The following is a 72,089-nucleotide window of genomic DNA, read 5'->3' as shown; positions in this document are numbered from 1 at the left end:
AGGAGTTGACAAATGCCAAGGCAGCGAACGCTACCTTGAGCCAGGAGAAGGCTGCGGCTGAGGCCATTTCTGTTAAAGCGCTGCAGGCGAAGGCCGACGCCCTGAAGGCGCTTGGAGAGGCCAAAGAAGCCGGTGCTCGTACCACGAAAGCCCTTGAGGAGGCTGAAGGGAGGGAGAGCCGTGCTTCTAAGGCTCTTGAAGAGGCGAATGCGGAGCGCATTCGTTTAGGCAAAGTTGTTGACAGTCTGCAGGTACGTTTCTTTAACTTTGTTACTTTCGTCCTTTATTGTTTTGAAAATATTTATCGAGTGAACTGTTTGCTGTTTTTGTAACAGGCTGAGGTTCAGGCCCGGGAGGTCGCGGTTACAGACCTTACTGCCCGCGTGTCTGTTGCGGAGAAGCGGGCTGATGCCGCTGCTGAGGCCAAGGATGCCTTGGTGTCCTCTTTTAACCAGCTGGAAGCTGACCGTGAGTGGTTGCGGACTCACGGCATCGCGCGTGTAAGTATCCGTTGCCTTTGCATTTGCTTGGGTTAGTATCCAAGACTTATGATCCTTTTATTGCAGATTGTTGAGGCGATCATGAATGCCCCTGAGACCGCATCTGGTTTGGACCTGGTTAAGGAATGTGCGCGCGATGCTGGCTTTAAGGCTGGTTATAACCGCTGCATTGGGCATATCAATGTATTATCCGCAGGTGGTTATACTGATCAGGCATCCGGGTTCCGTGATGTGGATACCGAAGGTCGCCTGAAAGCGGCCGTAGCCTCCTTTTATGATACGCCCCTTGCCTGTGTAGGGGAACTGGACGATTGTTTGGAGGTTGCGGACTATGTTGACCGCTTGCGGATGCTTTATCCGGATGTGGAAGAGGAAGAACCCGCTAGTGGTGCCGGAGGAGATGCGGGGACCAGCGGTACAAAATAGGGTTTAGGTTGGCGAGTGTGCCTCCTTTTTGTATTCCTCTTGTATAGAATAGGAACTTTATGTAAATTCATGAAGCATCATGTGGATACTTGCAGTTTTTGAATATAAAGTTTCTTTGTTCAGTTTGTACAAGTGTTTTTAATTCTTGCATGTCTGAACGTATGTATGCGTAACTTTACCCATTTATGAACGGGGTCAAGTATACTTCATACTTTTGTTGTATGAGTACGCGTCAATTCTGGTATTTACCGCGTTAGGGTTCTTAGAAGTGTGTAAGCTTTGTAAAAACTTATATATCCGGAACTCTACCCATTTGTGGATGGGGTCAAGTGTACTCCATACCTTTGTCGTATGAGTCCGCGTCAATTCCATTGTTTGCCTTTTTGGGCTCAGGAATTGTGTTCAAGTGTTTAACAAAAACTGGTTTATCCGGCCGGATGAACATGCAAGTCTTTTTGCCTTTTGCTGGCCTATTACAATATTTGTGTGTGGTTACCACTTTGTATGGGTATCGCGAATGAAGATTTTGCCAATCTGTTTTTGGGATACCGCAAAGTGGAACACGCATTTGTAATAGTAATAACAAACAATAATGTATAAAATTGCTTATTTATTTATTTGCAAATGGCCTGCGGCCCGATAGGTTACATAGAGAAATGTAAGAACATGGCTTACATATAACAGCGTCGAAGCTGTTGTGCATTCCATGTGCGTGCGATAGGTTCGCCTTCTAGTGTTTGCAATCTGTACGCGCCTTTCCCTAAGACCTCTTTGATGAGGTAGGGTCCTTCCCACTTGGGGGCGAGTTTGCCTGGGCGCTCGGCATTAGATGCCTCATTGTCGCGTAGGACGTAGTCTCCTGGGTTGAAAGTACAAACGCGGACGCGCGTGTTGTAGTACTTTTCAAGTTTGGATTTATATTTGGCCTCGTTGATGGCAGCGTTTTCGCGCCTTTCTTCCAAGAGGTCCAAATCGATCCTGCGTTCCATGTTGTTGTCTAGTTTTTCAGTAGCCAACATTCTAGGAGAGGGGAGACCTACTTCTGCGGGGATCACCGCTTCTGAACCGTAGACTAGGCTGAAGGGTGTTTCCCCATTGCTTGTTTTTGGGCTTGTACGGTGAGCACATAAGATACTTGGGAGTTCATCGACCCAGCCACGCCTGGCCGTTCCCAACCGCGCCTTGATCCCTTCGACTAGGCTTTTATTGATACTCTCGACTTGGCCGTTCCCTTGCGGGTGTGCGACTGATGAGAATATGTGCTCAATATGTAGTTCTTCTAGCCATTTTTGAAATTCGTCGGCAGCGAAGTTGGTGCCGTTATCGGTGACAATGCACATTGGTAATCCGAAACGGCAGATGATGTGTTCCCAAATGAACTTTCTTGTTATCATAGCAGTGGTTGAGGCGAGTGGTTTTGCTTATACCCATTTGGTGAAGTAATCAACCGCCACTATGATAAATTTAACCGCACCTGGAGCGTCAGGGAAAGGTCCCACAACGTCAATTGCCCATTTCTGAAAGGGCCATGCGGTTGTGACGGGGACTAAGTTGTTTTTTGGCCGCAAGGTTTTTGGAGCATGACGTTGACAGTCGATGCACTTGCGCAACTCTTTGACGGCGTCCAGGTGCATGCCGGGCCAGTAATACCCGGCATTCATGATTTTGGCCACTACCATGCGTGGTCCAGCGTGTATGCCACATATGCCCTCGTGTATCTCTCGAATGAGGTATGTGGCATCCTGGGGGTTGACGCATCGTAGTAGTGGCCCGAGGTATGATTTGCGATATAAGATACCGTCTCCTATTTGATAATGGCACGCTTTGTATTGTAGTTTGCGTGCTTCCGATTTGCTTTCGGGAGTCACACCTGATTGTAGATATGCGATAATAGGTGTCATCCATGATGTTGAACCGTATTGAATGACGTTGACTTGGCGCAGGGGTACCGAAGGATTTTGCAGGATTTCGATGCATATCTCCTTTGCCAAGTGTTGGAAGCTGGTAGATGCAAGTTTCGATAGTGCATCCGCGGACTTGTTTTCGCTTCGATTAATATGGCGAATATTGAACGAAGCGAATTTGGATTTTAGTTGCAGGACTTGCTCGAGGTAGAGGATCATGATATCCCCCTTTGCGGCATAGTCGCCGCGTACTTGGCCTCCAACTAACAAAGAGTCGACGTGGGCTTCCAGATGTTGCACGCCGATTTTGACTGCTAAACGTAGCCCCGCTAACAGAGCCTCATATTCTGCCTCGTTGTTTGTGCTTTTGAATTCGAGGCGGATTGCATATGTAAGTTTTTGGCCGTCAGGGCTGACGAGTCGCAGACCTGCACCCGCCCCTTCGTCGTTGGAGGCACCATCTGTGAAGAGTGCTCATGTCTCTGAGGACGGTGGCGTTGGTGCAGGAGTTTGTGCTTCTTCGCATTCTTGGATGCGATTCACCGGTACTTCGGCGGCGAAATCAGCTAAGATCTGGCCTTTAATCGCGGGGCGCGGTTTATAATGTATCGTGTGCGCGCCTAGCTCGATTGCCCATTTCGCTAATTTCCCAGAGATGTCGGGTTTGGAGAGGATCGGGCCGATCCTGTAATTGGTTAGCACTGTGATGACGTGGTTTACGAAGTAGCGTCGTAACCGTCTTGAAGCGTGCACTAATGCTAGCACCAATTTCTCCATTATTGAGTATCTCGTCTCTGGGTCGTTGAGCATCTTGCTGATGTAGTAGATGGGTGTTTGAACCCCCTTTCGCTCCACTATTAATACCGCACCCACCGCATTGTCCGCGGCGGATAGGTATAGTATGAGTGGTTCATCCTTGCGTGGTGCGGTTAAAGTTGGGAGTTGTATCAAACACTCCTTCATTTCCCGGAAGGCCTGTTCAGCCTCTGTGGTCCACTGGAATTGTTCTTTCTTTGAACAGCTCCGCAGGGTCTTGATGAACGGATAAGACTTAGCTGCGTGGTTGGCTAAGAATCTGTTGAGTGCCGCTAGCCTGCCGGCTAGCCGTTGCATATCCTTCATCGATGAAGGCGATGGCATGCGCTCGATCGCCTGGACTTTCTCCGGGTTTACCTTGAATCCATCTTTAGTTACGATGAATCCAAGGAATTTGCCTTCTTCCATTCCAAACGAGCATTTCCCTGGATTGAGCTTTATGTTAACGCTTCGCAGGGTTTGGAATGTTCTTTCAATATCTGTGAGCATGGTATCTTCTTCCATGCTCATGACGAACAGGTCGTCCATGTAGATTTCGACACTTTTGCTTATTTGGCCGCAGAAAGTGTCGTTCATCAACTTTTGGTAGGTTGAGCCCGCGTTGCGCAACCCAAACGGCATTTTTGTGTAGCAGTAATTTCCGGTGGGAGTCCGGAATGCCGTTTTGTCTTCATTCTCGATTGCCATTTGTACTTGATGGTATCCTTTGTAGCAATCGAGGAAACACTTCCACCTGAATGGTGCGAGATTATCGACCTTTTCGTCGATTTCTGGAAGCGCGTAACAATCTTTGGGGCAGGCTTTGTTAAGGTCTTTGTAATCGACGCACATGCGCCAGCCCCCGGACGGTTTTTCTACCATGACTGGGTTGGACAACCAAGTCTGGTATTTGACTTCCCGCAGGATGCCTGCGGAGAGCAGTTCTTCGATCTGCTCTTGCATCGCCTGATTTTTAGCTGACCCAAGGTGGCGTTGGCCTTGGATCACTGGCTTGATACCTGGCATGGTATTCAAGTGATGTTGCGCGATATCACGTGGGACCCCGGTCATGTCTGCGGGTGTCCACGCGAAGATGTCTTGGTTCCTGAAGAGAAGCTGCTTCAGTTGCGCTTTGGTGGTCGGGGATAAGGCGTGACCCAATGTGACCTTTTGTTCTGGGTATCTCGCGTTGAGAACCCATTTTTCTGGCTGGTCGTTGGGAGTGGGCCTTGCGACCTTGGTCGGGCGTACTTCGTCCGACATCATGACGTCCCTGCGGGCATAGATTATCGTAGATTATATCAGATGTACTGCCCGGGTCGATGAATAGACGCTCGGTGCAGTAGTGTGCCAGTTGGCCTGAAATGACGACGGCGCGCCTATCGCGCGGTCCGCCTCGGACTTTTGGAAAGACGACTTGCTCGTCTTTCCAGTCACATTCCGGCCTTCTTGCCGCTTTTCGCGGCCTGCCCTTGCCTCCGTGGATCATGTGGGTGGAAGCCACGTGCATGGTTCTCTTCCCGGAGGAGGTACCTTCGCCATGAGGGGTAATGCGCTTGGTGGGTTTTTGCCCACCTGGCAAAAGATGTTGCAGTTTCCCCTCCTTTAAGGCGCGCTCAATCTCCAGTCGGAGACTGATGCAGTTGTTGGTGGTGTGGCCCGAGTCCTTGTGGTACTCACAGTAGAGTGTGAGGTCCTGATTTTTCTTGGACTTCATTGGTTGGGCCGGTCGCAAGAACTGTGGGTCCGCAAGGAGGACCTCACTTGGCGACATGGTGATCTCGGTCCAGTTGCGGTCCCGAGATTCTTTTTTTGACGCCCGACTGTCTCGGGCGGGGTTGTAGTTCTTTGGGTCGAACGTGTTGGTTCGCGGGAAGTATGGTTTGGAAATATCGCGATTTCCAACGTCCCGGTTGCGTTTATTGTTACGCTTGGACCCTTGTTGGGATGTTTCGGCTTGGGGTTTTGCCTTTGTCACATGCGGTTCGAGTGACCGCTGTGTCTGGGCGTATTTCTTGACCGCGGTCATGACATCTTCCCATTTTTTGGGCAAGCCCTCCTTGCCAGAGATGGTCATGATCATCTCTCTGTCTTTGACGGCCCGGATGAAGTGGTTTCGTGCCATCTGGTCTGCCACGTCACCTATCTCCAGGCACTCTTTATTATATCGGACGACGAATGCTTCGAGCGATTCGTCGTCCCTTCGCCAGATGTTCATGACGTCACACGAATCTCGTTCGTGGCGTCGCTGCTGGCAAAAATGTGCGAGGAACTTGGTACGCAAGTCCTCGAATGAATCCAGTGATCCCACTGGCAAAGAATCGAACCATGCCCTGGCCAGGCCCGTAAGGGTCTGGGGGAAAAAATTACACCAAGTGGGTTCATCCCACTGGCCGTTGATGCCCGCGCCCATGAAGACGTTCATGTGGTCGTCCGGGTCGGTCGAACCACTGTATTTCCCAACGTTGAATGGGAACTTTGTCGTGGTGACATGGGCGTTGGCAATCCGCGTGCCGAACTTGGAATTTTCGGCCGCTGCCTTTGGCCTGTATGGTTCGTTCGCAGGGCGCTTTGCCGCCCTAAGGTATGTGTTGCGGGGATGACTGGGAGGAACATAGTTGCGTCCTCCCGGTCTGCTACTGGTGTCATGCGAATCACCGCGGTAGCTATGGTCGTCAGGGTCGGTATGACCGTACCCTTCGGTGTATGGTTGTGGGCCCAATCGGCTCTGAATGCCTGGGCCGCGTCTGGAGGTTGATCGCCTCCTGTCCTCGCCATGGGGGCCAAGGCGGGTATGTACCGGTCCTCTGGTGTGGGACCCGTATGAGGAATCATCCTCGTTGAGGGTGTGGACCGAATAGTAAGACGATCCCCGTTCTTCACGTCGGCTTCTTGAAGCCGGGCGTGAATGTATCCTGCCGTCGTATTGTAAAATACGTTCAACAGGGGTGTGTGGTGCTGGGGGAAGCCCAGCTCGTATATTCGCTTCAGTACAAGCGCGGTTGTATGCTGCAGTCAGCGTGGCTGCCTGCTGCTCGTACCAGGCATGAACGGTCATGCCTGGTGGGATCACAGATGGGAACTGTGATAAGTCATGTCCGAACATAAAGGAGGGGCTCCTTTGTGTGGACGTGCCAATGTGTCCAGGTTGGGAGGTCGAGGCATTGACCCCTACCGGGTTTGGGATTGGAGGATTTTGGTTATCCGCAGTGTTGTTTTGGTGATCAGTCATGATCGTGAGAGAGGAAAAAAGGATGGTTTAGAAAATGCTAAGAGTAGCGGTGGGCGCCAATGATGAAACAATGGTTAACCGGGCAGGGTTAACACACTGGTCTCGTCAAGAAGGGTTAATCCCTTCCTCTCGAGGATCGCTGGCTGGATCACCGGTGGTTGATCTCCTGCACAAGGAAACAAGCCGTGACTCGTAACAAGGAGGATGGGGTGGGGGGTGCTCCTTGTTACCACTCTCCGGCGTGAGAATCAGTAGTTTGCTTGGGAAGCAAAGTAAGATAGTAGTAGTAGTAGTGAGAGAGTTGTGAGAAGATACCTCAAACCTGGTTTGGGGTTGGTATTTATAGCCGAGGAGTGAAGGAGGATGATGATGGATGGACTGACGACGTGCTGCACCTTTTCAGGTGTGTCAGGCTCGTCGGTTATGGAGGTTACGCCACGTCAGTCCATTGCTTACGTAGCTCTGACAGGTAACTGCCATTGGTGCCACTTGCACTGTGGTGTCAGTACCACTTGCTTGAGTGCATAGGATGCGGTGCAAGCCGCATCGCTACGTGCGGTAACATCTGAAGTTACCGCGTCTCCTACTTGTGATCAAGGAATACGCGAGATGCGGTGCTAGCCGCATCGTCGTCTTGCCTGCATCCCTTGTCGTGACGAAAATGTCCGTAAGGTGCGGTGTCAGCCGTACCGCTACGTTCATCTTCTTCTATGCCTAAGGTAAGGCTTTCCTGTATTGATAGAAGTGTTCACTGGATGCGGTGCGATGCCGCATCGCTGTGAATACTTCCGTTTTCATACACCAGATGTGATGCTATGTCGCATCACTCTACCGTTCTCATGTTCCATGTAAGTCCTCCTTTGTTTCTAGATAGATTGGATTCAACCCTTGTGTCGACGCGTTCCCGCATGGGCACAAGTAGGTTGTTAGCTAGTGGGGGTTTTGATAAGGGTAATGGTCACTCGCGGTCGATGCTGACGCGAGATCTGGGACCATACCCCTTCAAGGAAGAAAGAGAAAGAGGGGTGAGATAAATTGCCCAGTGATTTTTCTTTATATTAATATAAATATATACACATAATTAATATTAAGGAAGGATAGAAAAAGACCGAAATGCCCCTCATGTGATGGGCACGTGACTATTTTTGACGTTGTAAATGGATGTCGTTTGGAGGGTGGATTAAAATAGAGATAAGTTAGAAAGATCAAGGAGTAAAATGACTATTTTTAAAGGTTTGAGGTAAAACCGTTAAAACGATCAATCCATAAGGAGCAAAACGGAATTTTACTCTTTATTTATTTTATCACGTGTTGTTTATTTTAGAGTCAAGGGTTTCTCTGAAAGCAACCTCTCTGTCTTTAGGGATGGGGAAACTAGAAATGTTTGTCTACATGATTACATCCCACCCTCCTAGACCCAGGGCCGGCCCAAGGGTAAGCCAAATGAGGCTTGGGCCTTGGGCCACCAAAATTATAGGGCCTCCACAATTTGATGAAACTATTGTCCATTTATAAAAGATTTTGGGTGTGGGTTATTAACAGATTGATGGTTGGTAGTGTAGTGGTTTTGTGAATGTATGGATGTTGGTGAGACCTAGGTTCGAATCCTTGGTTCAACATTTTTTTTTCTTGTTTTTAAATTTTAACATAATCTTTCAAATAATTACACTTGGGCCCTTCAAGTTTAACTTTCAATCACATACATTTTTTTTGGGAAAAAGGTCACAAAATTTTACTTCGCCTTAGGCCACCAAAATGGTTGAGCCGGCCCTGCCTAGACCCTATAGATGACTTTGTTATGAATGAGATTTACTGGGTTTGGTTGTTTTTGTACAAATACATACACATACATATTCGTGAGGCATGGAGAGGAAGGAGTAAGCCATCCGGTTTCAGTCAAACTCGGTTTTGTTGTGATCCGTAGTAAGCGCCTGTTTAGCATGATTTCTTGTGTGTAGACACTTTTGTAGGGAAACCTTTGTTCCCTTTTCCAATACGCCAACGAGTCTCCCTACTTTCACAAGGTTTGATTCTTACATACTTAATTGGTTGTTCTTAAATTCATGATAATGAAGCTTATTGTAAGAGTTACAATAGAGTTTTATTATTGACTTATTTGTCTTCCTATACATATTAAATGATTTGTGTCTTTTAGTTATTTAAGTAACAATTTAATTTTACCTTGGCGGTGGAAGTTACGGGTTCTAAACCATCACGTTCCTTTTTTGGGTTTGTGTACCTTCCCTTTTTTTTTATTTTTTTAATAACATGACTTGCAATAATAAATAAATAAACAAAAAATATAGGAAAACATTCATACATGAGTTAAATGCCATTTTAGTCCCTGTGGTTTGGGCTATTTTGTCAGTTTAGTTCAAAGGTTTCATTTTTAACCTGTGGGTCCAAAAAGGTTTCACAGTTGCCATTTTAGTCCATTGGGTTAACTTCATCCATTTTTTTTGTTAACGAGAAGGCCAATTCGGTCATTTTATATGACTGAATTTCCCTTTTAGTTAACAGAATTACATACAAAATGACCAAATTTGCCTTCTCGTTAACAGAAAAAATGAATGAAGTTAACTCAGTGGACTAAAATGACAACTGTGAAACCTTTTTGGACCCACAGGTTAAAAATGAAACCTTTAAACTAAACTGGCAAAATGACCCAAACCACATAGACTAAAATGGCATTTAACTCTTCATACATTTTGCATTCAACTTTTAACTCTTAAAATTCTTAAATTTTATACATCTAGATTTTTTTACTCAAGAATACATATAAAAATAAGTAATACGTAATTAGCCAATGAGCAGGCGGTGGAGTGGTAAGAGAGAGACCTGGTGTTTTCTAAGTAACCCAGGTTCGACTCCTGCCCCTCCCCATTAGTTTCGGCGGCACCTGGTGATGATGGGAGACGAGGCGAGTTGGCGGTAATCGCTAGTTCGATCCTTAAATTTAACCTGTTTTACCTCACCGCAGTATTGTGTCTTCGGACGAGTGTTCATGGGCTTCATAGGCCAGTAGCCTAATTAAAGGATCCGTTAGACGTTAAAAAAATATAGACGTAATTAATTAGAAAAGTGACTATAGTTTCTTACAACTTTTGCAATAAATCTAAATAATTAATTATATTACTATAAGAGTTTTCACTTACTATTCTTTAAGTTTATATCAAACTAGGGTCATCCTAAGCCCGTGTTTCGTGACAACGACATTTTTTTTGCGTGATTTAGTTAGTATCATTTCTGTTCATTACGCATAGAATGTCTGATCGATATTGTTTTGAATCGTTACGGTATTCTCATTGCAGCGACGTTAAGTACAACACCAATAATATTAAGAGAAGGTAACAACATAAAGGTAAATAACAATGAAACATATAAAGAAAGTTAAAAAATGTATTAAGAAAATAGGAGAAACAAATTTGGTTAAGGTAAATTTTCATCATTGTACTTGAAGAAACACTGACCTTAACAACACCAATGGCTTCAATGATTAGTGACTTGAACGAGTGGCTGCAAAACAGAAACACCGTTAGGACTCGTTACAGGAATGCGGTTATTCCTGTAACCACCCTCCGGCGTGAGAATAAGTATTTGTTCTTGGGAGAAGTATATGGTAGGAAGATGTAGGGGAATTAGATGATCATACCTTACGCATTTGTCTCTATTTATAGGTTTTCCATTAGGGTTTCCTTTCTTTCAGGATACGTTCCGATAAACTGGAGATTTACACGATCTTCCCAAAAAGTGGGAGATTTAGTTGTGCACCTTCCATGTAGATATGGAAGGTTCTAGAATAAATCTTTGTATTTATATTAATGTAAAAGGTTGTAACCGGGTCGGGTAACCGATGCGGGTCACACCTCGTCATGTCCCCCCAGTCCGAGCTCATGGAGGGAGTCCATTAGGTCGGACTAAGAGAGAAAGAAAAAGGTGAACTCATGATGATTGGTACAACGACTTTTGGAAAATACGGCGAAAATACAGGATGTGACAGTTGGGTCACCATGTTAGTTACAGCTGTCTTTTCCCTTGGTTGACACGTGTGTCGGTTCGTACACATTTTTGAATTTGAAAAGTTTCCGTAGCTTATAAAGGACGATACCTTATGTGGGGGTTCAAGAAATCTTCCCCAAATCACTCCATCGTCATCCTCTCTATTCCATGGCTTCGAAAACGAACGAATCGTCTTCCGCCACTGCCGCCTCTACGGACGTACTACTTTGCAAGTGGGGTGTAACATCCTTCAACAATCTTGTTCATGATTACGGTATTAGGGCGGAGTGGAATCCTGTGTTGCCGTCGAAAACCGACACTGCCTTCCCCCTGAAGGTGGGTAAAATCACTTTATTCAGTGATTTTTTCAAATTTTGCAATTTCCGACTACCCATCACCAAATTTTTGAAATTGGTACTTGATTTCTACCGTATCCACATTTCTCAAGTGCATCCCCTTGGCCTTGTAAAACTTCGACAATTCGAGTATGCCTGCGTAGCTCTGGGCCATATCCCGGAACTAGTTGTTTTTAGGGCTTTCTTCGTACTTGTGTGGAAATCCCCTTTCTTTACGTTTGATCGGAGGGATACAGATGTATCATGCCTAAGGGAGATTCCCACTAGTTCTAGGGACAAAGATTGGAAGAAAAAGTTCTTCTATCTGGACGCCGTTGCCATCCCTGGGGAGATGCATTGGCAAGAGAAAGGACCGAAGGATAAAGTGAAGGATGATGCTCCTCCTGCGGATTTGTACACGTCGAACGCGCTATATTTGAAGTTATGTGGCCGCCCCTTCGAGTGCACCATCATTCCAGAAGGTGCACTGGTGATGGCCGGCATGAGTCTGTTATGGCCGGATATAAAGCGTTATCCCTCATTTCAACGGGAAGATGGAGGTATGCTGTCATCATCGTGCCTGGTTAACTTTTATGGTGTGTGTTTTGCGTATTTTTTATTATTTTTAATCACCTATTTCGCGGGGGAGTGGGGGATGTTTGAATTTATCGATCCACCACGTCATCTCGCGTTGAAATCCGCCGATCGGATGCTGAACGAAGGGGAGCCTGATGTGCTGAAAGTGCATTTGGAGCAATTTCTTCTACCCGCTGTGCCGGCGGACCCCTTGGCGTATATTGCTCCCCTATCGGGCATGGCGATCGCTGTCGTGACGTCGTCAGAGAAAAAACCTGCCCGAGTAAAAACGTCTGGGAAAAAACACATAGCAACTCACGGGAGTGTGCCCGCAATGGAGGAAACGCCCAATACAGGGCGTGATGTTCCCTTGGTCTCCGACCTGACCAGTCCTGGTCGTGTCTCGAAGAAAAGGAAGATCTTCGTAGCACCTACTCTGAGCGCGTTTCAAGCGGTGCAAGCCGCGTGTGCTTTTTCACCAGGTATCTATTGCTAATTATCCTTATGGCTTATTGATGCTCATATTGATAACGTCCCTCTGGGCTTATGGTGCAGGTACCTTCGTGGAAGTGTCATCCGGAGTTGTGACATCCACTATTGTGTCGACCATAGCGGCGTCATGCCCTGGTAGTAATGTCAGCATGTCTATGGGCCCACAATCTTTATCTTCCGTTGCTCCCGCTGTGAGCTGTGTCATGCCACTCCCTGGTCCTGCGGCGTCGGTAGCTGTATCTGTTGAGCCGCTTCGATCGGGCGGTCTTGACACAGTCTCACTTGACTCGCCCAAAGACATTTTTGCTGGTGTTGAGACTAATGCTGCTGCCACGTTGACCGCGCATGAGGCGACTAGCATGGGTGGAGGTGACAATCGTGCGTCAAGCAGCGGTATTGCTGACGATGGTGCTCGTTTGATTGACGACCTGTTTATACCCACCGTTTGCTGGGATCCTCATGCTCAGGATAGACGTTACCAGCCTCCATGGAAAATTGCTGAATCCTCCCGACTGATTTTTCCTCCAGTGGTTCAACATTGGATCGAGGGGGCGTATCCACCTGCCGAAGCGGCGTATGTGGAGGGGTTAAATAATGAAGATTTGATGAATTCATCCATATCAGATTCTGTGACCCTACCTCGCAGGTTGGTAGAGATTCGGCGCCGGTGGGTGCGTGATAACACCCAACTTCATGAGGCCCGGGCGACTATCCAAGAACTGAGGGATGACAAGCATCGCCTCGAAAGTCAACTGCAAACTGCGGGTATGAAAGAGGCCCGATTTTTGTCAGAGAAAAATAAGGCCGAAGAAGATTTGCGAAGGGTGACCAGTCATCTTGCTGAGGAAAGGATCTTATGGGCCCGCGATATGGCGGAAAAAGATCGGGTTTTGGCTCAGGCGAAAAATGTGCAAGAGGAGTTAGAACGTAAGGCTATAGCGGAGGCTCAGAAGGTGAGGCACGAGTTATCAGCCCAATTGGAAAAATTTCGTGTTGACACTGATTTTGTGTCCCAGGTTCAGGAGCGGTACCAAGATTTGACAGCTGAAGTAGAGGCTGGCCATACCAAGATCCGACTGATGCAAGGAGAGCTGGAGGAGCGTGAAGCAAAATTCAAGGAGATGCAGGATCATTGTGACTCCCTTGTCACCCAGAACAACAAGCTTGCTGCATCGTCGTCTTCAAAGTTAAAGGAGGTGGAGAACGCGCTGGTACAATCCCATGCAGAGATCGATGATTTGACCAGCCAGCTAGCGGCTATGCGGGGAGACAGGAATTGGTTAATAACTAATGGGCTAGTGGGGGCGTTCGAATATCTGCGTGAGTCGTCCCATTTTACTAGCCTGATTGACCGTCTTTCCGCCGCTGCCTTCCAATCCGGACATCATGACGGTGTACTTAAAGGTTACATGGATTGCCAGCAAGCGGAAAGAGTGCCGCCGGATTTCCAAACTATCAAGAATAAGTTACAGGCTGATATGGCGAGTGCTCTTGAAGCGGCGTATACCGAGCCTTACCGTGTTATGGCGATCTGATGGATAAAGTTAATGAGGATGGAATAGAATCTCTGCGTCTGATGCTGGACCCCGCGGACGAATCTGAAGAAGACTAACTACTCCGTTATGCATTTTGTTGCTTGTTGTGTACTCTTGTTGACACTGTTTGAATTGGGTTTAGTGCCCATTTTCTGTTTTGATTTGACAGTGAAATTAATGCAGATGTCATGATTTCTGACACCGCCGGCTTGTAAAATATGGCTCTGTGACTTGTGATGATTACTTTTAATTAATATACCTGATGTCACCACTGTCAAAACTTTTTAACTATTGCTATAAATTTACCCTTCGTTTCCATTTTTGGTTATGTTTGTGCAATGGAAAGAAAGCGATACAGGCAAAGACTTTCCGAAATCTTTCGAGTGCTTGATGCTGCTGATGGCCTGTTGATGTTACAGCATCCGGTAACGAGATCGATGCTTAGGGGCAGGCGACCCATTCCAAATGCTGCTCCGGTTCGTGCCAACCGAGCATGTCAAAGCCTTGTTATTTTGGATCCTCAACCGGAGGATCCCGGAGTGCAGCTATCGGCTGATGTGCTGACTGGTGTAATTCCGGTGGACCCTGAATGGCGATATCGTCTGACATACCAACGTCAGTCCGGTGGTCGGACGAGGAGGCAGCAGATGGATGGCTCTGGCTCGGTATCCCAAATGGTTGGTGGCTCAGCTGGTCATTTGGCCGTCAACTCTGTGGCGGTGGTGGAGGAAGACGATGGTGATGAGGTGGGGGTGCCTACCCCTGCAGTGGTGATGGCACCCAGCCTTCCTCAATAGGTGTTTATGAACATGTTCTGTATTTTGGTTCCCTTATGTTTGGTTTTTTAAAAACAGGGACAAGTACTTGGTTTTTAATTTTTTGAGATAGGTTATGTATATGTGACGATGCCTATCTATTTTTGGGGCGGTTTATGTATCTATTACCAAGATACCCGCCGTAAGCGCTTGTTGTGGTTACCCTATGACTTATAATGAAAGATATTTCGTGTTTAAGGGTTTTATTTTTACCGGTTAATGCATTCATTGTGCGATGGTAACTTTTGTAGTAGATGAATTTAAATCTTTATTAAACTTGCATTAAGCAAAAAAGGAAAAATAGAGAAAAGTGCCGTCACGGGTTACAAGTGTGAGCTGGAGGAGGTGATTAACTCTTGCTGTTAGGAGCAAGGCATTACAAATAGCACTTCTTCAGCTGGGCGATGTTCCAACTGCGCGGGACCGACGTGCCATCTAGTCGGGACATGCGATAGGCCCCTTTGCCCAGGTCTTCTTGTATGACATAGGGGCCTTCCCAGTTGGGGCCCAGTTTTCCCGCCGGTTCCATTCGACTTGCTTCATTATCGCGCATGACGTAATCGCCTACTTTGAAACTTAGTTTGGCCACCCGTTTGTTGTAATATTTTTCCAGAGCTTGTTTGTATCGCGCCTCGCTGATAGCGGCCGCCTCGCGCCTCTCTTCCAACAAATCCAGGCTCTCTCTCAACGATTGATCATTGTTGTTGTTTACCTTTAGGCGGCGTAACGACGGCAACCCTGCTTCAGCAGGTATCATCGCCTCCATTCCATAGGTAAGGCTGAATGGGGTTTCGTTGTTGCTAGTCTTTGGCATTGTTCGATGCGCCCAAAGGACATGTGGCAACTCCTCCACCCACGAGCTTCCCTCGTGTTCTAGCCGCTTTTTGATACCCTCTAGCAAGCTCCTGTTCGTCCGCTCCACCTGCCCGTTACCCTGTGGGTGTGCTACCGACGTGAAGATCTGCTGAATGTGGAGGTCGGCGCACCATTCCTGGAAAATTCTATCTGTGAACTGCGTCCCATTGTCACTCACCAGGTAGAGTGGTAAGCCAAACCTGCATACGATGTGTTCCCAGAGAAACTTTTTGGCGTTTTCCGCCGTTATCTTAGCCAAAGGTTTCGCTTCCACCCATTTGGTGAAGTAATCAACCGCCACGATTAAATATTTTAATTTCCCGGGAGCTGGTGGGAAAGGTCCCACGATATCTACAGCCCATTTCTGAAAAGGCCATGCTGATGTCACTGGTACCAGACTATTTTTGGGCCGAATTGTTTGAGGGGCGAACTTCTGACAGCTGAGGCATCGACGTAATTCTCTGACAGCGTTTTCGTGCATCCCGGGCCAGTAGTACCCCGCGCTATGAATTTTGGCGACCACTGCTCGAGGCCCGGCGTGTATACCGCATATACCCTCATGTATTTCGCTGACGAGGTATTTCGCTTCTACCGGGGAAACACATCGCAGCAGCGGACCCAAGTAAGATTTTCGATACAGGACACCATCGTTGACTTCATATTGCAGCGCTTTCGTTTGTACCTTTCGTGCTTCGCCCTTGGCGGGGGGTAGCTCGCCTGTTTTAAGAAAAAGTAGGATCGGGGTATACCAACAGGGTTCTTCTATTGTGACAGCGGAAACGCTCCGTGGTTCGATTGAGGGTGTCTGTAATGTTTCAACTTTGACTTCCCTCTCCATGCCGGAGGTGGCGAGTTTGCTTAAGGCGTCCGCTATCTGATTCTTTCCTCTGTGCACGTGGTTAAGTGTGACTTTGTCGAAAGAATTCATGAGCTCTTTGGTTTTTGCCAGATATTTTGCCATTGCCTCGTCTTTTGCTTCATATGTTTCGTTGACCTGATTGTTGACCAGCAGCGAGTCGACGTACGCGTCTACCCTGGCTGCCCCCATAGATTTTGCCATTCGCAACCCTGCCAGTAACGCCTCGTATTCCGCCTCGTTGTTAGAGCACTCGAAGTCAAAACGTAAGGCGTACATTAGCCTGATTTGGTCCGGACTTATCAGCATCAGACCTGCCCCGGATCCCTTTCCACTGGATGATCCATCTGTGTACAACTTCCAAGTCTGCCTCGCTGTGCTGGTCTCTGGTATATCTTGGATGACCGGGTCCGTAACTATCTCTCCTTCCGGTATTTCGGCTAAGAAATCAGCAATTACTTGCCCCTTAACCGCCGTTCGTTTCTGATATTCGATATCTAGGGCTCCCAGCTCGATAGCCCACTTGGCCAACCTACCCGAGACCTCCGGTTTGTGCAGGACCTGCTGCAGCGGATAGTTAGTTAAGATCTGTACACGGTGTGCCTGAAAGTACCTTCTTAATCGCCTCGTGGCGTGTACCAATGCTAAAACCAGCTTTTCCAGCGTAGGGTAGCGCGTTTCAGGCCCTGCTAATACCCGGCTTATGTAGTATATTGGCGTTTGTTTTCCTTCCCGTTCGACCATGAGTACGGCGCTTACTGCTGTGTGGGCCGCCGCTAGATACATTTTTAGCACTTCACCGTGTCTAGGTGCGGTCAGCGTAGGTAGCCTTTCTATGAAGCGTTTCATCTCCTGCAGAGCTCGTTCCGCTTCGCCGGTCCATTTGAAATTCTTTTTGTCGAGGCAATCTTTTAGCGTTTTTATGAATGGCAATGATTTTTCAGCATGCCTTGCTAGGAACCTGTTGATTGCTATCAGTCGTCCATTTAGGGCTTGAGCTTCCTTCAGCGTTCGGGGGGAAGGCATTCGCGATATGGCGGTCATTTTTTCTGGGTTAGCTTTGAAGCCGTCGCGGGTGACTACTACCCCCAGAAATTTCCCCTCTTCCACCCCAAAAGAACACTTTTTTGGGTTCAACTTTATGTTGTACTCTCTGAGCCGCTGGAAAGTTTCCTCTATATCTGCCAACATTTGTTTTTCTTCGCTGCTCTTTATTACCAAGTCGTCTACATAGACTTCCAAGTTTCGCCCGATTTGTGTTTCGAACACTTTGTCCATGAGCCTCTGGTAGGTAGCTCCTGCATTCCGTAGCCCAAAAGGCATTTTGGTGTAACAAAAGATGCCAACGTCAGTGTGGAAGGCTGTTTTCTCTTCATCTTCTTTGGACATTTTGATCTGGTGGTACCCTTTATACGCATCCAAAAAACACTTGTATCGATACGGCACCAGGGAGTCAACCTTTAAATCAATCTCGGGCAACGGGTATGCGTCTTTTGGACACGCCTTGTTCAGATCTTTGAAGTCGATACACATCCGCCATGTGCCGTCGGGTTTCTTAACCATGACCGGGTTAGACACCCAAGTATGGTACTGTGTTTCCCTGAGAATTCCAGCTTCCACTAACTTGCGTACTTCCTTAACGACCGCTGCCCGGCGATCCGGGGCCATGCTGCGTTTACCCTGGGCGACTGGCTTAATGCCTGGGAGCGTAGCGAGTTTATGTTCCGCTTTATCGCGAGGTACTCCCGTCATATCAGCGTGCTCGAAAGCGAAAATGTCTGCGTTTCTTTTTAGCAATTGTTTCAAATCGCTTTTCACTTCTGGGGACAGAGTGTCGCCGATGGTGACCATTTGGTCCGGGTGGCGTGTGCTCAATACCCACCTTTCTGGTCCTGTGGCCCCCGCGGGCCCTTGGCGACATCGTTTGGTATCCAATATTTCTCCAATTCTGTCGCGAGACACGGTAGCAATACCTTGCGGTGTTGGAAACTTCATAAAACCTCTCGCTGTGGAGACTATTGCATCTAACTTTCCCAAGGTGAATCTTCCGATAATCACATTGTGGTATGACTCGGCGCGGACCACGAGGAAAGTTAGTAGTATTGTTCTTTCTTTGGGTGCTTGCCCGAAAGTTACCGGGAAGGTAATTTGACCAATAGGATCCACCTTTTCTCCTGTGAAACCCTTAATAGGAGCATGTACTGATTCGAGCAGCTTTTTATCCTCTGGTTGCATTCTATCGAAGCAATGCTCGTAGATGATATCTTCCGAGCTTCCGGTGTCTACCAGAATTCGCCTCATATGGTAATCACCTACCGCCGCAGAAATTATCAGGGCGTCCGTGGTGAGATGTAAATCTTCCATTCGTGGTTCGATAGTCATTGTTGCCAACATCCAAGGTTCGAGCGTGGAGAAACTCCGCTTCGCCCCTCTTCTTATACCGGCATGGACCATGTTCAACTCGCGCGGCCTTTTTCCTGCCGCCTTATCGTTCTCCTCCTTGACCACGGGCGGGCCCTGCTTGATATCTCGCACTAGGTGTGCTAATTTTCCTGACTTCACGAAATATTCGATCTGTTTCTTAAGCTGGAAACAATCGTTAGTGTCGTGTCCGCTTCCCTTGTGATATTCGCAGTACTTGCTCGTATCTTTGTTCGGGTTGTCTTTTAGTGGTTTTGGTGGATTGAGCCTGAGGTTTTCTGAGCCAAGAATTTCTGCCGGAGTCTTGCTTAGATTGGGATATTCAGACCGAGGTTTTGACGTCTCATTCCTTGAGTAGGAGCTCCGGTGTCTATCATACCGCGGGTCTTTGTCGTTTCGCTGATATCGCTCTCCCCTGTGCTTGCTCTTGGACCCCCGGTTATCTTTTTCCTCCTGGTTCTTCAGGGCTTCTTTCTTTCTGTTAGCCGCGTGGCTGGCCGCCACCGCTTTTTCCTGTATAACGTATACTTTGGCTATCCGCAGTATCTCGTCTATGGTCGGGGGTACCCCGTCCCTTCCGTGCAACGTTCTCAGTAACTCGTCATCATTAACCCCTTGGAGGAAAGCTCCACATGCCAAATCGTTGGTGACGCCTGGTATCGCCAGGCTTTCTTTGTTGAATCTGATGATGAAATTTTCCACCGTCTCATTGTCTCGACGACGGATATGGAGTAGTTCGTTCCTATCTTTTGTGTGTCGGCGCTGTTGACTGAACTGTAGGATGAACTTTGATTCCAAATCTTCAAAACTATCTATTTCACCCGTGGGAAGGCTGTCCCACCATACTCGTGCCGCTCCCACTAAAGTTTGTACAAACATTTTGCACCATAGGGGCATGGGCCAGCAGGCCACTTCACCCGCGCTCTTAAATAAATTAAGATGATCGTCCGGGTCAGTGAGGCCATCGTACTTGCCGACTGTTTGGGGCATCTTCGGTTTTTCTTTGATAGGGGCTTCAGCGATCCTACGCGTGAATTTGGATCGGAATGTTGCATCTACTGGTTTGTACGGCTTGGTTAACTCGTCATCTTCTACATTCACTGGCTGTGTAGGTGGGATGTTCACACCCGGGGCGGGACCTGTTCCTAGACCGGAGTTTTCCAAAGGAGTCAACCGGGGTCTGACCGCATTTTCTCTGTTCTGCACAGGTTCAGTTGGCGCTTGGGTATACATTGGCTGTGGCGTCGGAAAGTTCCACCACGGCGGCATGTAGGCCGCGTATGGCGATTGAGAGTTTGGTTGCGCTGTTCCCTGAGGCGGATAAGCTGTTCCCCCGTATGAGGGTAGATACCCAAAAGGGGGCGCGTAGCAATACCCCGGGAAATACATTTGGTTTCCTGGTGTAACAGGGGCATTCATTACTCCGGTTGGCATGATGACCGGCTGATGAGGTGGGGTAGATAACGCCGCCGTAAGTGCGGCTGAATACAGCGGTGGCATTGGATTGGAGACCAACGGTTGGTAGTATTGGGGAGTATTGGTTTCAGATACTAAGATACTGGGACTCGCCGAGGTGATGACTGGAGTGGAGTAAAAGCGCGAAGTCTGTGAGAAGACAGCAGTCCCTGGGGCAGAGGTGCTACCGCCTGTCCCCTCCATCCTCCCAGGTGGTGTTTGTGAGGGCATATAGAGGAAAGGGTTTGTAACCACGGCCTGGGAAGAGACGGTGGTGATATTATCAAACCCCGGTGGCGGCCCTTCTGCCTCGAATTCTGGATCTAACGATCTGGTAACGGCCGGGGACGATAGTGGGGTGGTTCCGCTTCCCGCCCCCAGCGCCAAGTTATTATTTGTCAACCCTTGACCAGCCATGTTCTGATCACTTGCCATGAAGTTCTTTGTTGCTCTTATGGTCCCACGGATGGCGCCAATGAAGAAACACTGACCTTAACAACACCAATGGCTTCAATGATTAGTGACTTGAACGAGTGGCTGCAAAACAGAAACACCGTTAGGACTCGTTACAGGAATGGGGTTAACCACCCTCCGGCGTGAGAATAAGTATTTGTTCTTGGGAGAAGTATATGGTAGGAAGATGTAGGGGAATTAGATGATCATACCTTACGCATTTGTCTCTATTTATAGGTTTTCCATTAGGGTTTCCTTTCTTTCAGGATACGTTCCGATAAACTGGAGATTTACACGATCTTCCCAAAAAGTGGGAGATTTAGTTGTGCACCTTCCATGTAGATATGGAAGGTTCTAGAATAAATCTTTGTATTTATATTAATGTAAAAGGTTGTAACCGGGTCGGGTAACCGATGCGGGTCACACCTCGTCAGTACTGATTGTCTACATATACATGCTTACATGCCTACTGTTACATTATACATGCCTACATGCTTACTGTTGTCTCCTCGATCAACGCGATCAATTCCATGATTACCTTAAAATCTTTTTTTTATATCCTCAAACTCATGTAATACATGAGTCTATAACCAGGTGATAAACAACTCATATGGATATGAATAATCATTCCCAACTACTACAAAACCAACTGTCGGCCGCCGACACGGTAATAGTAGTGCCCTTTCATCGGGCTAAATGGACAGCAGGGATAATAGTGTCAGGCAGCTGCCTAACACTCCTCTATTGACCCAACAAATTTACGATTTTATCCTCCTTTTAAATTACGATTTTGCCATCAGTTAAAAATTATGTTCTCGCCCTTGCTTAAAAATAAATTTACGCTTATGCTCCCAGCTAAATATTTCAATTTTGCCCCCGGTTAAAAATTACGATTTTTACCCGTTTCAATTTACAGTTTTGCCATTAGTTTTTTCCATTAAAATTACGATTTTTCAATCAGTTCAAAGTTATGTTTTTACCCCCACTTAAAAATAAATTTACGCCTTTGCTCCCAGCTAATAATTCCAATTTTGCCATCGGTTCAAAATTACGACTTTGCCACGTATAAAATTATACTTTTGCCATTAGTTTTTTTTTCTCACAGTCAAGTTACAATTTTACCCCCAATTTAAATTTACATTTTGCCCATCGTTTTTGTTTGTTTCCTTGGTGAAATTACAATTTTGCCCCCAGTGTAAAGTTATTGTCATGCGGCAGCTTCCTGGCACTCCCCCGTTGGTCCATTTAGTTTACAATTTATCCCCGAATTAAAATTATGATTTCGCCATCAGTTAAAAATTACGTTTTTTCCTATCGTTTTACTTTTTTTACCAAAACTATAAAGGATTTTGTTTTAATTGGTTTACTCGATTTAATTTTTTTCCGTGTCAAGGAGCTGCCTAACACTGGCTCATTAGTCCTGAAAAATTACAGTTTTGCCCTGAGCCCGAAATTACGGTCTTATCATCGTTTTTGTTTTTTTTCCTAGCAAAATTATAATAGTCTTTTTTTAATTGGTTGAGAATTATTCGGCCATCGCCCCGCAACGCGGGCGAGGCGTCTACTTTTCCTACATATACAAAACACAACTTGAGGGAATAGTGCCAGGCAGCTTGCCTGGCACTTCCCTATTGGACCAGCCCATTTTAATTTAATTTAATCTCAGTTTAAAATTACGCTATCGTCCTTTGTTTAAAATTATGTTTTTGCCCCCAGCTCAAAATAAAATTATAATTTTACCCCTAGCTTAAAATTACGCTTTTGCCCTCGGTTCAAAAACTCACTTTTAATTTTGTTCCCATATACAAAACACAACTTGAGGGAATAGTGTCAGGCAGCTTGCCTCGCACTTCCCTATTGGACCAGCCCATTTTTTATATAATTTTATTCTCAGTTTAAAATTAAGCTATCGTCCTTTGTTTAAAATTACTTTTTTGCCCCCAGCTAAAAATAAAATTATAATTTTACCCCTAGCTTAAAATTACGCTTTTGCCCTCGGTTCAAAAACTCACTTTTAATTTTATTCCCAGTTTAAAATTACGGTTTCGCCCTCCGTTTAAAATTACGGTTTTTTTCCTACAGTTCAAATTTGTCTGGCACTTCCCTATTGGACCAGCCCAGTTTTAATTTAATTTTATTCTCAGTTTAAAATTACGCTTTCGTCCTTTGTTTAAAATTACGTTTTTGCCCCCAGCTCAAAATAAAATTATAATTTTGCCGCTAGCTTAAAATTACGCTTTTGCCCTCGGTTCAAAAACTCACTTTTAATTTTGTTCCCAGATTAAAATTACGGTTTCACCCTCCGTTTAAAATTACGTTTTTGCCCCCAGCTCAAAATAAAATGTTGTTTTTCCCTCTAGCTCAAAATTACGATTCTGCCTTCAACTCAAAATTACGCTTTTGCCTACCGTTCAAAATGAAATTATGTTTCCCCCTAGCTCAAAATTATGATTTTGCTCTCAGTTTAAAATTATGATTTCGCCTACAGTTCAAAATATAATTATGATTTTGCCCTCTGTACAGACATACATGTTATGAGAAAAAAAATATTCGGCTTATTGCCCCGCAACGCGGGCGGGGCAAAAACTAATTATGCCAACAAACTATCACTGCCATCCTAACCAAGTTATCCACCCCTCCAATTTACCCAAATCCCTTTCCATATTCCACTCGTAATTCGGGGATTATTTGTTATATATGGTTTAAAAGATACAAAATAAAACAATAGATAACTAGTAATAAGGCCACACGCGTTGCGGCGCGGGTACGTCGCAAACATCAAATAGATTAGCGCAAGCGTTATGTAATGTGTCAACCATATAAAAACGTGTGTTTTGATGTATCCGATATAAATCAGTGTAACTTATATAAGCATTAAAATCAAATAACAAAATCCAAACCGGGTTGGTTCATTTAGTGGGGTTCCACATAATTACTAAACAACCCTTACATTTTCATTAAGACTTAGTGGCATCAATACGCACAGTGACTCGTATGTCAAATCATAAACCAACTAAAAACGTACATAAAAATAAGCACGAAAACGTATTTTTTGACCATGTTCATTAACATGAATTTATATTGACATGTACAGATAAAAATGAGCATGTGAGAAAATAAAGTGTTTACATCAAAACGTATAACTACCTAAAACATACATAAAAATAGGCATGAAAACGTATTATATTAAACCCGACTCATTTTTAGGAAAACTTTAGGTCGAAACGTAAATGTGTATTGTTTACGTCCAATGCCGATACATGAATATGTACCGAAATGTCCATAAAAATAAGCACGTGAGGAAATATATTTTTTTTTAAGTTAAAGAATGAAAATAAGGTGCTCGTGCGTTGTGGCGTGACATTTAAGGGCACATTATCGTTCGTTAAGCGCGTTGGCACGGTGACATTAACGTGTTTAAGCACACGAAAGAAACGTATAAAGATACGGTACGATTAAACGAAATGTATTAAGTTGTGACGAACCAACTACCCGTTTCGAATTTATAGCAACATATAAACGTGATATAAATTAAAAACACAAAAGGGAAAAAAAGAAAAAAAAATAAAAACCAAGGAAGTGAAAAGTTAGAAATTTAGATTATAGATTTGTTATTGTGTAAGTTTTAGGAAGAAAACAAATTAGTTAAAAAAATGAGGGAGCTAAAATGGAAAATACTAAGGGGGCGTTTGGTTCGTGGAATGGAATGGAATGGAATTAGGAAGTTTTTCTTTGTAAAATTGATCTTGGTTGAGGGAGGGAGGAATTTGAAATCCTTCACTCTAATGAAATTTGTGACTATTTCAACATTCCTTAGAAATCCTTCACTCTAATGAAGGAATGGAGTGGAATGTTGAAATAGTCACAAATTTCATTAGAGTGAAGGATTTCAAATTCCTCCCTCCCCCAACCAAGATCAATTTTACAAAGAAAAACTTCCTAATTCCAATTCCTACACATTCCACGAACCAAACGCCCCCTAAGGGAATCAAAATGGGAATTATATCAAAGGAAAAAATTGTAATTTAAAATGTGATGCCACCGACTTTCTACTTTAAGTATTAGTATAATTTTTAGGTTTCTTAATTTTCGAATTAATAAACTAAACTGGAAAGCCTTTTTATTTGTCAGTATGATCAATTTTTATATATAAGTAGTGGAATTCTCTCGCGCTACGTGACGGGAATGCGGTCAGCATCCATTTGGTTTGTTACACTATCGGCCTTCGCTATAGCAATCGAAAAAAGAAAACAAAACATAAGGGTGTAAGGGGTGCTCACCTCTTAGGTGAGTCCCCCCTCTTACACATAACCACCCAGAAAGTGTCACGTCAACTCCCCTCTAACACTCCCCTAATACCCCTTTTTGATGGCGGCACTCACCTCTTAGGTGAGTACGAATTTTTTTTTTTTTTTTTTTTTGTAAAATTATGGATGTTTATAAATTAAATAAAAGACATTTCATTAAATTTAAAAAAAAATACATTCAAATAGAAAATAAAAAACACATTCAAAGTAGAAAATAAAAATTACATTAAAAGTAGAAAATTAAAATTTTAGAAATCGCATGGCCACCCGTACTTGTTAGCGATTTCTCGCTTTGGGGCGAGGATGAACGGCAACATACTTGGCGGAACATCGTCGTGCGGCTTAAGGAATGTTTTCATATCTCGATCGTAATTGTAGTTTTTCATCGTCTCGCGTTGTTCCGATATGAGCTCGCGAGCCTCCGACTCTCTTTTTTTCCTCAATTCGATCGCCTCCAATTCTACCGCTTGCTTCGCTTCTTTCATGGCGGTGTGTGTACACTTTGAATTGTGCCGCCAACTCGGCCGAGCTTCCCTCGGACGATGTCGCTTGACGCTTGTCTCGCCGTTGTGGTCTTTGTGGCGAGGGGTCTTCGTTCATATCCGGTATCGAAGGGTCCACGTCACCGGGCTTTCTTTTATGTGCCGAACCTTCACCTTCCTCACCCATCAATGGGACTTGGGCCCATTTCTCGTGTCTTCGAACGACCTCCCACGCCTCGATGTGTTGAAAACCGTTCGGAAATTTATCTTTAAATTCTTTTAACGCGACTTTCATCACGTCGAGATCCTTACATCCGCTTCCTCGTGTGCGTTCCTACATGTTATAAAATAAAAAAATAAAAAAGTATGAACTTAGAAAAAAATTAAAAATATACAATGTTAAAAAAAATATAATTTTTACCGCTTGTTGGTATAGGCCGTTGAAAAAGTTTATTTTCGCCATCATCGGGTTCCATTTAGACCGTACTTGATGAACGGTCCGGTTACTTCCACCGACACTTTTGTTAAAATGCTCTAAAATCTTACGCCAAAAACTCTCGCGGCTTTGTTGATTGCCCTTTTTTTTGTTGGTAGAACAATGTACCCACGCCTTCGCCAACGCCTCTTCTTGGTCCTTTGTCCATTTTTCGCTCACCGTTTTCCCCTTTTTATCCCGAGCGCCATCTTCTTCGTTGCCCGCGTCTTCATCCACATTATATTCATCTTCCTCGTCGTCGTCGCCCAAATTTTGAGTTTCGGGCACGACCTCATCGTCCTCGTCGTCGTAAATAGGTGGAGGACGTTCGACATTTCCTCGTGTAGATGGAACTTGTGGAGAACGAAAAGCATACGGGTCGAAGGCGGTGGATTGAGGAGGAGCGTCCATTGATAACAAATTTTGAAAATAGCCGAAATTGGGTTGTTGGGTGTTGTAAAACGAGGGGTGTGTAGGTTGTTGGAAAAAAACGGAGGTTGTGAAGTGTATCCAAAAGGGGGTTGTGGTTGAGCATTTGCACCGCTCGAACCATCTCGAGACGGTTTCGAGACCCGTCCCTTAGTTTTTTTCTTGGCCTCGCGGGGTTGGTTCTCCATTGCTCGGTGTAAAGGGGGTGTGGTTTGAGAGTATAAAAAATAAAAAGTGAAGTGGGTGTGGTTGGAGAGTTTAAAAAATGTGTGAGAATGAGATGGTTTGAGTATAAAAAATGGTGAGAATGAGATGGTTATTTATATATGTTTAAAAAAAGTGAATTTTTTTTATTAAAGAATCGGACCGTTGCAAAAGATCCGTTCCTCAATTCTTGTGCATTTTCACACGGTGAGTCCACACCCAAATCACCCCCCGATTCGGGTCCCCGCATTGATGGCGGCGGTGTTCCCGATCGGGGACTACCATCACCGAACCCATTCACCGCTTACACCCCGTACACCCTAAGGGTCTTCATATGCCTAAAAGGACTTTGACACGTGTTTTACATCGTTTGAAAACCATAAAAACAATTATCGGTATCACTTATGATTATTTCAATATCGATGTCGGTACTCATGTTGTTTGCGTGGGATCAGCGCAGTTCATCACGGTACTCTATGATACCTACATTTGTATAGCTTACGATACAAAAAAGAAAAGAAACTTTATTTTGAATACAATTTTTGATTGAAAACCATAAAAACAATTACAGGTACCAGTTTCGATCATTTCAGTACCGATACTGGTTCCGATGTTGTTTGATTGGAATCGGCTCGGTTCATCACGGTACCATATGATACCTGGATGTGTACAGTTTATGATGCAACAAAAACGCTCTATTTTGAGTACAAAACTATATTGAAATGTTGAGAAAAAAAGTAAACAAAATTGCGTATTCATGTTAAAAAAAAGTTAACAAATGCATGTTATTAGAGAAAAATAAAATTAAATAGAAATTAAATCGGATAAAGAGTATATAACTGATACATATACCGATTTGAATAATACCAATAACGGTGCCAACGTTTTGTTTGAATCAGATCAATTAGTCACAATACCGGTATGATGTCAGCACTCATTATAAGTTACAACTAAAAAAACACTCTACACTTATTTACTTTTATGCTATTAGTTCGTTTAAATAAATCTCTTTACGACAAATATGTATATTTTAATTAAATACATTAGACATTAACCAATTTGATGACATTAATAGAAACAACAACTATAATTAATATTATTTTAAAATAATCAAATACTATAAAAATTGAATTGAAGTGAATTCACTATTCATCGTAGCTTTGAATTCATATAAATAAAAATACTTAAAACACTATTTATTATTAAAAATAGCAAATAAATATTAAAAAATTGTTATTTACTGTTCATCACAAGTTTAGTTTAATATGTGTAATAATAATAATAACTCATATGGAGAAAACAATCTCTCCATTTTAGTAGTTATAATAAGGGAATAAATAATCATTCTGTCAAGCAACTATCGTTGCAATCCTAATCAAATTATCCACCCATTCTTATACAATCTATTTATTTAGACGGGAAAAGATAATTGAGATCTCCTAATAGAGCGCTATGTAGGCCTGTAAACGAACTGAACGTTCACGAACTGTTTGTGAACTTATGCGGCGGGAAGTTCGTTTGTTTAATAAACGAACGAACACGAACAAAAAATTTTGCTCGTTTAATTAAACGAACGAACATGAACACACCTTGTGTTTATTCATTAATGTTCTTGAACGTTCGTTTATGTTCGTTTAAATTTTAGTAAATACATAAATAGTTATTTTTATATGAATATTAGCTTTTCTAACTACTTATATAAATATAACTAATTAGTAATTAAGTTTTCTAGTAAAAAAAATGAAATTTTAAACTTTTTCTTAGATCGTAACTGATCACTTACTTAATATTTATATAAAAACCTACTTAATTTTAGCATCTATGAACCCAAATTTAGATGTGTTTTCGGATAAACTGTAATATATTACACTTGTTTGTTTTGTATTCACTAGTGTTAAATTCTGTTTGTTTATATTTGTTCAATCACGTTCATTTGTGTTTGTTTATGTTTATTTAATCATGTTAATTTATGTTTGTTTGTTTATGTTTGTTCGTTTAGGCTTTAAACGAACGAACATAAACGAACACGAACATGCCAGATTTCTTAATGAACCAACACAAACAAAAAAAATGTGTTCAATTACATGTTCGTGTTCGTGTTCGGTTAAAGTTAAATGAACGAACATGAACATACTTATGTTCGTGTTCGTTCAGTTCGTTTACAGGCCTAGCGCTATGTGTCCTCAAATGCTCAAATGGTTTACTTTATTATAGTATATATAGATATAGATTAAGATGTTTAGACCACCCGTAGTGGGGTTTTTTTGACGTTTTTTCCCTAAAAAACGCCCTCCCACGCCTAGCCACCGCCCCATGGGCGTTTTTGTTAAAAAAAAAATTGTTGGGGCGTTCCAAATAAAACGCCGGATGGAAAAATGTTGGGCCAATCAGAAAAAAAGACAAAAAATATCATTAGTTTTAATTTAAAAAAAAGCAAAAAAAAAAAATATTTGTGTAATGATTGGATGAGAAATTATTGGACATTATACCACTAGACTCATTTAAAAAAACATTCCATAATGTCCTATTGCTGACTGGACCGTCAAATGGCACAAAACACCTAAGGGTGGAGCCATTAAGCTAGAGGGTATGGTGATGGTCCTCCAAGGGAGGATGATCCGCCACGTAGGCGCCACGTCATAGTACTCCCAAAGATGGTTCATCCCACAAAAGTAGAGGGTATGGAGGATCGTCCTAGATGATCCTACCCCACCACTTTTATGTTTTTTATTTTTTTAATCTTCTACTTTTTTTAACATTTAACAAATAAACTAACAAAATATTTTCATTAATATTAAAACCACATTACATAAACTAAAAAAAAACATAAACTTAAAGGAAAAAAAAACATAAAATTAAAAAAAAAACATTTTTGGATCGTCTCACCATTCACTATACCTCTCACTTTTATAAATTCCCCATTTCCATTCACTATACCTCTCACCCCACCCATTTTTATCCTATACAGAAATGTCCATTCTACCCCTCAGCATCTTCATCCTCCTCACAACCACCACTGCTTCTCTTCAAACCCTAAACACAAACACCTTCATCCAGTGGCGGATCTAGGATTCGCGCCAAGCGATAACGTTTTATAAATAAGCGTTAACAAATTAGAAAAAAAACGTCAAATTTTCCAAAATTTACACTAATTTTACATTACCGCCGGAGCGCCAAGGGATAACGGGCATTACCCCTTGTTATACACTAGATCCACCCCTGCCTTCATCAACCCAAAACTCCCACCCATCACCTTCACAGATTCCAAGAAAAATGAAGGTTCATCTGAGCTTTTTCATTAACCTATTTTTTTTTATTTAATGGTCATAATCAACGAAGGGGGCCCACCATTTGGATCGTCTCGAACGTCAAGACCTCGACGGAGAGGACGGGGACGGGAGGGGGCGGGATGAGGTGCCGGCGTCACCGGTCCTCGACGAGGGTGGGGACGAATCCCATACCCTCTAGCCTTATCTTCCCCTCCTATTATACATGGTATTAGTAACGTCTTACTTTAATTTGCAATTAATAATAGGATTAAAATAAAGAAACGGTAAATTAAGAGAAAAAACGTTTTAAAAAATTGCTAAAAAAGAATTAAATTGTAAGAGGCGGCTAGTCTACGTTAACATTAACTTTTCACCGCAAATTTGCTAAAGCTTAGTGGTCCCCACGGACCCCACCGTTGGGCGGTTGGTCAATGACACATAACATGACACCAAAAGGCCCTCACGTGACCCCCTCTTTTAACTCATTTGCATGACATGGTAATTTATTTTGGTCCCTCTAATTTGGGCATTTTTGTCATTTTAATCCAAATCTCAAATTTTTTACATCTAGGTCCCTGTGGTTTGCATTTTGTTGTCATTTTAGTCCAAAACTCAAAATCCCTGATTTTTTACTGTTGAAAACTGATTATTTTGTCATTTAGTGCAGAGGCATTTTGGTTATTTTTAAATATAATTTCATTTGTGCAACCAGCAAATCAAATAAATCATCATCATCCCCAACATAATCACATCTCTCTCTCGTCTCTCTCTCTATAGCACCACCACCATCGCCGCCTCCTCCCTCTCTCTCTTCTCTCTCTCTATAGCACCACCACCACCACCGTCGTCCCATCCAACAGTCAAACCCACACCTCCTTCCTCGTTTTTCGGTGACAGCGGCTCCACAAATAAAACCCTGAAGTTGTCGATGATGAAGATGAACACCAGCAGCAGCAAACACCAGTCACCACCGCCCCCATCTGCCACCACCGCCCCCATCTCTCTACACCACCTCTCAATCCCGCCACCTGCCATCACCCACTCCCACCCCCACAACCACTGTCACCACCACCCACCTGCAACCACCAACACCACCATCCACCTGCCACCACAACCATCGTGAAAACCCCTCAAATCCGAAAACGCACCATGAAAAACCCTCAAATCCACCGCCGTAACCACCCAAAATCCCCAAATATTCACTAGAAACAAAAACTCAAAATCCCCAAATATTCACTAGAAACTTCATAAAACTAAAAATCCCCAAATACTCACATTACCACTTACCAGACGATGTATCCCTATCACCGGAGTTGCCGCCGTCACCACCTTCGCCAAACTCAAAGCAAACCCAAACCCGAGCCACACCATAACCACCTCCACTGCCGTCGTCAACCACCCCCTTACATCATCATCATAATCATAATCACCGTCCATCATCATCATCAGTCATCATCATCATAATCAGTCATCGTCAACCACCCCCTATGTACAGATCTGAAAAGAAAGAAGGATGGAGGAGAGAACTGAGAGAGAGAGTGTGTGTATGGCGGTGGACGGTGGTGATCTGTGGTGATGACGGTGGTGAACGGTGTAGAGAGAGAGAGAGAAAGAACTGAGAGAGAGTGTGTGGTGTATCTGTGTTGTTTTAGTGAGAGAGAGAGAGATCGAGGGTTATATATATATATATATTATATAATATATAATTAATTTTGTTTTAATTTATTAGAAGAGTAAAACCAGAATGACCAAAATGCCCCTGCACTAAAGGACAAAATAATCAGGTTTTAACAGTCAAAATAGAGGGTTTTTTGATTTTGGACTAAAATGGCAACAAAATGCAAACCACAGGGACCCAGATGTAAAAAGTTTGAGATTTGGACTAAAATGGCAAAAGTGCCTGAAGGGGTATGGTCCCAGATCTCGCGTCAGCATCGACCGCGAGTGACCATTACCCTTATCAAAACCCCCACCAGCCAACAACCTACTTGTGCCCATGCGAGAACGCGTCGACACAAGGGTTGAATGCAATCTATCTAGTGATGAAGGAGGACTTACCTGGAACATGAGAACGGTAGAGTGATGCGACATAGCATCACATCTGGTGTATGAAAACGGAAGTATTCACAGCGATGCGGCCTCGCACTGCGTCCAGTGAACACTTCTATCAATACAAGGAAGCTGGATAACAGCAACAGTCACCACAGGCGACGATACGGCCAGCACCGCATCTCGCGTATTTCTTGATCACAAGCAAGAGACGCGATAACATCAGATGTTACCGCAGGCAGCGATGCGGCTCGCACCGCATCCTATACGCTCAACAAGTGGGACTGACACCACAGTGCAAGTGGAACCAATGGCAGTCACCTGTCAGGCCTACGTAAGCGACAGACTGACGTGGCGTCGTCTCCCCGGCCGACATGTCTGACACACCTGCAAAGGTGCAGCATGCCGTCAGTCTATCCATCCACCTCCTCCTTCACTCGTCGGCTATAAATACCAACCCCAAACCACGTTTGAGGTATCTCTTCACAACTCTCACTACTACTACTATCTTACTTTGCTTCCTAAGCAAATTACTGATTCTCACGCCGGAGGGTGGTAACAATGAGCACCCCCCACCCCATCCTCCTTGTTACGAGTCACGGTTTGTTTCCTTGTGCAGGAGATCAACCCACCGGTGATCCAGCCAGTGATCTTCGAGAGGAAGGGATTAACCCTTCTTGACGAGATCAGTGAGTTAACCCTGCCCGATTAATCATTGTTTCATCAGTGCCCAAACCACAGGAACCAAAATGGCAGTTTACTCAAAATTAAATGAAATCCTAAAAAACAATATTTCCATGACTTATCCTCCCGTAAAATAGTTTTTCCTTTTAACAGAAAACGAAACCTAAATGCTTGGAATTTCAAAAAACAGTTGGAGAGGATTATAGGAATATCAAATTTATATTGTAACACACTAACCTAATTTAGGCTGATGTGTCACTCTTACAGATATCAAAACTATAACCAATCCATAACACTAAGGAGAAAATGGTCTTAATTACATTTGATTACATTAAAGAAACAAACACAAAAAGCAAAATACAGCTGAGCCAAAAAGTTGCTCAGTAACAGAGAAGTCAATAGTACATGTAAAGACAGACAAAAAAGAACGTAAGGGAAGCTGAAACTGACACGGGAACTAATATGAAAACTAATACGGAAACGATACAAAATAGAAGTCAGACAGAGGTTAGACTGATACTAAACCCAATATATAAATTGGCACAAAAATACGCCGTTCATATTAATAAATCAGAACAATTATTATTTTATAAACAATTTTCTCTTAGACACCATTTAGTAATCCCTCAATTTTAAAATCAAGTTAATTGTTGTTATTATATAGAAATCCAAAAAAATATAACATCTTAACAAACGTTAACCATCAAATCTAAACAAAATTTCCTTCTCTCAAATAACTTTACTTGTGATATACCACTCCAAATTATTGAATTTGCTCTATTCTTTAACCATATAAATACCAAATTATTGAATTTGCTCTGTTCTTTAACCATATAAATATGCATGATTGTTCTTAAGAATCCTACAAAATTATTTGGGTCTCAAGTGAGTAGTCAACAACACCCCATATATAATTTGGGGGGTGTATTGATATCGAATTTCTTGTGCCGGATTATCTTTAGTACCCACTTTTTAGTATTTCCGGTACCTTCTCTGGCCTACCCAACCCTCTCATTCGGCCATGTAAACAGGTTTGCTTTGACATCGTGCAATACCTTCTCCGGTGACTTTATTATCATCTTGAAAAATTGATTATTTTGTACGTAATATTTATTAATATATTTTAAATTTTGAGCGTTCATTAAATGTTTAAGATTTTCCGATATTTATTCTATACTATCTTAAAAGACAAAGTCGGTGGAAATCTCACCGGCTTTGCCTCCCCCATATTTTCACGATGTTGCAATTTTAGCCCCTTGACTTTGGTACCTTGAAAGTTTCATAAAATGGCAAATTTAGTCCCTAGACTACTACTCCATTTTACAAATAGTTTGCTTTTGACACCCCAACTTTGTGGTAGTTTCCTTTTCAGCCTCAACTTTGTTACAGTTTTTTTCCTACCCCAAAACTTTATCAAATTTTATCTTTACCATTTCTTAGCCCGTAAGTTTAGGAAATACAATTTTTAACCACTTAACTTTTTATAAACTTTGTAAATGCCATTTTGACCCCCTCGAGAGTTTTTGGCTTGACAATATAAATTCGAGTTAGTCGGGTCGCGTATAATACGTTATGATTGTACGATATAAATTCGACTTATGTTACGTTTTGATCCAATCGCAATGTAACTATAGGATACATTGAGTTCAATCGGATACGTCAAAACATGCGTTTTCATATGGTTAACACATCAGATAACGCTTGAACTAATCCGTTCGATATTTGTAAAGTACTCACGCCGCAACACGCACGAGTCTTATTACTAGCTGTATATTAAACATCAACTTTGAATTGTGAGGTGAAAATAGAGCTCATACCATTTTTTAAGCATGTTGTACAAGTATATGATGCATGGTTTGAATTAATTTGGATTTCACATAGAAACAATAATTTGCTTTGACTTTTCTACGTTTTGTATTTTCAAAGTTTAGTGTCTTTTCTGTGTGCTCATACACTCCTTTCTATATTTATATTTTATATTTTTAGTGTGATCTATTTTCTGTATTTTATATTTTGTTTGCATATTGCATGCTAACTATGCTCAATATTTGACGGTTAACAAATGACAGGCTACCGTCTATTGTTAATCTCTATGTCCAAATCAAAATTCGTAACGTCGAAACTATAGAAATGAAACCGAGTAAGGCTATAGGGTATGGGGCTTGGTTTGGGGCGTGGGTTGGGGGAAAACGCCCAAGCCACCATCCCAAGTGGGCTTGGGTTGGGGCGTGGCCCTTGGGGCTTAGGTTTCAAGCCGGGCGTGGGGCGGTATGGACATGCTAGCTGGCTGCCTCCCATTTGTGTGAATTTTATAAATTTTTTGTATTTTTTTTAACAATCTGCCACGCGGTGCACCCAACCCAAGCTCAACCCACGCCCCGCCGTACCCCGCGGACACGTCACTAGGCAGTGGGGGGGCTCCCATTCCACATGTCAACAAATGCCCCAACCCAAGCCCCACCATACCCCACGGTCTAAGCACGGAGCTACCTACTTGTTACATCAATTCCCCAAAGCACATTGTACATCTTACTAGCACAAACAAGCTAGCATCATCATGGCACAAAAACATCATACCGAAGTTTATAAACGATGTTCAAAACAAGATTCAAACCAACTATAGTTCTTATAACAATTACAAAACATATCAACCATCATAGCAACATGCACTTTAACTATGTATAAAACTTTAACATCAACAACAATTAGCATCAAGAAAAAAAAAACTTTAAAAGAGTCTAATTTAGCAAAAGATAGAGAACTTAAGGCAAATTAACCACAAGTTTCAAAACAAAACCAATTCATTAAACGAGGATTTAATGCATTGGTAAGGGCTAGGTACCCCGTAGGGCCTTAAAGTCCAAATTAAGGGGTTGCCTGTGAATTTATAGACTTCGCGGCCTACCTACAGAAAATGACGTACAAAACACAACAACAGTCCCATTCCTCATTCCATGCTTCCTATCGCCTTGCTATTTGCTTTCCTAGTTTTCGATTCATGAGTATTCCATCTACTAATATTTGGATAGAGTTGTAAGAGTGCATGAAACTTTCGTTAATTGGAATCAGGGAGGCATATGGCAAGGCAACAAAGGAAGCATGCAATTAAAAATGAGAATGGAGCTTTGGTAAGGTTTCAATTTTCGAACACACAAAAAGTCAAAATTGAAAGGTAAACGTTTTATGCGTGCTTTCTAAGATGGGCTACAAATTCTAGAAATACATAGACAATAACCTCTCAATTTGATTTAAAACTATTTTATTGCAATCTTTAAGACCCCACTGGGTGCCTAAACCTATACTATTTTTTTAACGGAAAACCTATACTAATTAGTATATTGAATATAACCAATGTTGTAGAAGGCGTTAGGTGTTAGTCGGGCGGTGAGCTACCGTCTAGGGATTAATCAGGATTAATAGGGATTAATCGGGATTGGACCTTTTAAGTATAATTTTGCAAATATATATATATATATATATATATATATATATATATATATATATATATGTAGGGAGCCGCTAGAATGAAAACCACATCGAGTTGTAAGAACCGCGAGAATGATTTTTTTTTTTACAAGTAGATGTGTATATTATAAACACATCCGTAAAAAATCATGGCGAACGGCGCTCCGTGGGGTGTAGTTTTTTACACCACAAGTTTGGTGAAAAAAAAAAGAAAAAAAGAAAAAAATTAAAAACACCAAACTTGTGGTGTAAAAAACTACACCCCACGGAGCGCCGTTCGCCATGATTTTTTACGGGTGTGTTTATAATACACACATCTACTTGTAAAAAAAAATCATGAAGAACGGCGCTCCGTGGGGTGTAGTTCTCGCGGTTCTTACAACTCGGGGTGGTTTTCATTCTAGCAGCCCCCTATATATATATATATACACACACACACACATAGATAACTTTATACTTTTTACTAATAAATTTACAAGTTTAGAAGATAACTTTATACTTTTTATTAATAAACTTAAGAGTTTAGGAACCATATGTAAACTAGTGAAAAATAGAGGGGGTTAAATGTCAAAATACCTAAACTTAAATGTTAAAATAGGTTTATAACTAAAATTTGGGCTTTAAACCAAGGGTCAGGTTTCAAAAATTGGGTCATAAAACATGGGCCCGATTAGTCCGACTTTTACCGATTTTGTCTGACTTTTACCGACTTTGACCATAACCGATTTTTTTGACCGACTAGCTTAAATTTAGGCAGTAACCCACCGACTAGTGCCTAGGCGCCGATTAATCGGCCGCCTAGGCCGATTTCTGCAACATTGAATATAACAGTGTAAACTATGTTCGAAATTTTAAAATATTATAAGATACTGTTGGATTAGTATGCTAAAGAGTCGATATTCAACACTATTAATTAGTAAGCTACGATAAAAAGAGTTACACTTTGAATAACAACAGATATAAAAAAATTATACAAAGCACTTAAAGATTATGACACAAAAATGTGACATGAGAATAGTTAAAATAATAAGTTATTTAAAGTTAACTTGTTTGTTTGTAACCAAATAAACTTGAAGGGTTATTAATTTATAAATATTTAATTATCATTTAGTTGATATTATCAATATCAATATCTATACTATATAATAAAAGAAACCATTTAAGTGACACATGTCGCTCTATGAGATGGTTTCAATTTTATTTTCCCATCTAAATAAATATTATTATGGAATTCGATTATTAATAATATTAAATTTAAAATTTAAAATTTATAAAAGAAATTTGGGATGATTTTTTAAAAGTAAATCGATGATATAATCTTATTTATTGTATCATATTATATTCATGTTCAATTACAAATTAAGTTTACCTATACTTATTTTATTAATTTCAACATTAAGAATTAATAATTTTTTTTCTTTAGCATTCGAAACTTAATCAGTTTTAAATGTATCAAGGCATATAATAAACATACGTATATATGTGATGAAACAGTATATAATATTCTATATTAACATGTTACATATTTATAAAAGAACTTAAACATTAACCTAATATAAACATTTATTTGAGTAAATTACATTTTTGGCCCCTGTGGTTATATCACTTTTACTATATTAGCCCAAAATAAGAATTTTTAACATATCTGTCCCCATAGTTTCTATAACTAATCATTTTGGCCCCTAAGTCTAACCATTTTGGCCCCCATGTTCTCTATAACTAACCATTTTGGCCCCTATAATCTCTACACTTAGGGGCCAAAATGGTTAGTTATAGAGACCATGGGGCAAATGTGTTAAAAATTCTTATTTTGATTAATATAGTAAAAGCGATATAACCACAGGGGCCAAAAACACAATTTACTCTATTTATTTTTATTATTGCTTAGTATCTAGAATCATATTTATTTAACCCGTGTATTACACGGGGTTCTAATCTAGTTATTAATATATAATTATTGAATTTAGATAAGATATAATGATCAATTTGAATGCAAACCCTTGACTTATTCGATTATTCCTAAAGCAAGAAAGACTATAAATAGAGATCTACGATTATTGAGAAAACTTTCAACTGAACATTCACATCTCACCCTCTATATACTTTAAATTAGGCCAGCGGGGTGGTGTGTGATGGAGCAATAATCACGCGTGGAAGCTTATTAAATTCCACCGCCACCATGAAGTTCAACGAGTGATGGGATTAAGTCCGTGAAGTTTTTCACGTGTGAAAAATTGATGGATGTGAGGGGGGTATGAGTGTTTATTGTTGGGTGTTGTGAGTGATGACCATTGTCACTAAAAAGGTTGTGAGTGATGAAAAAATGGTTGATGACATGACAGAACTTGATTGGGTGTTGTGAGGAATGAGTGATGGTTAGCTATTAATTTTAGAGATTTTTTTTTCGGGATCAATGTTTCTAGTTTATCTTGGATAAAAATTAACGACATACAAATATTTAAAACAGAGACGATTACAGACTAATGACAGGTAGACGAGCAACAAGTTCCGCCGCTACCCCGTTCCATTCTCAATAACAGAGAATGATAGAGAGAAAACAAAAGAAGAATAATTTAAAGAAAACAAAACCGAACCTATATATTTAGAGCATTCATATTTATTTTTTATCTTTATTCATATAATTACATTAAAAATTACTGTTTTTTTTCTCATTTTCAATTAAATAATATTGTTTATACCTTTTTCTCTCTCCCCACTCAGAACCGCCTTTTGAAAATTTATAAGGAATGAATAGTGTTTCCAATATATTTACAGATGAACAATAATATTCTCATATATTTTTTCTCCTCCACTCATAACCACTCTTAACCATTCCGTATAATATAACTAACTCACTCACATAAATATAAGACATCCATTCTCAATGCTCTTAGAAGCTCAAACTCAAACCTCTATAATTTAAATAATTTATTGTGAGTGTATAAGAAAGAAAGATAATAAAATAAGTGTTTGTGAGTGAGATAAAACAGAGATTGAGAATGAGATGTGTAAGGTTTTTTAAAAGATAAACAAATTTCAGAGAAAAGTATATTTATTATGTATATAAAGAAGGAGAATGGGATGTAAATGCTCCCATAACTCTCTTTGCCATGCATCCCCACCAGTGGCGGAGGTAACGTGTTAGTAAGGATAGCACGGGCTACGACTCAACCCCGTATTCCTATTGTAAAAATACCTATCAACTTCGGTTACGTAGTGTAAAAATTGTATTTTTTTCGGTTTTATACAAAGTATACCCCTGATTAAAAAAAACCTAAAATAAAATTGGGATACCCCTGATTTTTTGGGCTAGATACGCCACTGGTGACTGGTCCCCACCACCCCAGGCCGCCCTCACTGCTGGCTCCAGCCACCGGTCTCCCACACCGACCCATGTCACCGCAAAATTAGTGAAACCGATTTTGTTCTCAGTTACTTCATAAGTTGAGTTTGAAAGCATTTGAGAATCACGAGTCTTTCGTGTCAACGTAACACCATATGGTTGTTTTATGTATTTGATTTGCATATGGACTTTAGGTGGGTAACACAAGCTTCCCTATGTGTATAAAAACTTTAAAACACATATACAAAACCCACAGAGACCACCCATATACAAATATGAATACATATATAAATTGTGTCAATCGTGTTAGGTCGACAAACGTCAAATTATAAGAAAATTTAGAAAAGAACCTAATAAAAACTTTAAAACACATATACAAAACCCACATAAACCACCCATATACAAATACAAATACGTATATGATATATAAACTAATTGTGTCAATTGTGTTAGGTCGACAAACGTCAAATTATCAGAAAATTTAGAACAAAAAACCTATACCGATTTTACCCTCTTATCTTCTCAACTTTTCTAATTACTAAATTAATCTATTAAAATGATGTAATGAAAGTTAAAGATTCTCTAGTCTACCAATTTTTAGTAATTACTTTTCATTTGGAAATAACAAAGCTAAAAAAAAAGTTACTATTTATCCACCAAGCTACCCACGGTTTTATAACCTATTGGTATCTTTTTATTGGGTTTTCTCTGAATTTATATATATGCATTATACCTAAGGGAGATTGATATGATCGGGTGGTTCCGTTGATAAAATGATGATATAAATATGATCGAGTGGTTCCGCTGATGACATGATAATACCCAGTGGTCGTCAGTGATCCAAATTCACCCTTAGACTAGTGGGTATGGGGGCCGGCTGAGGCCCGGCTAGGACCGGCGCCGGTCCCCCACACCCCCCCTCATGTCCGGCCCGGCAACTTCGGCTCCCACAGCCGGTGTAGTCGTGCCTCTCTCCTAACACACACATCTATACATACATATATATATATAGAGGGGTTCATCCCCCACCCTCTAGGTCCATCCCCTTCAAACCAAGTCTACGTGGCGCTGACGTAACGGCCCATTCTCTTGAGGATGAGACTCTCCATACCCTTTATTCTTAAAGAAAAAAATTATCCACTAAGCTGGCCCCACTCCCAACAAGGTGAGAAGATGAGCTGGTTCCCCATCCCCTTTCTCTCTATAAATTCAACTCACCACACACCTCGTCAATGACGAGAAAACCCCCCTCTCTCACTACTTTCTCTCTCTATCTCTATCTTGTATCTATCTTGTGAGTGCATCCCCTCTGTGTTGTGTATATCCGCAGCCGCATACATCGCCTGTCTTGTTTTTTCTTCTCATTTTATCCTCACAAAATCCCCCAACAAAACATAATAATATCATTTTCACATAATTACACAACACATAATATTATCCAGATCTGATAATTCATAATACCCACTTTCAAAACCCCTTTATCTTTCGATCAAACGAACCTTTTGATAATATTACCCGCACCCGATAATGTCGGTGGCGTTTAATACCACCGTTCATCCCCGACCCGACCCGAATTTGACTAACCCGGTTTCTAATTCTACCCGTTTGTTAAACGGGTTTTCCCGGGTCAGGGTTGGGTCGGGTGTGAAACAGTCGAGTTTGTTAGGGAAGAAAGTGTTCGGGTCCGGGTCGGGTTATGAGACGGTTCGTTGGAAACGGGTTGACCCGAAACGTGGAGTGTTTGTGATTCGGTCGAATTTGTCGTTAGTGCCGGAGAAGCCGTTGGGGCTTTATGATCCGGTTTTTGATAAGGATGCATGTGGGGTCGGGTTTGTTGCGGAATTATCCGGTGAAAGTAACCGGAAAACGGTATGTGTCGGTTTTATTTGCATGTTGATGTTGGGGTTTTGTATTTGTTTAATTATTTGTGTTGGTTGGTTGTTACGGAGGGGTTTTGTTGGGGCTTTATTTTGATTGGTTGTTGTTGGGTTTGGTTTTAGGTGACTGATGCGATTGAGATGTTGGTTCGTATGTCACATCGGGGTGCGTGTGGGTGCGAGACGAATACCGGTGACGGTGCTGGTATTCTTGTTGGACTTCCACATGATTTCTACAAGGAGGTATATTTATATGTATATCTATACATTACATGCATGCATTTTTGTTGTGAATTGTAATTTAGGAAAATTTGTTTTGATATATATTAATTAATATATATTAATATTAATTAATATATATTAATATTAATTAATATATATTAATATTAATTAATTAAAGAGTTAAATGCGATTTTAGTCTACATGTGGTTTGGGCATTTTGCCAGTTTAGTCCAAAAGATTTTGTTTTTTCGTCAGTGGGTTCAAAAAGGTTTCACCGTAGCCATTAATTATGACTGAAATTATAAAAATTAGAAACAGAGTATGTGAGAATCACATGTTATTAATTATTGTTCATTTGTTTGATTTGGTTTTAATGGCTTAATCAACATGATGAATATTTTGACCCCAAAATTATAAAATAAAAAAAATTTAGAAACAGATTATATGAGAGTTTGGATTGGAAAGAGAAAGAGAAGGGTATAAAAGTCATATTTTAAAAATAATATTTTTAAGTTACTTGCATGTGTATATTTTTAAATTATTTTTTTTGTTTGATAACTATGATATTATATCATATTCAGGTGCATGTACGAAACAGAGCATGTTAGAATCACATGTTATTAAATATTATTTGATTTAGTTTTAACGGGTTAATCAAAATTATGATTAAGTTATTGGTTCTAATTTACTGATATAGTGATCTTACTCGGCTACTTTGCGAAACCAGGTAGCAAAAGATCACGGGTTTGAGCTACCACCACCCGGTGAATATGCAGTCGGCATGTTCTTCTTGCCTACTTCCGAAACTCGAAGGGATCAAAGCAAGATCGTGTTTACAAAGGTATCTCAATGTTGAACGATTTAATATTAATATTTTAAATGCTAAATATAGTTGTTAATAGTGATATAGCGGGCGCTATAGGGAACAACGTAGCGAGGCAGTCATGTGTTGCTATATAGTTGGTAGCGACAAATAGCAGAATTTTTATTTTTTAAGAGTTAATTATTGTTTTCGTCCCTGTGTTTGTCAAAAATCACTATTTCAGTCTATTAGTTTAAAAATTGCGATTTCAGTCCCTGTGGTTTCACTTTCGTAACCATTTCAGTTCACCTCGTAACCATTTTAGTCCATGTACTTAACAGAATAATGGATTGAAATGGTTACGAAAGTGAAACCACAGGGACTGAAATCACAATTTTTAAACTAATGGACTGAAATAGTGATTTTTGACAAACCACAGGGACGAAAACAGTAGTTAACTCTTCTTTTAATCTCTAATTTAGATTATTAGTGATAGCTTCTTTTAGCTATTTTAGCGGATTTTTAGCACTTTTGTACATAATCGGTGTGTTAAATATTGTTTTTATTTTTCTACCCCTTTATCGCTAAACATGAAATATCAGGCACTATTTCGTCGCTATCGCTACGTAAGCATATAGGTAGCCTGTCGCTATTGTTCGCTATTCGCCAATAACAACTATGATGCTAAATAAAATGTTTCTTGATCTTGGGTCATTTAGGTTGGATTTAATTTAAAAGTTAATCCGATCTTATTTCCAGGTGGCTGAGTCACTTGGTCACACGGTTCTCGGCTGGCGTACTGTCCCGACAGATAATACTGGTTTGGGTAAATCCGCTCTGCAAACCGAACCCATTATCGAACAAGTATTTCTCACGCCCACGTCTAGGTCAAAAGCCGACTTTGAACAGCAGGTATATCATATATGTTATTTTTCTGTTTTTCTTTTTAAATTTACCTTTTTTATGGGTTTATGTTTATCTTATTTATTAATTATTAATTGGTATTTACAGATGTACATACTAAGGAGGGTTTCAATGGTAGCCATCCGCGCTGCATTAAACCTTCAACATGGTGGGGTCCGGGACTTCTACATATGTTCTTTGTCTTCTAGGTTCGTTTTCCTTAAGAATATTGATTATAGTTTTAATAGAGTAAAATGTCATTTTCGTCCCTTAGGTTTGGCCAGCTTTGCGATTTTCGTCCAAAAGTTTGTTTTTTTTGCATCTGGATCCAAAAGGTTTGAAATCTTGCCATTTTCGCCTGGCTTGTTAACTCCATCCATTTTTCTCTGTTAAGGCACGGGTATTTTCGTCTTTTTTGTTAACTTAAAGGGCAGTTCGGTCTTTTTCACTTTATGTACTTTAGCATAACGTACAAGTATTCAAAAGATGACGGAAATACCCTTAAGTTAACAAAAAAGACAAAAATACCCCTGCCTTAACGGAGAAAAATGGATGGACTTAACGAGCTGGATGAAAATGGCAAGATTTCAAACCTTTCGGATACAAATGCGGAAAAACAAACCTTTGGACGAAAGTCGCCAAACTGGCCAAACCTCAAGGACGAAAATGGCATTTTACTCTTTTTAATATTTATACATATGACGTGGGGCTGTAAACAAGCCTAGCTGAGCCCAGGTATGTTGGGCTCGGGCTCGGCTCGTTTGATTGATGGGCTTGTTTCTAGCAAGACGCGAGCTTTTGAACATTCCTAGACTATTACGGGTCACTAAATATAATATCTTTTTACGCAGAACTGTTGTATATAAAGGTCAGTTGAAACCGAACCAGTTGAAGGAATATTATCATGCGGATCTTGGGAACGAAAGGTTTACGAGCTACATGGCCCTGGTAAACATTTTCTTCATAAACTTGATTCTTTGTCTGCTGACTTCATACTTAACAACAGCATTGGATCAACCGGTTAACGGGAGAGAGATGCAAATGTTGAGGATTGGATGTTTCAGTGGTGAGTTGGCATTAAGATGTACATCATGTTTACAAAAAAAAAAAAACTTGATGCGGTGCTTTGCTCACTTCTTGAAGATATGTTCAGTAGGCTTCTTCGACATTTAAGTGGACTAGGGGTGTAAATGAGCCGGGCCGAGCCCGAGCTCGACCAGGCTCGAGCTCGACCAGGCTTGAGCTCGGCTCGTTAGGTTTTTATGAAGCTCGAGCTCGAGCTCGGCTCGGTTCGAGCCTACTGCTTTGAGCTCGAGCTCGGCTCGAACTATTTTGAGAACAACCTTAAACGAGCTAAAAGCTCGGCTCGAGCTCACTTCAACATCGCTTAAACGAGCCAAAGCTCGGCTCTAGCTCTGCTCATCAGTGTTATCATCATTATTAATATATTATATATTTAAAAATTAAACTTTTGTATGGGCTCGTTTAGGCTCGCGAGCCTAAACAAGCTTTGTACTTTAGGCTCGAGCTCGGGCTCGATAACAAAACGATCTCTATTTCAGGCTCGAGCTCGGGCTCGGGCTCGTTAAGGCTCGGCTCGTTCGAGCTTTTAACTGAGCCGATCACGAGTAGCTCTCGAGCCTCTGGGCTTGTTTACATTACACCCCTAAAGTGGACTTTAATGCAAACTTTGACCACTGTTTTGACTTATATTATGGGTTAAGATTGTCGGCTTTTTTTTGTAATTTGTGCAGATTCATTCGCGATTTTCAACAAACACTTTTCCTAGCTGGGATCGCGCTCAGCCGATGCGTGTTCTCGGCCATAATGGTGAAATTAACACGCTTAGAGGCAATGTTAACTGGTAAGCTCTCTACTTACATTTATGCATATCTATCTTTATATATACATATATATACGGCTACTGTATGGTTCGTTATTCAGGATGAGGGCACGCGAAGGTCTTTTAAAGTGTAAGGAGCTTGGCCTCTCAAAGAATGAGATGAAGAAACTTCTTCCCATTGTAGATGCCAGCTCGTCAGATTCAGGTGTGTAATTTTTATAAAAGTTTCCACCTCTTTAATAAAAGAGTTAAGTACACGGATGGTTCCTGTAGTTTACCAAAATTTTGGATTTGGTCCCTAGCTTTTCAAAAGTACACGGATGGTCCCAGTGATTTGCACTTTGTATATGCATTTAATCACTAGTTTTTTTTTTCCAAAGAGTAAACTACCATTTTGGTCCCTGTGGTTTGGTCACTTTTGCCACTTTAGTCCAAAACTCAAACTTTTTGCATCTGGTCCCTGTGGTTTCAGTTTTATTGCCATTTTGGTCCAAAAATGAAATCAGGTCATATTTGTCTTATAAAATCCTGCTATTTTGTCCTTTTTCGTAGAGGCAAAATGATCATTTCTTTTTTTATAAATAAATACCATATTTTATAAGACAAATATGACCTGATTTGCTGCTGAGGAAAATGACAAAATTGCAGGATTTTATAAGACAAATATGACCTGATTTCATTTTTGGACCAAAATGGCAATAAAACTGAAACCACAGGGACCCAGATGCAAAAAGTTTGAGTTTTGGACTAAAGTGGCAAAAGTGACCAAACCTCAGGGACCAAAATGGCAGTTTACTCTTTTCCAAAAGTACATGGATGGTCCCTGTGGTTTGCACTTTGTAACACATTTAGTCCCTAACTTGGACTTGTCAAAACCTTTAGCTTTGTTGGTTGGGGCTAAATGCACTTTGCACTAGTTTTTTTCCAAAAGTACATGGATGGTCCCTGTGGTTTGCACTCTGTAACACATTTAGTCCCTAACTTGGACTTGCCAAAACCTTTAGCTTTGTTGGTTGGGGCTAAATGCACTTTGCGCTAGTTTTTTTTCCAAAAGTACATGGATGGTCCCTGGGGTTTGCACTTTGTAACACATTTAGTCCCTAACTTGGACTTGCCAAAACCTTTAGCTTTGTAGGTTGGGGCTAAATGCATTAGCATTACAAAGTGCAAACCACAGGGACCATCTGTGTACTTTTGGAAAGCTAGGGAACAAATCCAAAGTTTTGGTAAACCAGAGGGACCATCCGGGTACTTTACTCTCAATTTAATGTGATGCTTATATGATTAAATTTTTATTTATTTTTATTTTTCAGGTGCTTTTGATGGTGTTTTGGAGCTTTTAGTGCGAGCCGGTAGAAGTCTTCCTGAGGCTATTATGATGATGATCCCCGAAGCGTGGCAAAACGACAAGAATATGGATCCTCAACGGAAGGCGTTATATGAATACTGCTCGGCTTTAATGGAGCCATGGGATGGGCCCGCTCTAGTTTCATGTATGCGTTTACTTTCACCGTTTGAACTAAAATGTTTAATTTGTGCTTAACTTTAAAGTCAATGTGCAGTTACCGATGGTCGGTACCTCGGAGCCACACTGGACCGAAACGGGCTCCGCCCAGGTCGGTTCTATGTTACTCACAGTGGACGCGTTGTTATGGCTAGTGAAGTCGGAGTTGTTGATATTCCACCGGAAGACGTGTCTAGGAAAGGTAGACTTAACCCGGGAATGATGCTTCTTGTTGACTTTGAGAAACATATAGTTGTAGATGATGAAGCTTTAAAGCAACAATATTCGTTAGCAAGACCGTATGGCAAGTGGCTTGAAAATCAAAAGATAGAACTTAAACAAATTGTTGACTCTGTTAGTAAATCCGCTCGGGCCCACCCTCCCATCGCTGGCGTGCCAAAGGTAGGCCTCTATTTTTTGAAAATAAAAAAATTTGTTAACGACTTCAAGTCACAATGATATTGACTTTCGGAAACTTTATATTCTTAGGCATCTGCAGCGGATGTTGATATGGGTATCCAGGGACTCTTGGCTCCGTTAAAGGCTTTTGGGTACGAATCTCTTGTGGTTTTAGAAATTATTTTTTTTTTTGAGTAAATTGCCATTTTCGTCCTTGAGGTTTGGCCACTTTTGTGACTTTCATCCGAAGGTTTGTTTTTTCGCGTCTGGGTCATCGTGGTTTCAAAATCTTGTCATTTTCGTCCTTGAGGGCCAAACCTTGAGGGACAAAAGTCGTGATAAATTGCCAAACCTTAGGGACGAAATGGCAAGATTATGAAACCACGAGGACCCAGATGCAAAAAAAACAAACCTTAGGGACGAAATGGCAAGATTATGAAAACCACGAGGACCCAGATGCATAAAAAACAAACCTTAGGGACGAAATGGCAAGATTATGAAACCACGAGGACCCAGATGCAAAAAAAACAAACCTTGAGGGACAAAAGTCGCGATAAATTGCCAAACCTTAGGGACGAAATGGCAAGATTTTGAAACCACGAGGACCCAGATGAAAAAAAAAAAACAAACCTTTGGATGAAAGTCACAAAAATAGCCAAACCTGACGGATGAAATGACCATTTACTCATTAGATGTTATTAAATTTTGATTTTTGGTGTATTGACATATTGACCATGCAGTTATACTGTCGAATCATTGGAGATGCTTTTACTACCAATGGCTACAGATGGTGTCGAGGCCCTTGGATCAATGGGAAACGATGCTCCATTGGCCGTGATGTCTAACCGAGAGAAGCTAACGTTCGAGTATTTCAAACAGATGTTTGCACAAGTAACAAACCCACCGATTGATCCTATACGGGAAAAGATCGTAACTTCGATGGAATGCATGGTGGGCCCGGAAGGTGATCTTACAGAGACAACCGAAGAACAATGCCGTCGGCTTTCATTAAAAGGCCCCCTTTTGTCTATTGAAGAGATGGAGTCGATTAAGAACATGAATTACAGAGGATGGAGAAGCAAAGTTCTCGATATAACGTACCCTAAAGAACTCGGACGCAAGGGTTTGGAGGAAACCCTAGATAGAATTTGTTCTCAGGCGCATGATGCTATCAAGGAGGGCTATACTACATTGGTGCTTTCTGACAGAGGTAAACCGTTTGAGATGATCTTATTCACTCCTTGTATTTGGGCCGGTTTGGCGGGTTAGATCATGTGTCAAAACGAGTTTTTGTCAAATGTGTTTTTTTTAGTGCGGGTTAAAATGGTTGTGCGGGTGGGGTAATGGATCAAAACAAGTTATGGTCAAATGTGTACTTTTTTAGTGCTGGTCAAAACGGGTTGCATCGGACTAACACACATCTTCTACCTGTTTGCCCATTTTATGGCATCTTTAGAAATAAATCAAATCATCAGTGAGTCGATACGATTAATTAGAAAACTGTAGCATTTCAATATGATCTGAAATATTAATTATTAATTAGGCAATTTTGATGGTTTCATGCATTAAAAATCACTTTTGGCGACTTTTGACCCGTTTAACCCATTTGACGCGTTCCGTTCTAGCCCTTCTATTTGGGCCGGTTGGGAAATGGGTCAAAATCGGTTTTGATCAAATGTGTAACTTTTTAGTGCGGGTCAAAACAGGTCGGATCAGATTAACACACATCTGATGGTTTGCGAGTTTTAAGGCATCTTTATCATCAATGAGTTACTACGATTAGAAAACTATATTATTTTAATAATGATCTGAATTTTTTATTAAGCAATTATAGAAGTTTCATGCGTTAAAAATCACCTTTGGCGATTTTGACCCGTTTAACCCATTTGACGTGTTCCGTTTTAAGTTGATTATTTGTTTGACCCGTTATTAGCAAATGGGCTAAAACTGCCACCTCTATAGTTCACACGTACATATGGGTTTAACATGTGTTATATTGTTAAGTATTTGTGTTTGTTTTGTTCAGCCTTTTCATCAAAGCGAGTGGCAGTAAGCTCCCTCTTGGCAGTTGGTGCGGTCCACCATCATTTGGTTAAAAAGCTTGAACGAACCAGGGTTGCGTTAATGGTTGAATCTGCCGAGCCACGTGAAGTACACCACTTCTGTACACTCGTAGGATTTGGCGTTGATGCCATTTGTCCTTATTTAGCAGTTGAAGCCATTTGGAGGCTACAAGTCGACGGTAAAATCCCGCCAAAATCAAACGGCGAGTTCCACTCAAAAGAGGAGTTAGTTAAAAAGTATTACAAAGCAAGTCACTACGGTATGCAAAAAGTTCTCGCTAAAATGGGAATATCAACTTTGGCATCGTATAAAGGCGCGCAAATCTTCGAAGCGGTCGGGTTATCGTCAGAAGTAATGGAACGATGCTTTTCCGGCACTCCTAGTAGGGTTGAAGGAGCCACATTCGAAGCACTTGCCGGTGACGCTCTTAATTTGCATGATCTAGGGTTTCCGACACGCGCGTTTCCGCCAAACAGTGCGGAAGCCGTTGCGTTACCGAACCCGGGTGATTACCATTGGAGGAAAGGCGGTGAGGTTCATTTGAACGACCCGCTTGCTATTGCGAAACTGCAAGAAGCTGCTAGGGGTAACAGCGTTGCTGCGTATAAAGAGTATTCAAAGCGCATACATGAGTTGAATAAAACTTGTAATCTTCGTGGGCTTTTGAAGTTTAAAGAGGGGAGCGTTAAGGTTCCTTTGGAAGAGGTTGAACCCGCTAGTGAAATCGTGAAACGGTTCTGTACTGGTGCCATGAGTTACGGGTCGATATCGTTGGAGGCTCACACTACCCTTGCCATTGCGATGAACAAAATAGGGGGCAAATCTAACACAGGTATTCACCTCAAAAGTCAATCTCGATTTGACCCGTTTGATAATAAATCAAAACCGGAACTGACCCAATTATTTGTGTAGGTGAGGGAGGTGAAAATCCATCTCGTTTGGTACCGCTTCCAGATGGATCAATGAATCCGAAACGGAGCGCGATCAAGCAGGTTGCTAGTGGACGGTTCGGGGTTTCTAGTTATTACCTTACAAATGCCGATGAACTGCAGATAAAAATGGCTCAGGTATATTTTCATAACCCTATGATCTAAAACAGCGTCTCCCCCGTTAGTTAACTCATGTTACGATTAGCCCCGTCATATTCTAGTTGGAACAAACAAACGTTCCTCTTGTTTATGAATTTATGTTAATGGACAGATGATGGTGACTTTGCGTCGTTAAGTGATTACACACACTTGGCATTTGGTGAGGTTAAATAAGCCCGAATTGTTGTTTGGTATATCGATGGTTATTTTACTTGCTTTTAGTTTTGTTTATTTGTCGTAGGGAGCAAAGCCTGGTGAAGGCGGTGAACTTCCGGGTCACAAAGTTATCGGAGACATCGCTGTCACGAGAAACTCCACAGCCGGGGTCGGATTAATTAGCCCCCCGCCACATCATGATATTTATTCGATCGAAGATCTTGCGCAGTTGATTCATGATCTAAAGGTAATAACTATAGTAGATTTTGAATTGAGTAAAATGTCATTTTCGTCCCTGAGGTTTGGCCAGTTTTTCGACTTTCGTCCAAAGGTTTTTTTTTTTCCGCATATGGATCCAAAAGGTTTGAAATTTTGTCATTTTCATCCGGCTCGCTAACTCCCATCCATTTTTCTTCGTTAATTCAAGGGTATTTTCGTCTTTTTTTGTTAAAGGGCAATTCAGTCTTTTTTCACTTTATGTAAAAAGACCGGAAACCCTTGAAAAATACCGAATTGGCCTTTAAGTTAATAGAAAGGATGAAAATACCCCTGACATAACCGAGAAAAATGGAGTCAGGGAGTGAGTTAACGAGCCAGATGAAAATGGTAAGATTTCAAACCTTTTGGATCCAGATGCGGAAAAACAAACCTATGAACGAAAGCCGCAAAACTGGCCAAACCTCGGGGACGAAAATGACATTTTACTCATTTTGAATTTTGTACAAGTTAATGATGATAAGAATGTTTTACGACTGTGTATTATGTTATTGTAGAATGCAAACCCGTCTGCTCGAGTAAGTGTGAAGTTGGTTTCTGAAGCTGGTGTGGGAGTGATTGCAAGCGGTGTGGTCAAGGGTCACGCGGACCATGTCTTGATCTCGGGTCATGACGGTGGAACCGGTGCTTCCCGGTGGACCGGGATCAAGAGTGCTGGGCTCCCATGGGAGCTTGGTCTGGCCGAGACACATCAAACCCTAGTTGCAAACGACCTTCGTGGTCGAACTGTTTTACAGACTGATGGTCAGCTGAAAACCGGGCGAGACGTAGCCATTGCCGCTCTTCTCGGAGCTGAGGAGTTCGGTTTCAGTACGGCCCCACTTATTACGCTTGGCTGCATCATGATGAGAAAGTGTCACAAAAACACATGTCCTGTCGGGATAGCCACCCAAGATCCTGTTCTTCGTGAGAAGTTTGCGGGTGAACCGGAACATGTGATCAATTTCTTCTTCATGTTAGCGGAGGAAATGCGGGAAATCATGGCGGATATGGGTTTCCGAACCGTTAATGAAATGGTCGGACGTGCGGATATGCTTGAAGTCGATAAAGAGTTAACAAAAAACAACGAGAAATTAAAAAACATCGATCTGTCGTTGTTACTTCAACCAGCCGCCGACATCCGCCCCGATGCCGCCCAGACTTGTGTACAAAAACAGGATCATGGGTTAGACATGGCTCTTGACCAAAAGTTGATAGAGCTCGCAAAGCCCGCTGTAGAAAAGGGTCTACCCGTGTACATCGAATCACCGATTTGCAACGTGAACCGTGCTGTAGGCACGATGCTTAGCCATGAAGTAACGAAACGTTACCACGCGGCGGGACTCCCGGCTGATACGATTCATATCAAACTTAACGGAAGTGCGGGCCAGAGTATCGGGGCCTTTCTTTGCCCGGGAATCCTGCTCGAGCTTGAAGGTGACAGCAATGATTACGTCGGGAAAGGGTTGTCAGGTGGCAAGATTGTTGTTTATCCGCCAAAAGGAAGCGGGTTCGACCCGAAAGAAAACATCGTGATCGGGAACGTGGCTCTTTACGGTGCAACTAGCGGGGAGGCTTATTTTAACGGGATGGCGGCGGAACGATTTTGCGTTAGAAACTCTGGGGCTAAAACGGTGGTGGAAGGTGTTGGCGATCACGGGTGTGAATATATGACGGGTGGGACCGTAGTCATACTGGGCAAATCCGGCAGGAACTTTGCTGCTGGGATGAGCGGTGGAATCGCGTATGTTCTCGATGTTGACTCGAAGTTCCGGTCAAGATGTAACTCGGAGCTCGTCGATCTTGATAAGGTGGAAGAGGAAGACGATATTATGACTTTGAGAATGATGATTCAGCAACACCAACGGTACACAAACAGCCAGCTGGCGAAGGAAGTACTTGCTGACTTCGACAATCTTTTGCCGAAGTTTATCAAAGTTTTCCCGAGAGATTATAAGCGGATTCTCGCTACGATGAAAGAAACCGAAACCGCCAAAAAGGCTGCTGAAGAAGCGAATATCCGAGAGGAAGAGGAGTTGAACGAGAAAGATGCTTTTGAAGAACTTAAAAAGCTGGCAGCTAAGTCAACGAGCGAGTCGGTCAATAAAGTCAAGGAAACGGTTAAAGCGGTTCAACCGGCCGCACCCGCAACCAGACCATCTCGGGTTGAGGATGCGGTCAAACACCGTGGCTTTGTTGCATATGAGCGTGAGGGTGTGGCGTACCGGGACCCGGCTGTTCGCATCAGCGATTATAATGAAGTTATGGTCGAGACTAAACCCGGCCCGCTTATAAAAACTCAATCCGCACGGTGCATGGACTGTGGTACACCCTTTTGTCACCAGGTATAAAACAGCTTTACGATCATTTCTGCGTTTTTGTTGTTTTATTTACATTTTTGTTATATTTATGCAGGAGAACTCCGGATGTCCTCTTGGCAACAAAATTCCGGAATTCAACGAGTTGGTGTATCAAAACCGATGGCGTGAGGCTTTGGATCGGCTTCTCGAGACGAACAACTTCCCGGAGTTTACGGGCCGGGTCTGCCCTGCTCCATGTGAAGGTTCTTGTGTGCTCGGTATTATCGAAAATCCAGTCTCGATTAAAAGCATCGAGTGCGCGATTATCGACAAAGCCTTTGAGGAAGGATGGATGGTGCCCCGACCGCCCCTTGAAAGAACCGGGTATGTTTTGACTTTCTGTGTTGACTTTGTCTTAATGTTTCTGTTTTCTGACTTTGATTTTACAACAGGAAAAAGGTAGCTATAGTTGGAAGTGGGCCTGCTGGTTTGGCTGCAGCTGATCAACTCAACAGGGCGGGCCATACGGTGACTGTGTTCGAGCGTGCTGACCGAATCGGTGGACTCATGATGTATGGGGTTCCTAACATGAAAACAGACAAAATCGATGTTGTTCAAAGACGGGTTGACCTTATGGCCAAGGAAGGTGTAAATTTTGTGGTCAATGCCAATGTAGGAACCGACCCGTCGTATTCAATCGAGCAGCTCCGTGAAGACAACGATGCCGTTATTTTAGCCGTAGGGTCCACAAAGCCTAGGTATGTTCATCAAATTCTTAAATTCGGTTTATTACTTAGAGTAAGTTACACAGATGGTCCCTGTAAAATTTTGGATTTGGTCCCTAGCTTTCCAAAGTACACAAATGGTCCCTTTGGTATGCACTTTGTAACATATTTTGTCCCCAACCAACAAATCTAAAGGTTTTAGCATGTTCAAGTTAGGGACTCAATGTGAAACAAAGTGCAAACCACATGGACCATCCATGTACTTTTGGAAAACACTGGGGGCCTAAATGCGTTATAAAGTGCGAAGTGCAAACCACAAGGACCATTTGTGTACTTTTGGAAAGCTAGGAACCAAATCCAAAATTATGGTAAACCACAGGGACCATCCGTGAACGTCACTCCATTATTTATTTACGGGTGCATGAAAAATACTTTAAATTACGTTACAGGGACCTTCCGGTTCCCGGACGAGAGCTATCCGGAGTACATTTCGCTATGGAGTTTCTTCATGCAAATACTAAAAGCTTGTTGGATAGCAATCTCGAGGACGGTAACTATATATCCGCAAAGGGTAAAAAGGTAATTGTAATCGGTGGAGGTGACACCGGTACGGATTGTATCGGGACGTCTATACGACATGGTTGCACCAGTGTTGTAAATCTTGAGCTTCTTCCCCAGCCACCACAAACCCGAGCTCCTGGCAACCCTTGGCCACAGGTTCGTATCTATATCTATCGACTATCGTATATAAACTACTGTCGTAACTGTAAATTTTAAGACGTATGTATATGTAGTCTACGGTCTCTTATTTTGTTTTGGCGTGCAGTGGCCTCGTGTATTCCGTGTGGATTATGGACACCAGGAAGCGGCTATGAAGTTCGGGAAAGACCCGAGGTCGTATGAAGTGTTGACTAAAAGGTTTATTAGTGATGACAACGGGTCAGTGAAAGGTGTCGAGGTGGTGCGGGTTAAATGGGAGAAGGACGAGACCGGACGCTTCCAGTTCAAGGAGATTGAGGGTTCCGAAGAGGTTCTAGAAGCTGACCTCGTTTTGTTAGCCATGGGCTTCCTCGGTCCAGAATCGGTTAGTATTGTCGATTTTATGGTGTAGTGATATCGGTTAAACGGGGCACTTGCTTAATGGTTTTATTTTTTGTCGACAGACGATACTGGACAAACTAGGGTTGGAGAAAGACGGGAGATCAAATGTGAAGGCGGAGTACGGGCGGTTCTCGACGAATGTGGAAGGCGTATTTGCGGCGGGTGATTGTCGCAGAGGGCAGTCGTTGGTGGTGTGGGCCATCTCGGAAGGGCGGCAGGCGGCGGCACAGGTGGATAAGTTCTTGATGAAAGGTGAGGAAGATGTTGAAAGCAGGTTGCATGAAGAGAAGGTGAAGGAGCAACAGGCAGTTAGGACATAGAGAGGTGGTTGAGTGGCTGGGGGTGTGTTAGTGTGTGGAAGTTAGTTTTATATCCTGCAGGCTCAGCTGTTTATAGCCTTTTTTTAGTTATACAAGTGTTTTAGTCTTGTTGCTTGTTTGAACTCTGAATAAATAAATGTATAGTTGAACTACAGGTGGTTTTGGCTAGAGTTGAACTGCTATACAACCTGACCCGTTTCGACTCGAACTTATGTTTGTTAAAGCCCGTTCTAACATTATAAAAATCGAACTTATGTTTGTTAAAGCCCGTTCTAACATTATAAAAAGATCTGTTATTCTGCCTAACCTTGTAGGTATAGTTTTGGCAAACAATGAGTTGTATAAGCTATTTTTCAAATAATCCGTTCAACGTTAGAACATGTCACTTAATATGTCATTGACTGACCATCATATACGTGACACGTTTAGTAAAAACTAAACCGATTTTAACTCTTTTAACACAGTTATAAACAATCATGTGTAGTGGTTCACGTCAGAGCGTGGGAACCACACCACGATGCCACAAGCAACAAAACCCCCCCTTCATGTGAGGTTAGAACCACACCTTTTCTCTCCATTCCCTCTGGCGCGATGTACACACCCCAAAAACTGACGTATGGGGCGTACCTACTCTGAAGGAGAGGGCATTTTTACCCTAATAAAATAGTGTTATTTTTAGGTTAAAATGCTGATTGTTCTCCTTAAAAGTTTAGTTAAACCTTTCAATTACCCTATGAAAAAAAATTCTAGATTTGTCATTGCCAAATGTAAACCACTATAGATGGTCTAACAACATATCTTAGGCCACCTAGGGCACCATCATGTACCCCCTACCCAATTGGGAGCACGCTACCGGTGGTTTGGGATGAGGTTTCAGGTATGTAGATCAAGTTGTTAAGAGAGAGCTGTGAGTGTGGGTACCCAATTGGTGAGCACCCTTGTTTACGAGTAGTTGTTGGATAGTTGACGTGGCGGAGTGTCTTCCTTGGTGAACACTGGCCTTAGACTATGGGGTATCGTCCCCTTTCCTCCACCTCACCACCTTCTTCTTACCCGTCCTCTTTCCTCATAAAAAAAGAAATGGTCTCCCTAATTTATCCCCATCCATCCCTTCTAATAATATTAAGAGAGAGAGAGAAGCATTTCGGGGAAGACAGGGATAGAGCCCCGAACTCACCGACAGAGGACCACAGGGTTGGGGGGGGGGGTTTCCCCGACGAGAAGGGGTGCCACCTCACCGTCCCGAACCCTTCCTCGACGTCACAACCTGCAGTCTTAGACCATGTGTAGTGGGACGTTTTTTTTTAAATTCAAAAAAACGCCTAATAACGCCGAAGACCCATTACATGGGGCGTTTTTTTGCGATTTTTTTGAAAAATATTTCCCTTTGTGTGTTTTAAACGACGTCCTGAACATATGTGTTTGGCCAATAGCATTTAAGATTCTCTTTTTTAATCCAATAGGTTTTTTTGTTGATTTTGTTGATTTTTATTTAATTATTTACACCCTTTAACATAATACCCACATCCCCACTACACCAATTTTAGAAAAACGCCCAATAATGTCCCTTACTGACTTGCCACATGGCGGAAAACGCCCAAAGATAGGGGCATTATTCACAAAACCACTACACATGGTCTTACACAAGTGTCACTACAATACCTTTTTTACGAACACGTGTCATGTTTTGCTGTGTACGTGGCATAGCAAAATACACCACCCTAATCAAGCCACGTCACCTCTCCAAACCCCAACAAAAATCGACACCTTTTATTCAATTCAATTTCGTGACACCAACAATCCCCAACTTCCCAATGTCTTCTCTACGCCGCCTCATCCCATCCCCACCGCCAGACCTCCGCCGCATCGCCGTGATCCTCTCCACCCTCCGATCAACAACCTCAACACGATCCATCTCCAACTCAACCGAATCGGCTCACAATCACCAACACTCACCTATCAACCAACAGGAAACCGTTAACGAACAAGATAAGGTTATAAAAAGTGAAGAAATCGAAGAAGATGACGGAGATGAACTCGATATTAATGAAGAGACCGGTGAGATCGGTGGTCCGAAAGGACCTGAGCCTACTCGGTTCGGCGATTGGGAACGTAACGGTCGTTGTTCCGATTTCTAAGTCCACAGGTTAGATTGCTGCTGCAGTGGATTTCCAGATCTGGTTATATGTTAAATTTATGATTCAATTACTTTACTGATTGTAATCGGTTAGATATGGTGGATGTGGTTTAGATCTATGATTTGTAATAAGGAAATGGTGATTTGAGTGTTCGTAACCGGAATTGAAGTTCGTCAGCCTGGTTAAAGGATTCAAAATTTGTGTTTGTTATATGTTTGATCAATAGGTTGGATGATTCTCGGATACATTTCCAAGTTGAAGGTTTTCAAATTCTTAGGGTTTTGGTTTTGCTATGTAAATTGTCGGTTTTGGTTGTAAATGAGCCGAACGTTTAGTGAACCGTTTGTTAACCGTTCGGTGGGAAGCCGTTGGTTTAGTAAATGAACAAATATGAACAACGAATTTCGTTTGGTAAGTAAATAGACGAACATGAATAAAGGTCGCGTTTGCTCAATTGCGTTTGTGAATGTTTGGTTAGATGTTCGTTTACGTCCGTTCATGGTTGTTTTGTTTATGTGAATTCATTAGAAACTTAGGGCATGTTTGGGTAAGCTTATTGAAACAACTTATTGGCTTCTTGGAAAAGTCAGGATTTTGTGACTTATTGACTTATTGGCTTTTCCCCCTCACATATACCCTCTTTGCCAAACATCATTTTAGAGCTTATGACTTTTCAAAAAGCCAATAAGTCAATAAGTTGTTTCAAAAAGCTTACCCAAACATGCCCTTAGGTGGTGTTTCTTTTTTTAAAAGATCTGCGCAACGTCTTCTGTCTGCACCGCGCAAACCACGTGTGGACGTTGCCATCTGTAGACTGTTTCTTTTTCCGAAGATGTTTCGAGCTCTTCTTGGTGAAGGCCAAGCCCAACCACTTCTAAGATATTCTAAGGTTGCAGAGGGTTAAACACCACCCAACACCACCGTCCACCACTCACTATCGTCCATCACCGCCACCACCATAGTGCATCACCCGCCATCGTCCATCAGCCGCTTTCATGAGTAACATGGGAAGGCCCCATCACCCAATTGGACTAGTTGAAACGTAGGTGGAGCTGAATCGGAAGGCCACATCACCCACCACTTTCATTGGTAAATGTGAATATCCAACTGGACGTGGACAGAAGGATTGAAATTAGATCGGGTTTGGTCTTTGAATGGGAACCGAAATACCTGACGTATCATAGACCAGAAACCGAATCGTTATTTAGGGTCAGTCTTCGGTCTTGGTTTTTAATTGTAATCGGGTATCGGGTCGGTTCGGGTAATGAACAGGTTGGTTTGGTTCTTGGACCATGCTCACCCCTATCACCGTTCGTACACCACCAACAGTTTATTTTTGAAGTCTACATACGTTAAAAAACGACAACCTTTTTCTTGCAAACTGCAGAGGTTTGGTCCACCTCTTTCTTCTACCGATGTTTGCAGATGTGGTCTGCGGATTGCAGACATTTTACCTCTTAAAAACAAACAACACCTTAGATCTTTGAAACATTGCTTTGGGAGAATTATGTTTATGGTTATTATGTCTAACTTATGTCTTTTTTTTTTTAATTTTTGAAAACGGTATATGTTCATTTGTGTTCATTAACAAGTTCGGTTTCTTATGAACGAATACAAACAAGAATTTCGCATGATAATATGTTCGTTAACAAGTTCATTGCTAAACGAATGATCATAAATAAGACTCTTTTTGGTTCGTTTCGTTTCGTTTACAGCCTACCTGTCTCCTAATCAAATGTTCACACCTTGAAAAGTCGGATCATTAGTTTAAGCCGTGCATTGTAATCAATTTAAAAAAAAGATGTTGGGTGTACCTAGGGATTTGCAAAAATCGCAAAGCGGGCGTTAATTTAAGGCTGTAAACGAATCGAACGAACACGAACGAACACGAACAAGGCTATGTTCGTGTTCGTTCGTTAAGGAAATTTGGATGTTCGTGAACTGTTCGCGAACACATGACGAACAGAAGTTTGTGTTCTTGTTCGGTCGTTAAGGAATTTTGGTTGTTCGCGAACAGTTCGTGAACACTAACCATGAACGCAAACGAACACAAATGAACTTTAATTTTGAAAATTAAAAAAGGCACCGTTAATCTTAAACATTGTACACAACGAAAGTAGTTAAATATAACCATTTAAAGATTGAAGGGATTGATAATATTGGGTTCAATCGATTGGAGATAAGATGAATGAAGGAGCGTGATATCAAAAGAGGGAGAGGGCCAGAGAGAGAGAAATAATACATATGGGGAAAGTAAAAAATTAGTAAAACATAAAAAACTTTTAGAAAAAATAAACATAAAAACCGAACACGAACAGACATAAACGAACGAACATATTACTGAACGTTCACGAATGCAGTCGAACGAACGAGACATTTGTTCGTGTTCGTTAAGCTTATCAAACGGAATTTTTTGTTCGTGTTCGTTCGTTAAGGCTATCGAACGAATATAAACGAACTTCTCGCCGAACGGTTCACGAACTGTTCGCTGAACGTTCGGTTCGTTTACAGCCCTAGGCGTTAGGCCTGTAAATGAACTCTTCATGAATTTGTTTGGCGGGAAATTTATGTTATTTTATTTAATAAACGAATGAACATGAACACAAATTTTTGTTCATTTAATTAAACGAACGAGCACGAGTACGAGCACATGTTTTGTTTGTTCATTAATGTTCGTTCATTATGTTCATTTATGTCCGTTTATGTTTGTTTCAATTCAAGGGTGGGAGTTGGCTACAAAGTCTATTTTTTCTACAAAGTGTACAAAGTCATAAAGCACCACAATTTCAGCCATAGAACACACTTAAAACCCATAAATAACAAAGTGAAGATTACTTAAACGTTATACATGTGGGTTTTGTGTTGTGTTTTGAATATTAAGGCTTTGATTATCGAATGACTAACATTAGTGTGTTTTATATTGATTATCATGTTGTGTTTTATATTCATAGTTCTATGATGGTGTGTTTGAAGTTTCTATGTACTTTTAGGGGTTTGCATATTGTGTTTTATGGCTGAAATTATGATGTTTTACGACTTCCTACACTTTGTAGGAAAAATAGACTTTGTAGCCGAACCCTACCCTCAATTCAAATACATAATTAATTATCTTCTATAAATATTAAACAAAAAAGGAACTTTCTAACTACTTATATAAATATAACTAATTGGTCAGTGTAATTAATCACTAATTCATATAAAAATTACTTTATGTTTGTTTATGTTTAGTCAATTGTGTTCATTTATGTTTGTTTAGTTACGTTTATTTATGCTGTTTATTGTTTGTTAAATTATGTTCGTTTAAGTTTGTTTGTTTATGTCCGCTTACGTTCGTGAACTGTTTGTTTTGGTTTTAAACGAACAAACATAAACAAACACGAACATGCCCATTTTCTTAATAAACGAACACGAAGATGCCCATTTTCTTAATAAACGAACATGAACAAAAAATGTGTTTGTGTTCGGTTATAGTTAAATGAACGAATGAACACGAACATGCCTATATTCATGTTCATAGAGGCATGTTCTTGAGTAGTCGACCTTGGCCACAATGCCCAGTGTCACGGTGGTTGGCAAGTAATTCCTTACCGTTAAAAAATTAAAAAAATTAATCCTCCCATTCACGTAGATGTCGGGTGACAAATGCCCGGACCTGGCCATTCCAATCGGTTTGTAACACGCTGTTGATCCGTTGCATCGCTTGTCTAATCAGCCGGACTTCTTTGATTAATCGTATGGGATTCATTACTGATTACTTAACTCGGGGACATGTTAGTCTTAGTTATAGATCTATCATCCTTAAATTTGTTAAATGGGTATGCAAGCTAAATAATTTTATTAGAAGAAACTTTTAGGATTAAGAAATATGGAGACATTATTGGATTTGTTATGTTAATGTTGATGGTTTTAGTGTCATCATACTATTATTTAAAGACCAAATGAAAAGTCATAATAAACAATGATACATCTCAATTCAACCTTGTTTGACTCTCCACTACTAGTATAATATCATTTGCATAAAGCATGTACCATGCGATTGCCTCTTGAATCGGTTTGGACCTCATCCAAGACTACCACAAAAAAGGGCTCAATGTTGATCCTTGGTGCAGGCCCACCTCCACTAGAAGAAGTTTGCGTCTTCCTCTGGCTCTCGAACACTTGTTTTAGCCCCATACAGTATGCTCCCATACTAGTAAACTGCCAAAATGCTCCTTGAGGTTTTGTCATTTTTGCAACTTTAGTCCAAAACTTAAACCTTTTGAATCTGGATCCCTGTGGTTTCAATTTTGTTGGCATTTTCATCCAAAATCAAAAGCTGATCAGATTTTTCAATTAACATCCAACTTTTTTTTTATATTTTTCATCCCTTTTAATGAAGGGTAAAATGGCCTTTTAACGTTTTATTATAACAAATTAAAAAAAAAATCTGACAATTTTGCACTTCATTAAAAAGGAGAGAAAAGACAAAAAAAAAAACTAGATGTTAACTTAAAAATCTGACCAGATTTTGATTTTGGATGAAATGGCAACAAAATTGAAACCGCAGGAACCTAGATTCAAAATGTTTGAATTTTGGATTAAAGTGGCAAAAATAACCACCATTTTGACAGTTTACTCATTCTTTAATAATAATACTTGTTTATTTCTTATTTGTTTGCTGGTAGTAATATTTTAGAAGATTTATTTTAGTTTAAAATTTTGTTACAGAAACAATATTTGGAGCACTTAAATCAAGGGATGACATCATCCACCAATGTTGTAAACAAGATTCTAAAAATGTCATTCCTATTCCTATGATAGATTTTTGTTCCAGCTACATCACCCCTATTCATTTCAACTCTTCTATTAATAGATATAAAAGAAACAATGTTAGGAGCATTTGAATCAGGGGATGCCATCATCCACGAATGTTGTAAACAAAATTCTGAAAATGTGATTCCTGTGATAGATTTTTGTTCCAGCTACATCACCCACTATTCATTTCAAGTCTTCTAATAATGGATATAAATATAAATAAATAGCTTAGGGCCTCATGACCGCCTATGCATGCATAAAAATAATCAATTATTTCATTATTTGAACTTTGCCGACATGAGCCATGTTCAAACTATTAAGCAATGCTTTCATAGCCAGACCGGACGTTGAATAGGTCTCTTTATCGGTTCACTGGTCAGACCAGTCGAACCGGTTCGACCGGATTTAAGAACCACAATATATATATATATATATATATATAGGGAGCCGCTAGAATGAGAACCACCTCGAGTTGTAAGAACCGCGAGAACTACACCCCACGGAGCGCCGTTCGCCATGATTTTTTTTTACAAGTAGATGTGTATATTATAAACACAGCCGTAAAAAATCATGGCGAACGGCGCTCCGTGGGGTGCAGTTTTTTACACCACAAGTTTGGTGAAAAAAAAAAGAAAAAAGAAAAAAAATAAAAAAACACCAAACCTGTGGTGTAAAAAACTACACCCCACGGAGCGCCGTTCGCCATGATTTTTTACGGCTGTGTTTATAATACACACATCAACTTGTAAAAAAAATTCATGGCGAACGGCGCTCCGTGGGGTGTAGTTCTCGCGGTTCTTACAACTCGGGGTGGTTCTCATTCTAGCAGCCCCCTATATATATATATATATATATATATATATATATATATATATATATATATATATATATATAGGGAGAGAAAGAGAGAGAAAGAGCGAGAGAGCGGTTAACATACAAAAGCCCTTATCATACTTCACGTACGCGACAATCGTAACCATCAGATCAGGGCTATAATCACGCATGGAACAGTTAATAACGCATGGATCAGTTTGTTTTGTGATAATCACGCATGGGAGCCCTTATCACGCACGTTAAGTTGATCAAAATGTAATCACGCATGTTATCTATATTAAGAGTAAATTACAAAAATCGTCCTTTATGTATGTCACTTATTGCAAACTGTGTCCTTTATCTTCAATAATTACAGAAAACGTACTCGATGTTTGCAAACTCTTGCAAGTTATGTCCTTTAGCCCTAACTCAGTTAATTTTTGTGGTTAAATATGACCAAATGAATCTCACATGACGGTATTTTTGTGGTTAAATTTGAACAAATGAACACCACATGAGAGTAAAATGACCAAAATACCATCGTGTGGGGTCCATTTGGTCAAATTTAACCACAAAAAATTAACCGAGTTAAGGCTAAAGGACATAACTTGCAAGGGTTTACAAACATCGATTACGTTTTCTATAATTATTGAAGATAAAGGATACAATTTGCAATAAGTGACATAGATAAAGGACGATTTTTGTAATTTACTCCTATATTAATCACGCATGTTGTGTTTTGGTCGCGTACGTTAACGTACGTTAAGCCGTGAAGTACATTATACTTTCTCTCTCTCTCTCTCTATATATATATATATATATATATATATATATATATATATATATATATATATATATATAGGGAGCCGCTAAAATGAAAACCATCCCCAGTTGTAAGAACCGCGAGAACCAATATTAACCAATCAAAAGTAGCCAACTCATTAAACATGTGAGTATTTTTAAGGGGTATATTGGTAATTTTAACCAAAGCTGACATTTATGACACATATATCACATCCCTTTTCTCTCTCTCTCTATCACTTTAGGTCATCATCTTCATCTCTCTTCTCTGTCTCTTACATATGAAACAACCAGATCTAATCCACTCCCCTCATCTTCCCCTCATCTCCCTCCCCTCATCTTCCCCATGATCCGATTCCCCTCCATCACCACTCTTCATCTGCGAGTACAACGAAGAAGCTGTGAAGTATGAAAAAAGGAAATCATGGTGAAAAAGTTTCTGATGGGGTTTGAAGATTAGGTAGAGAGGCGGTGGTCGGCGGTGGTAGAGGTAGAGGGGCGGTGGTCGGCGGCGGTGGAGGTAGAGGGGCGGTGGTCGGCGGCGATTTAGGTTTCGAGAGAGTTTATATCTCGAGAGAATATATCTCGAGTTTCAACATAATCATCATCCTGCAACAATTAAAATATGAGATTTAGAGGTATGAATGAGGTTGAAATAAGTCAATAGATCTATAAAAAAGTTATACTGATTACTTGCCTTCTTCTCACAGTTGATATCAGTCTAGTTCTTTTTGTTTCTCCAAAAGTGAAGGGATCTCATTTGTTTCTAAAGGAACTCCAGTGGTGATGCTAAATCTAAAGCAATAACATTAAAATAAGGATTGAAAACAATGATTTTTTACCTCCGGTGGGGGTTTCTTAAAATAAGGAACTCTAGTGATGCTAAATCTAGGAACTCCTGTGGTCTTTTTTGTTTCACATCTGGCGGTGTGTTCTTGAATCTGATGGGTTTTTGCTATGTTGGGGGTGTTGAAATGTGTTCTTTGATCTCTGTTTTGATTTGGTATGTTAGGGGTTTTTGATTTGTTTCTAGAACTGATGGTTTTTTTATATGTTGGGGGTTTTGATTTGTGTTCTTTGAATCTGTGAGTTTTGATACAATCGATTGGATGGCGATGATTAAAAAAATACCTGTATATTTTGATGACGAAGGCGCGGTAAGGTTGGTGGAGGGTAGGTTTTTGAACCTGCAACCCCACTTTTGCAGCCTCTGATTATCGGAAAATCTGAACCAAAACTTCGTTTTTTTTTCTAGAATCCCTCGTTCTTTTGATTTTTGTTTGTTGGGTTTTTTTTTAATTTTTATTTTAGGCGTCGATGATGATAACAATATATCTGAGACGCTTCACCGAGTGTGCGATTTTCTGGGTGCGTTCAGTTTTGCGTAAAAACGGTTTTGTAAAAAAAAAGTTAAACCGTAAACTTTTACGTAAAACGTAAAACTTAAAATTTTTTACGTAAAACGGAAAACGTAAAAAGTTTTTCGTAAAACGTAAAAAGTTTTAGGTAAAACGTAAATCGTAAATTTTTTTAGTAACACGTAAAAAGTTTTACGTAAAACTTAAAACGTTATTGTAAAAAAAAAGTTATACCGTAAACTTTTTAACGTAAAACGTAAAAAGTTTTACGTAAAACGTAAAAAGTTTTTCGTAAAACGTTAAAAGTTTTAGGTAAAACGTAAATCGTAATTTTTTTTTAGTGAAACGTAAAAAACCGTACGTAAAACTTAAAACGTTTTTGTAAAAAAAAAGTTATACCGTAAACTTTTTAACGTAAAACGTAAAAAGTTTTACGTAAAACGTAAAAAGTTTTTCGTAAAACGTTAAAAGGTTTAAGTAAAACGTGAATCGTAAATTTTTTTTAGTAAAACGTAAAAAACCGTCGCGTAAAACGTAAAAACGTAAAAACTGTTAACGTAAAAAACCGGCGCGTAAAACATAAAAAAACGTTAACGTAAAAAACCGGCGCGTAAAACGTAAAAAACGCTAACGTAAAAAACCGGCGCGTAAAACGTAAATAACATTTAAAAACGGCGTGTGAAAAAGCCGGGCGAAAAAAACGGTGTTAAAAAATGGCGCGTTAAAAAACGGCGTTAAAGACGGCGCGTTAAAAACGGCTCGTAAAAAAACGGCGTTAAAAAAACGGCGCGTAAAAAACGACGCTTGAAAAATGGCTCGTAAAAAACGGCGCGTTAAAAAACGGCGTTAAAAACGGCGCGTCAAAAAAACATAAAACGTAAATTGTAAAAAGTATAAAAATCTTTTAAAAAAATCTGAATTTAAAAATGTTTTTAATAAAGAAATTATGTTTAAAAAATAAAAGTAATTAAAAGTAATTAATGAATAGGATAAAAAGGCAATTAAATATAATATATATAAAAAGACAAAAAAAGTAATTTTACTTAAATACCCTTTTCAATTAAAATATTAAAGACATAATAAGACAAAAAATACGTAATATTATTTTTTAATACTTTTAATCTCATCCATTCATCATCTTGATCTAATGGCTAGAAAGTGGTTCACGCAGTTCTTACAACTAGAGGTGGTTTTCATTTTAGCGGTCCCCTATATATATATATATATACTTACATTATATAGGGAAAGGATCTATAGAAAACTTATTTGTAGTAAGAAAACCTAGTAAACTCTATGATAACCATTGATCAACATGATCCAATGGTTGAAATTATTAGATAGTAATTTGATTTAAATTTAATACCATTTAAGTGGATGGAGGGGTATTTGGTCAAGACATATTACACAAGTACATAAGAAATAATATTAAATAACATTCTCTTTCCACCTTTCATTTCACCAACATTCTCTCTCCACCTTTTCCCTCACCAACATTCTCTCCCTACCTTTTTCTCTCACCAACATTCTCTCTCCACCTTTTCCCTCACCAACATTCTCTCTCTACCTTTTTTCTCTCACCAACATTCTCTCTCTACATTTTTTCTCTCACCAACATTCTCTCTCTACTTTTTTTCTCTTACCAACATTCTCTCTCTTACTTTATCTACAACTTTATTTTTCATTCAAATTAATTTTAAAATTCCTATTAAATAAATTCGTTTCAATTATGACGAGATTTTTTTTGTTCGTCGTTATACTAGTAATTGTTGCAAATGTAATTAGTTGATATGTGAGACTGGTATAACAAAATAAAGGGGAGACATGGATTGTATAAAGAGAGACAAATAAGGTAGGGCGTCCAGCCACTTCTCACACCATTTTTCCGGTTTCACATCATGGTGACTGATTTTCAGATCTGAAGCTATGGTGACAAATTTATAGATCTGGAAACGTCTCGTACCAGCAACCGACTTCTTCCAACAACCAACAACCACTAACACAACCGTCTTTTTCCTTGTCGGCGGTAAGTAAAACCGGATTCGGCAACACCACCAACAGTTACTAACACAACCGTCTTCTTCCTTACCGACGGTAAGTGAAACTGCTATCGTTAAACGTTGTAGCCATCAATCAGTAAGTGAAACCACCTAGTGTACTTTAAATAAATTGTCTTCTTCCAGCAACCACTGTCGTTAAATGTTGCAACGACCAATCGGATGTTGTGATTGCTGAAACCACATTCGATTAGTGGCCAATCGGTTATTTTGTAGGATATGATTTCAATCAGTGGCTAATCGGTTGCTTTGTGGGATATTATTTTTTGGGTCAATGTGGCAAGTGAAAAAAGGATAAGAAAACAATGATGAGAGGAATTGAATGTATTAATTGTCTAGGTGAAAAAAGCCAGGTGAAATTGATATGGTGTATACATTTTAGCATTGTATTTCATATTTTGTATTTTTCAAACGTTTAGCATATGTTAGTTTGCTTGTGCAACTTAATTTGATCTCTTTTTAGTTTGTTACATGTGTTACCTGGTTTTCCAGGTAACATGTGTTACAATGCTATATCCTATGCAACTACTTTATGTAACACGTGTAACACATGCTACATCTTGTTTTCTCTATATAAAGGTTACATGTGGTAACATGTGTAACGTGGCTATACAAGTGCTAGCCTCTGGTGTTGAACATGAAACTACTCTATGTAACATGTGTAACACATGTAACATCCTGTGTTATCTAAAACTATGTTACAATCGGTGTAACACGTGTTACAAATAAAAGATAACATGTGTAACCTTGCTATGCAAGTGTTGGCCTCTGGTGTAGATCACGTAACTACACTATGCAACATATGTAACTTGGTTGTACATATGTTATCCAATTTGGAGTAACACATGCAAAACATGGAAATTGATAAAAATATATTATTCAATCAAAACCTTCATGAACATATGAGCCCATACATGGAAATGTTTGACCTTGATTGGTACATGGTGGTAATGACAAGTCGCGATACTCATCACTCAATTGATCTATAAAAATGGTGGGAGCGATAATTACGTAGGGTAAGGCTAACTGTGACAATTTATACACATTAAAATAATTGTAGCATAGAGGAACCCTTGTAGCATATACAACAAATATACTAGTTAAAAATGGTTGAATATGTTGTGACATATGTTAAACCAGTATGAAGTGGGTTTTGATATATTTAAACCTTTGTAAGATGAGGGTGGAATAAAGATCCCAATATATAACCATGTAACAAATGTTCCAAGCAGTGTTGCATGTATTAGGAGTATAAAGTGGCGTACAATCCAACAATATTACATCATTTATGGAGTAAAAAAACATGAAGGTGTAAGAAGATCGATCAGGATATGTACCTTGTGCCATAATCCCACCATTTAATAATGTAACTTGTGTTACGAGTTTCAAATGTAACTTGTGTTACATTTAACTTTCTAATATAACACATAAACAGATGGAAAAGGAAAATTTATAAGGGTGCAAACACTTCAAATGTAACTTGTGTTACGTGTAGCTTCCTAATATAACACCATGAGGTTAAAAAACACATTAACACGTGTATACTCAGGTTGTAGGCCAAAGTCTCTAACATAAGGGTGTAATGTGTATATTATGAGTATACATACGTTACCACTTATGTAAGACTTGTAACTCCATGTATGTAAACGTATGTTACATATGTAATTTTACTAATATTACTTGTTTGTTTACTGATATGACATTTTGGATGATGTAATGTTGTTACATATGTAATTTTACTAAGTTTAAATTGACAGCAAACGGGCTGACATATGTAACACATGTTTATAACATATGTTACACTATGGGGTAACATATGTAACACGTGTATAACCATCATACACATGTTACATATAGTTGTTGCATCAAAAAAAAAAATTGCCTTCCCAACAACATCCGTATTCATACTAACAATGAAAATAAAAATGAATTTTATATCAATAGTTGTAATGCTTCTAAAAATGGTCATCACAGCAACATCCATCTTTACAACACATAGCAGCCAACCAAAAAAACACACCACACCATCGTCACCACGAAAACCTGATGATGCGTTGTAATGATTCGGCGGGCTTCGCTTCTTGATAACCATCTTCATCTTGAACACAAAACATCTTTTCACCTATGAACAAAACAATTATTAATCTTCTATAGTTAAAACTTATTAATCTCATATGTAACATGTGTAACGTGGCTATACATGTGTTACCTCTCTAGTGTAACACATGTTACAAACATGTATTACATATGTGCAACCCCCCCCCCCCCTTGTGTTTAAAAAAAGGGTTGGGGTAACTATAAGTAACTTGTGTAACGTTATTACTACATATGTAGCTAATTATCCCACAAAAAAACACGACTTTTTATTTGTAAAATAAACGAGGTATTCTGCATAAATTATGAAGTTTATACATTTTGTATCATTTTTATATATTACCTTTTAATGATGTTATAGGTAACATTTAATGTTATATTACCCTTTTCTGACATTATAGTTTACGTGTTTCATTGAATAGTTTACAACAACATTTTTATGGTCTACTTTTAATGATGTTATGTGGTACATGTAATGTTATATTACGTTCAACAATACTCCTCTTTACGAGATGTAATACTTCTTCAGATTTTACGAGAATCTACTTATGTTAACATATGTAACATCTTCAGTTGGTTCCTGGAAGTTGTAATGTAATACATAAGGTAACAAAAGTGGCAAAAGTGTTTTATGTGAACTTAAATATATAAAAATGATCCAAAAACTATTATAAGTTAAAATCTAGCTATGCTTTGCTTCTTGATAGCCATCTTCATTTTGAACACAAAACAACCATTCACCTATGAACAAAACAAGTACATCAGTATTAATCTCCTATATGTTATAATTCGATTAAAATAAGACAGGTTTAACACATGTTACTCTAATATGTTTACCTAATAAGACAGGTTTAACACATGTTACCCTAATAAAGACAGGTTTACCTAATATGTTTTTGATAAAAATAATGCAGGTTTAATACATGTTACCTAACTTGATAAAAATAAGACAGGTTTAACACATGTTACCTAATCTGTTTTTCTGAGTTGAAATTGCACAGTCTCCTACACATTTATGGCCATTATTCTCAACATGTTTTCAAACAAAAAAGCAAACAAACCAATAGTTCATCAAACAACCTTTCGTCCCCTAGAATATTAAGTCAACATCCTTAGCATATAACAAAACTCGAATTCAACATTATCTCAGCCAAGTGAACATCTCAATCCTAACTTTTATAAAACCAACTCTTTAATAAACCAATTAAGCACATAACAGTTGTCATGGGATCCTACTTGAAATCTTATAAGAAATCACAACATCAGCTATGAAAAAGAAGACACATATTTCTACTCTCATTCAAAACAACTAACAATTTTGTATCAGATTAAAAGTCGCAAAAACACGAGACATTCGAAGCTAAACACCTACCGATCAACGAGCGATGAGACAGATGGTTGTCTGTTCTGTCAATCATCGGAAAAAAAACCGTAATAACTACATTTCCGGTGACATTTATCGGAAAAACGGAGGAAACTTACTTGGTTCTGCACTTGCTTCTTGATTTCTTCCATTTCTGGTGACATTTACCGGATGATAACAACCGAAAATGTGGCTCTCATATCTAGGGTTTTCCTCCAAACGAAAAGGACCATCGTTTTTTCTTGTTTCTCCAATGATCGCCGTACAATTTTGTGCTCAAATGATCGTCGGCAATGTTTGGATCTGCAGTGCTTTCTTCTTCTTCTCTGGTGGGTTTTGGGGTTTTGAATGTTGAGAGAGAAATAGTTGAGGTAGAAATAAAATGGGGGTTTAAAATGTGGGGTTGGGTTTTGACTAAAAAGGTGATGGATTGATGCCTGAAAATCAGCCATGAAAGATGGGAGAAAGCAAAGGAATTAGGGTTTTTGAAGAAGAAAGGAATGGGGGATAAAGAAGGAAGAAAGAGATGCAAGTTCTGTATATATTGTTTGGTTTAAAAAAGTGATAAGATGATGGGTAATAAATGACTTGATGGGATGGGGAAGATGGTGAAATGATGGCTTGAACAAATGACTAATTTGCCCTTTTAACATGTGTTTAAAGATATGATGTGGATCAATCTTGACCACACAATTCAGGTTTGCCAAGTTTTCTAGATTAAAAGGGTTTTTCATAGATACTTACATTATATATATATATATATATATATATATATATATATATATATATATATATATATATATATATAGGAAACCTTAGATTTTTAAAAAACTTTGAAAACCCATCACATGGTCTAGAATTGTCCACGTGTCCTAGCCATCTCCATCATTTCTTTTGCTTTTGAGGGCACATTTGTAAATTCAACAACAACATTTATTACACCCTTTATATTCCCAATTGTGTGTCTCTCTCTCTCCATCTTTCAAATACATTTAAAAACTAAGATGACAGATCTTCTCTCTCTCTCTCTCTTCATCAAATCTCTCTCTCATCATTATAAGAGTTACGGGCGCGTAAAACAAAAAAATACGCTGATGGGGGACGTGCATACTATGTGTAATCCCACCACACCACCATCACCACCGCACCACCACCATCATCACCACCGCACCACCATCAGTATTGTACCTCCGGCACCACCGTAAACACCTCCAACCATGTTGCACAACCCCCACCACTGTTGCACCTTTACCACCGTCGGCCGACCCCCGCTGCACAACCCCCACCACTGCCACCACTGCCCCTCCACCACTGCCATCCCCCAACCCTCATGTGACAACTCGAATTTCCAAGATTCCTATTTCGCATTTATTGCACGTTCATGTATTGTTTAGTTGTTTATTTGCACAATTAGTTGCTGTGAGACTGTAACGTTTTGGATGCAATGAAGTGTATTGTGGGATTGTGCATGGTTATGTGTTAATTGTGATAAATTTGTTAAATGCATAAACTTGGTGGTGAAACTGTGAAATGGTTGTGAGATGGTGTGCTTGTGTAAGATATAGTAATTCAGGGTGTATGGAGTAATTAGTGAAAATTAAATTATACTTAACCCTAATCCCTTTTTCACTAATCATTTCACAAAAATCCAAGCACGCACTTTCACTTTCTCTGGCAATCATCATCACCAAGATATTCATCACTCTTGATTCCTCTCCTTCTCTAAAATCATTCAAGGTAATTGTTTATTGATTATTGT

General features: G+C 40.6%; 2 protein-coding genes across 3 annotated transcripts; both read left to right on the top strand.

The window, feature by feature from the left end:
- The first annotated feature begins 40,578 nt into the window (after positions 1 to 40,578).
- Positions 40,579 to 55,180, top strand: LOC110912724 (glutamate synthase 1 [NADH], chloroplastic). 2 transcript variants are annotated; one of them, XM_022157523.2, is made up of 21 exons: positions 40,579 to 41,225; positions 41,357 to 41,476; positions 42,183 to 42,296; positions 43,017 to 43,169; positions 43,269 to 43,369; positions 44,012 to 44,108; positions 44,915 to 45,024; positions 45,105 to 45,208; positions 46,317 to 46,496; positions 46,566 to 46,909; positions 46,997 to 47,058; positions 47,647 to 48,116; positions 48,933 to 49,802; positions 49,883 to 50,037; positions 50,300 to 50,461; positions 50,988 to 52,814; positions 52,885 to 53,153; positions 53,222 to 53,527; positions 53,944 to 54,211; positions 54,321 to 54,578; positions 54,658 to 55,180. In XM_022157523.2, the coding sequence occupies exons 1-21, from the start codon at positions 40,884 to 40,886 to the stop codon at positions 54,913 to 54,915; spliced, it is 6,570 nt and encodes a 2,189-aa protein (XP_022013215.1). In that variant the 5' UTR covers positions 40,579 to 40,883; the 3' UTR covers positions 54,916 to 55,180. The 2 variants fall into 2 exon arrangements, with proteins under 2 accessions (XP_022013215.1, XP_022013216.1); XM_022157524.2 differs by lacking the exons at positions 40,579 to 41,225; positions 41,357 to 41,476; positions 42,183 to 42,296; positions 43,017 to 43,169; positions 43,269 to 43,369 and adding an exon at positions 44,167 to 44,226 and having other exon boundaries at positions 44,012 to 44,086.
- A 1,512-nt stretch (positions 55,181 to 56,692) lies between these two features.
- LOC110912723 (succinate dehydrogenase assembly factor 4, mitochondrial) lies at positions 56,693 to 57,434 on the top strand. Its single transcript, XM_022157522.2, has one exon. The coding sequence runs from the start codon at positions 56,730 to 56,732 to the stop codon at positions 57,051 to 57,053; it is 324 nt and encodes a 107-aa protein (XP_022013214.1). The 5' UTR covers positions 56,693 to 56,729; the 3' UTR covers positions 57,054 to 57,434.
- Positions 57,435 to 72,089: the final 14,655 nt, after the last annotated feature.

This window comes from Helianthus annuus, chromosome 15 (genome assembly GCF_002127325.2).
Source record: "Helianthus annuus cultivar XRQ/B chromosome 15, HanXRQr2.0-SUNRISE, whole genome shotgun sequence".
NCBI lineage: Eukaryota > Viridiplantae > Streptophyta > Magnoliopsida > Asterales > Asteraceae > Helianthus > Helianthus annuus.
This window is presented reverse-complemented; position numbering and strand designations above follow the sequence as displayed.

Coding starts and splice junctions, on each gene's coding strand:
- LOC110912724 (XM_022157523.2), top strand. CDS start 40,884: ATGTCGGTGGCGTTTAATACCACCGTTCATCCCCGACCCGACCCGAAT. Junction 48,117..48,932: donor ATTGGTGCTTTCTGACAGAG/GTAAACCGTTTG, acceptor TGTTTTGTTCAG/CCTTTTCATCAAAGCGAGTG. Junction 50,038..50,299: donor TGCAGATAAAAATGGCTCAG/GTATATTTTCAT, acceptor TATTTGTCGTAG/GGAGCAAAGCCTGGTGAAGG.
- LOC110912723 (XM_022157522.2), top strand. CDS start 56,730: ATGTCTTCTCTACGCCGCCTCATCCCATCCCCACCGCCAGACCTCCGC.